The sequence below is a fragment of the Leptopilina heterotoma genome, unplaced genomic scaffold (genome assembly GCF_015476425.1).
Source record: "Leptopilina heterotoma isolate Lh14 unplaced genomic scaffold, ASM1547642v1 Lhet_223, whole genome shotgun sequence".
Lineage (NCBI taxonomy): Eukaryota > Metazoa > Arthropoda > Insecta > Hymenoptera > Figitidae > Leptopilina > Leptopilina heterotoma.
In genome coordinates this window covers 1-72,089 of record NW_025110941.1, presented here as the reverse complement: position 1 = coordinate 72,089, position 72,089 = coordinate 1, and the positions used below count along the sequence as shown (strand labels likewise).

Here is a 72,089-nt window from a genome sequence, read left to right as displayed (position 1 = left end):
AAACTTTAAGCGAAATGTATCAAAATTGGACATTTTTTCAGTTATATGGGATCCACTATTTTCAATTTTTAAACTGTGATTTCAGATTCGTAATCAGATACCTTAAAAAACCCCCGAGTAACACGTTTTAATTATATCTGATCAAATTAAAAAATTTTTCCAACTTATTGGATCCGCCATTTTTATTTCTAAAAAGTGATTTCATATTTGTAATCTGTGGCCCCATAAGCTTCCGAGTAACACGTTTTAAGGGAATCGGATCAAATTTGAAAATTTTTTCCGCCATTTTGAATTTTGAATTTTTAAAAACTGACTTCAGATTCGTAATCAGCGACCCTAAAAACCCCCGAGTAACAAGTTTTAATCGAATCTGTTCAAATTTAAATTTTGTCCGCCATATTAGATCCGCCATTTTGAATTTAAAAAAAAACTTTAGATTTATATTCGAGGACCCTAAAAACTGTTAAAGAATGAGTTACAAAATAATTTACCCTGTTTTTTGCTTTTAATTCATAAAAGTATTTTGAGATTTTTGGACCTTTTGACTTTTGACAGCTCTATTATGGCATCGGAAATGAAAATTTGCAAAAAACGCCCATCGGCATCTTAAAGTACATGAATGTAGAAATCTTTTAAGCCCTAGAACGTTTAAATCCATCAAAGCAATTTTTATTTAGAGCTCTGTCCGTGTTGACGTGGAATTTCCCTTATTTACATCAAATATGCAATTATTTTTCATAATTAATTATTTTAATTTAGACTAATATCTCTTTAATTGCGTCAAATAATTATTTATGTAGTCCTTATACTAAATTTATAATAAATAAATTAATGTTCTTCCATTTGCATACGTAAAAGTATTAGCACACTAAAAAAATTATCTAATTCAAATAATTTTTTCATCTATATATTTATTTGATTTAAATAACTTGAATTATGCGAATATACGAAACTTTTTTCTTAGAAAATGCAGGTTGTCAAACTTAGACCAAAAAAATTTAAAAAATTTGAAACAATCTTATAAACCCCTTCGCTGTTTGGAAAAATAAACATATGATTGGCCCAAAATGTTCAGCAAAATCTGGTAGATGAATTTTTATGAAACTTAGTATACAAGGGTTTTTGGGGTCGCTGAATATAAATATGACGTCAAAAAAAAATTCAAAATGGTGGATTCAATATGTCGGACAAAATTTTTAAATTTTAAACAGATATTATAAACAAAAAAAAACAAAGAACAGAAAGTGTAATGTAAAACCTTTGCAGCCTCCACGCGGCACATTCTAGGGTCATGATTCGTTTTATCAGCTAATGCAAAGGATATAGAATAGAGTACCATATTTGATAAAAATCGGGATGAATTAAAAAAATTACGTCCCTCATTTTGAATTCATATTTTTTTATTTTAAAAGACAAATTTAAATTCAGCGACCCAAAATATCCCTAGATACTGAAATTGATAAAAATCCAAATGAATTTTAAAAATTATGTCCACTATTTTGAATTTTTAAAAATAAAGGTCAAATTTGAATTTAGGGACCCGAAAAACCCCTAGATACTGAAATTAATAAAAATCCAAATGAATTTCAAAAAGTTTGTCGGCCAATTTAGATCCTGCATTTTGAAGTTTTAAAAATGATGGTCAAACTCGAACTCAGCGACCTGAAAAACCGTTAGGTACTGACATTGATAAAAATCCAAATGAATTTCAAAAATGATGTCCGCATTTTTGAATTTTTTAAAATTAAGGTCAAATTCGAATTCACTGACTCCAAAAACCCTTATACACTAAATGTGACTTAAATAAAAAATAAATTTTCATAAATTTTACTTGTTTTTAAATTGTTATATTATTTAAAAATAATAGATAATCATTTATTTATTACTTAATTTAGGATCAATGCAATCAATAGTGTGTTAATAATGATATAAAACAATTTATTTTATAATTTACATAAGAAATTGCATTTATTTTGCGCTAAGAAGTTTACTACCCAACGGTCGTTAACAGGCAACGGGTTAACAGAAAAATAATTTTTAAAATTCAAACATATTTTTTTACTAAATTTTCTTGAAAAATCTACATCGTATCATGTTTTATATTTTTTGCAGGATAGTTGACATAATAATAATAACAGAAATACTCTTAATTGTATAAAAGAATTTATTCTTTATTGACGAGGTGATTTTAATGGTTACATTGACTTGAACAAAAAAAAATACAGATGAACGTGAAAACGATAGATATATGTAGATGGTTGACAATACACGGCTTGTCTAAGACTCTTATACGTAGTGCCACCTATGTTAACAATATAATACTAATTTAAATTGCTCTTTTAACACTCCCCTACAATTTAAATAGTTCAATTCATAACATTCCAAGTTCTTTTCGCAACATTACAAATCTTATATGAAGCAAACTTCTCGTCATTACGTCGGCTACTTGTTTAACGGCGACCGGCGCATACGTTTCATCATAATCAAAACCTTTTTCTTAAGTATAGCCTTTTGCGACTAACCTCGCCTTATACTTAATAATATCGCCATTTGAATTACGTTTAATTTTAAAAATCCACTTACAATCGATAATATTACCTTCGTTCGGTTTTTCCACTAACGTCCAAGTGTTGTTTTCCTTTAGAGATTGCAATTTCTCTTGAACGGCTAACTCCCACTTATACTTATTTTCGCTCTCTTTAATATCCTCGAATGATCCTGGTACATCGTCTACGAAGCTTTGAGCATTTAATGCTAATACAGCATAATCCTCGAAACGTTTTGGCATCTTTCTTTCTCGAGTACTTCTTTGTGGTGTCTCCGTATAATTTTTAAATACGCAACGCAACCAAAAACTTTAAACTTTTTTTAATTTATTGAATTGCCATACCTTAGATGTGCTGGTACTTCTCCATTGAGAGCCGACGTTGAACTTCTGTTAATAAGGTAGACTGATGTACGCACAGCTTCCGACCAAAAAGACTTTTGTATTTTACTTCCCAACAATAAACAACGAGCTTTCTCAAGAATGGTACGATTTAATCGTTCGGCAACGCCATTCTGTTGAGGAGTGTACCTTATCGTGAACTCAACTTGTATACCTTATTCGCTAAATAGTCTTTCATTTCCGTAGAAATATACTCACGACCATTATCACATCGAAGTCGACTCACCTTTGTATTGAAGTGTACAGTTGCCATCGCTTCAAATTGTTTGAAAAACTGAAATGTTTTAGATTTAGCTTCCATCAAGTAAGCTGCTGAGAAATGTGTATAATCATCCATAAAAGTGACTACATAGCGTTTGTTGTCATATGACAAAGGATTGATCGGTCCAATTACATCACTATGAATTAACTGCAGTGGTCGGTTTGCTCTTACACGAGTTTGATTATGTGGCAATTGAGATTGCTTTCCTTCAATACACGTAACACACTTTTCGTAGTCCACTTTTGAGCTTAATTTTATTTCATCCGTCAAACCACTTAATTTCTTTACACTATCGAAATTCATATGACCAAGTCTTTTGTGCCAGGTAACAATACACTCACTTGCTGTACACACATTTGTAGAAGCTTTAAAATTCAACTTATACAAATTCGTTTTTGAATCTAAAGGTGCTTCCGCTAAAATCGTTTTTCCTTTCACTATTACACCTTTATTTTCCTCGTTAATAACTTTTAGACCATTACAGTCTAACTTTCTTACCAAAATGAGGTTATGTTCTAAACCTTTCACTGATAACACTTCTTTTATTGTTATTTGTACTAATTTACTATTAACCTCACTATATACACTGCTTCTAAAAATGCACCTGCTTTAGCTGATTTAATTTTTATCGGATTTTCTAATTTCTTTACATTTGACAACACGACACTGTCACTTACTAAGTGCTCTGTTGCACCGGAATCAAGATAAAAACTTAAATTACTTTCCTTGACAACACTTCCGACGAGAAAACAGTACTCATTTCGTTCAGTATCGTGATTCGAATCATTATTCGTTGCAGGACTAGCCGAAGTACCTTGCTTTTGATTTGTATTCAACCTTTTTTTGCAGTCTACACGTTTGTGTCCGTAATTACCACACGAATAACACTTGAAATTAAACTGTCCTTTTTTTGCAAGATTCGATTTTTTACACGTTAATGTCTACAAGTAATTCCCATTCTGTAGAAAATAACCTTTAAAGTAAGCTTAAGATCATTAAAAGTGTTCATGTTTTTATAAGTTATTTAAATTTTTGTAAAACATTGACAATAATGATTTTTTAAAAATATCTTACACAGAAATAAAATTGTTAAATCTCAATACTCAATAATCTAATTCTTTTCACTTACATTACAATTCAACACTTCTTATTTTGAAAATTTCACATTTTGGACATTTTGGGCTTTGGAAATTTTGTATTGTAGAAAAATAATTTTTAGATTGTGTATGGATTAAAAAATTCAATTTTGAAGTTCTAAATGTTCTTCGCATGCTTTATAGTGATAGAACACTACTGCGCATGCTTGATACTGATAGAACACTACTGCGCATGCGTAATATTGACAGAACACTACTGCGCATGCGTAATATTGACAGAACACTACTGCGCATGCTTGATACTGATAGAACACTACTGCGCATGCGTTATAGTGATAGAACACTACTGTGCATGCGTAACATTGTCCGAACACTACTGCGCATGCGTAATATTAACAGAACACTACTGCGCATGCCTGACATTGACAGAACACTACTGCGCATGCGTATATGTATGTACAATGAGTATATGTATATACGATAAATGATAAAAGTCGAACGACCGAACGATGAAGTACGGAAGTACACGAACGACGGACGACAAAACGACAACGAATATGTTAATATTATAATAGGAGATAGGAGAGGAGATACGTTTATTACAAGGATGACACACAACCTTATTTTTTACTAGCATTTCGTATACGACTTTGCATCTCGAATGGCCACTACCCTCTCGAGATGAACCATTCGAAAATTATCGCATACGACATGAAGTCTCGCATGCGACAAGCGTTCGAGAATAGCTTTTTCCATCTCAAATGGTCTGTCGCATGCGACATCTAGGGTTGAACTTTCCCGCAGAGAATTCAAAAGGCGAACCTGCTTCCTGGTTGTCAAGACAATGAGGATTCGTTTTACTAATTACATGAACCTCATTAGGTTGAAATGTAGGCCTTGACCTTTTAGATTTGTGACGATAATTTTCTGGAATTTTTCTGACTCGACTCTTATATTCTTCTATATCTTAAAATTCTAATTCGTCGTCTAAATATACAGTATACATACTATCATCGCTATCGTGAGCTGAGATTGTTTCTCGAAAGTCGCTTATATTGAAGAAAGTATAAAAATTATTTAAGTACAAGGAAGAGAAAAAATATCTAGATTACAAAATCTTAAAGTTAAGTATTAAATAATCAAAACTTTATTTTCAGTGATCAAATTTGAACAACGAATTTCAAGAAAAATCTCACATACATACATTTGACAAACATATATTACAAAGAATTTTCTATTTCCAGCATAAACAAAAATAAACGTTTGATTCTTTATTACCATTAACTCAACATAAAAAATAATTTCAAAATAGCATAATTACACAAGTTATCCCATTCATCAGCTTAAACAAGACTGTTTATATAGTCTAAGAGGGAATAAGAGTATTAAAAATTGGAATGAGAAATTACTTTCTCATGTAATTGTTAAAAGAACGCAGCAGTGTACAAAACACAAGTCAATAATAGAAGCGAATATTGAACAAATAGTACTCAGTCCAGTTCTATCGAAAAATGAACGCAGTGCACATAAAGTAGATACCTACTCGAAAACCACAAGTTATTCTCTTTCTCTCACACTAATGGTCATTCACTTATCTTACCGTTTCACTTACTCGTACTACTCTCAACTATTATGCTGTGCAGTTAAGTTAATTAAATTATTAAATATTGCTGTGAGAATAATTAATTATACATTTCATTCAAGGTCAATTCACTATTTTGTACACGGAAAAAAAAGAATAACACAGCCCCAAACAAAAAAAAAGTGTGGTGCGCGGCAGACCAGACTAGTCATTTCCTATGTATTTTGTCGCGCTGAACACGAATCCGAAGTCCGTTTTGCTCCATCACGTCAGGATTTTTTTCTAACCTCAAAAAATCTGTCGGATTTTGAGAGGTGGGCTATTTTTTCTTAAATTAATGGATTTACTTCAAACTTGGTAACTAGGGGTTTTTTGGGTCGCTGATGACGAATTTGAAGTTAGATTTTCAAAATTCAAAATGGCGGATCCAATATGGCGGACGAATTTTTTAAAAGTTAATGGATTTACTTCAAACTTGGTAACTAGGGGTTTTTTGGGTCGCTGATTACGAATCTGAAGTTAGATTTTCAAAACTCGAAATTGAAATTTTTATATGGGGCATTCTTTCTGAACGGGAGACCCCTATCCATCCAAAAATAAATTTGACCTAGAGTGTTCTATTTGGTATTAAAATTTAGCTCTTTGTGTCTACTTTTAAATGCAAAGTGGCCAAACACGAAATTCAAGATGGCTGACATAATATGGCTGAAAATGTAATTAGAATTCATAAAATTCATTTTAAATTCCTATGACAAAAAGATTTATTTTGACTGAAAAAGTTGTACGAGGTCTCAAAATTTAGCTGTTAATGTCTACTTCAAAATACAAAATGAAAAATTAAAATATTCAAGATGGCGGCCACAATATAGCGGCTAATTTTTTAAAATTGCTTAAATTCACTCAAAACTTATTACTCGGGAGTTTTTTTGGTCGCTGATTACGAATCTTGAGTTAGTTTTCAAAAAATGCAATTTGGAGGATCCAATATGGTAGACGAATTTCTGAAAAAACTCACGAATTCGCAAAAAACAAAGCCAAGGTTAGACAAGATCAGTGACCAGGAAGTCGAGACAAGAATAGTTTTGGGCCAATCAGCTAAGGTAAGACAAGATTAGTGCCCAGACAGTCAAGCCAAGACTGGTTTAGGTCCAACCAGCCAAGGTTAGACAAAATCAGTGCCCAGGCAGTCAAGCCAAAACTAGTTTAGGTTCAACCAGCCAAGGTGAGACAAGATCAGTGACCAGGCAGTCAAGCCAAGACTAGTTTAGGTCCAACCAGCCGAGGTGAGACAAGATCAATGCCCAGGCAGTCAAGCCAAAACTAGTTTAGGTCCAACCAGCCAAGGTGAGGCAAGATCAGTACCCAGGCAGTCAAGCCAAGACTAGTTTAGGTCCAACCAGCCAAGGTTAGACAAGATCAGTGACCAGGCAGTCAAGCCAAGACTAGTTTAGGTCCAACCAGCCGAGGTGAGACAAGATTAGTGCCCAGACAGTCAAGCCAAGACTGGTTTAGGTCCAACCAGCCAAGGTTAGACAAAATCAGTGCCCAGGCAGTCAAGCCAAAACTAGTTTAGGTTCAACCAGCCAAGGTGAGACAAGATCAGTGACCAGGCAGTCAAGCCAAGACTAGTTTAGGTCCAACCAGCCGAGGTGAGACAAGATCAATGCCCAGGCAGTCAAGCCAAAACTAGTTTAGGTCCAACCAGCCAAGGTGAGGCAAGATCAGTACCCAGGCAGTCAAGCCAAGACTAGTTTAGGTCCAACCAGCCAAAGTTAGACAAGATCAGTGACCAGGCAGTCAAGCCAAGACTAGTTTAGGTCCAACCAGCCGAGGTGAGACAAGATCAGTGCCCAGGCAGTCAAGCCAAGACTAGTTTAGGTCCAACCAGCCAAGGTTAGACAAGATCAGTGACCAGACAGTCAAGCCAAGACTAGTTTAGGTCCAACCAGCCGAGGTGAGACAAGATCAGTGCCCAGGCAATCAAGCCAAGATTAGTTTAGGTCCAACCAGCCAAGGTTAGACAAGATCAGTGATCAGGCAGTCAAGCCATTTTTTCATTTTTTGATAAGTATCAAATTGGCAGCCAACTGCCTGGGCAATGATCTTCTCTAACCTTGGCTGATTGGACCTGAACTAGCCTTGGCTTGACTGCCTGGGCACTGATCTTGTCTCACCTCGTCTGGTTGGACTAAAACTAGTCTTGGCTTGACTGCCTGGTCACGGATCTTGTCTAACCTTGGCTGGTTGGACCTAAACTAGTCTTGGCTTGACTGCCTGGGTACTGATCTTGTCTCACCTTGGCTGGTTGAACCTAAACTAGTTTTGGCTTGACTGCCTGGGCACTGATTTTGTCTAACCTTGGCTGGTTGGACCTAAACCAGTCTTGGCTTGACTGTCTGGGCACTAATCTTGTCTTACCTTAGCTGATTGGCCCAAAACTAGTCTTGTCTCGACTTCCTGGTCACTGATCTTGTCTAACCTTGGCTTTGTTTTTTGCGAATTCGTGAGTTTTTTCAGAAATTCCTCTACCATATTGGATCCTCCATATTGCATTTTTTGAAAACTAACTCAAGATTCGTAATCAGCGACCAAAAAAACCCCCGAGTAATAAGTTTTGAGTGAATTTAAGCAATTTTAAAAAATTAGCCGCTATATTGTGGCCGCCATCTTGAATATTATAATTTTTCATTTTGTATTTTGAAGTAGACATTAACAGCTAAATTTTGAGACCTCGTACAACTTTTTCCGTCAAAATAAATCTTTTTGGCATAGGAATTTAAAATGAATTTTATGAATTCTAATTACATTTTCAGCCATATTATGTCAGCCATCTTGAATTTCGTGTTTGGCCACTTTGCATTCAAAAGTAGACACAAAGAGCTAAATTTTAATACCAAACTCTCTAGGTCAAATTTATTTTTGGATGGATAGGTGTCTCCCGTTCAGAAAGAATGCCCCATATACATAAGTAAGGTATTCACGTCCTTTTATGGTAGCGCACTCTTTTGTCCTCAAAGGACCTGTGTAATGGTTTTCGTTTTAAATTGGTGCCTCCAGGTACAATATCCCTTTTCAGCATCCAACAGTAGTCGGACATCATATTTACATCCCATCTTCCTTGATAACGACGCTCAAATTCTTTAAGATCTTGATGGAATCGTTCTCCTTGTTCTTCACTGTAATCTCCCAAATTTTCAGGAAATCGATCCCGATGCGAGTCTAAGTAATGCATCTTTATGCTCATTAAGCATCCTAACTTACCAAAATTTTTAATCATATCACTAACTATTTGCTCCCAATTTTCACTCTTGTGATTACCCAGAAAATTTTCGACAACTGCTTTGAAACTAAGCCATGCGGTTTTCTCCTTTTTATTCATCTTGGTGATAAATTGCTCATCTTTTAACAATTTGCGAATTTGTGGTCCGTCAAAAACCCCTTCTTTTAGATTCGCATCAGATTTTTCTGGAAACTTTTGTTCCAGGTATTTAAAACAGTTTCCTTCTTTATCTAAGGCTTTGACAAATTGTTTCATTCCTCCTAGTTTCGTGTGTAAGGATGGAATTATCACCTTTGAAGGGTCGATTAGGGGATTTTCTATTATATTTTTTGAACCTGGTTCGAAAGAATTTCTTTTTGGCCATTGTTTTTTAATGTAGTGATTTGCTCGATCTCTACTGTCCCACAAACACAGGAAACATGGTGTTTTTGTAAAACCTGATTGTTGTCCAAGTAGTATGCTTAAAATCTTAAAATCTCCACAAATTTGCCAGTTGTGTTCTCGGTATCTAATTTTATCCAAAACTAGTTTCATATATTCATAGTTTTCTTTCATTTCCGTTGAATGCGCTATTGGAATTGGAGCATAAATATTAGTATTATGTAGTAGTACTACTTTTAAACTTCTTTTCGAAGAGTCAATAAATAGTCTCCAATTTTCATCTTTGTATATATTTGTTTTTAATTTATTCATGAGTCCGACAACATCTGAGCAATATACCAACGACGGATTTTCATCTTTTGTAAAATATTGTCGGAATTCTTTTTCTCTGTCTCGATAAAAGCTAGCTGTTGTGCCTTTTGATAACAAGTTTTTCTTCTTCAACACTGATGCTAGGTGTTCTGCACAATCCTTCGGCAATTTTAAATCTCTAATGAGATTGCTAAGTTCTTCTTGGTTAAACGTTTGTCAAATCTTTATCTCCTGTTCATCATACGGAAGGTAATAGTCGTCCTCATCATCGGTTCACATGTCTTTATTTTTAAAATCTAGAACATCTTCAGTTGAACTGTCAATTTCCAAGGTTTTGGGAGATGAAGGTGGATTGCATGAAATTTCTGGTTTTTTTACAGTGGGGACATTAGCATACAATATGTTCTTTTTATTTTTGTTATTATATCCTTGCACATTAATGTTGCAAAAATAACAATCTTTTTGATTTAATGGTTTTTCCCACAATGTTGGCTTTATAAACTTTAGTTTATCCTCTTTTTATGATTCCAACGAGTTAACATTGTGTAACAGGAACTGCAAATTTTGTGTGGAACAAAATTTTTATCCTGATTGGTTATCTCAAGATCAAAATAATCTTTGTAGATCTGTTTGATATTTTCATTTATTGATTTACGATTTTTGGGGACATCGAATTGTCCACATATGTAACAAAATGCATCTGCATTGCTGTCGCATAAGTGTTCCGACGTTGTTACTGCAAAATTAAGTTTTGAAGCCTTTGGAGTTTTATTATTGTTTTGATTTTGAGAAGCCATGATTTATGTGAGAACCTGCACGTTAGGGATCCTGGCTCGATCGCAGGTGAGTCCGCCGTCCTAGGGATGATAACCCTCATACCTCCCCAGGCCTAAGTATGAGAGCTTTCCGACTTTGACGAGGACAAAGTCAACTCGTCGTCGGACACACTACGGCATCATCTTCACACCCTAACGTCCCCCTGCAGGGCAGCGCGCCTACGCTGGCTTCGTTACTTCGATAAACAGGAAGCGAATCATTCTACACATCCCCTTTCGGGGCAGTTGTCATCGCCTACTACATTTATCGAAGCAGCAGGATTAGTATTGTGCTGAAACACAATAAAAGTGCAAAGCGTACAAGGTAAACAATGTATTTTTAAGGAATAAGATAGTGAAGGATAGAGGATATTAAAGTTCCTTTTTATCTCGTTGCTTAAAAATTTATTATTTAACTTTTACATCTTATTGTCACATTATTACCTCAATGAAAAAAGTTTTGTGCATTTGCTGAATTGATCTCTATGATGCAATGAGACCCAACTGTCAGTTCTTGAGAGTAGTTCATTACAAAACAAAAAATTACAGTTCCCGCTACACAACACTCTACCAAAAAATCTTTCGGAGCAGCCACACGGAAAAAATTTCTGTGCACTGTTTATCTCTATATGTCCACCAATGGTCCTTAATTACAGTACAAATCTTACACTTTGAAAAGGGATCATAAACGGCCCTTTTTAGAGACAGCAAACGCACTTCCATCGGACAACCTCTGCATCAACTGCACTGGAAGTGAGACAAGCGGTGCACGGACATTTTTTCCGTGCAGGAGGTTCAAAATGTGAAAGTCTGACTATAGATTCGTAATCAGTGACCCAAAAAACCCCTAGATACCAACTTCGAAGTAAATCCATCAATAGTTAAAAAATTCGTCCCCCATATTGAAGCTAACATTTTAAATTTTGAAAATCTAACTTCAAATTCGTAATCAGCGACCCAAAAAAACCCTAGATACCAAGTTTGAAGCAAATCTATCAATTTTTAAAAAATTCGTCCGCCATATTGGATCTGCCATTTTGAATTTTGAAAATCTAACTTCAAATTCGTCATCAGCGACCCAAAAAACCCCTAGTTACCAAGTTTGAAGTAAATCCATTAACTTTTAAAAAATTCGTCCGCCATATTGGATCCGCCATTTTGAATTTTGAAAATATAACTTCAATTTTGTCATCAGCGACCCAAAAAACCCTTAGTTACCAAGTTTGAAGTAGATCCATTAATTTAAGAAAAAATAGCCTACCTCTCAAAATCCGACAGATTTTTTGAGGTTAGAAAAAAATCCTGACGTGATGGAGCAAAACGGACTTCGGCTTCGTGTTCAGCGCGTCAAAATACATAGGAAATGACTAGTCTGGTCTGCCGCGCACGACATTTTTTTTTGTGGGGCTGTGTAATCAAATTTACCATGAGGAGTGTCAAACTTGAAAAAGGTTAAGAAAAAATTAATGTTTTTTATTTATTTATTATTAAATTCTAATAACTGTATCAAATTTAAACTAGTTGACATTATTATTAATTTAATATTATGAATATTGTTGACATTCATACTAACATTAATTACAAAGTAAGATCCACGCATGATCTAATTTATTTCATTGGTAAGGGATGTTTCTTAAATAGGAAATTTCCCCCATCGACTGCGTAGCCGAGAGGCTTAATGTAAAAGCTTGCGATTTATAATTATGCGTATATTTAGTTGTATGGTTAGGTAGGTGTTCAATCCCGTATGATTGTAAGATTTTCCGATGCATTTAGTTGTTAATTGTAAGTATGAAGATGTGGGAAGAATAAAACTTGTGAATTAATGAATATGAATATATAAAGAGTGCATTTAACATATTTTTCTTTTTTTTAATGATTGGTTATTGTTTTTTTAAAAATAAAATTTATAAATCCTTAATTTAATAAAATTAAGGAAGTGAATAAAAGGAAACACTCGTTTCGCGTCGCGTCGGCTATTTATTTTGACAGGTTCCGCGCCTGCGTTCCTTTATTGGGAAAATTTCGAAGTAGAGGACAGAGTCCAGTTTTTCTACTATGCACACTGCATCGCGCCTTATAATCTTCGCCTGTGTTTCAATGCTCTTTACAGTGAAATTTGGAAATAAGGCCCTATATACACTATACGCAATATCCTAAGATGCTTGATGGAAATGAATTAATGTACTTTTACTGGACTGAGTCCTGTTTTTTTAATATTGACTGCCAGTTTTTCAAACTCCATTTTTCTCTGTGAGAGAGTGGTCCTAAGTTGATCCTGTAGGCAAAGTGGGCCCTCCTGCATTTTTTAGAAATTATTCACAATTCAAATCTCTGAGAAATTCAGTGGGTCAACTCAGGACCAATCCCTAATATTTCATCTATTTATAATTTTATTTTTCTTTTTTTATAATTTTACAGTTTGTTTGTTAACTTATACTCATTTTTTTTAAATATCAACAACAAACATTTTAAACTTGTACTTTAATTCATTTTTGAAATATTATCTTAAATTTTACTTGTCTTGGACATTTAAAATAAAATCTTTCCTTTTTTATTACTATTTTGAATCATTTACTACTTCTTTTTACATATTTTATATTCAATTTGCTTTTGGTTTTATATTATTTTGGTCTATTTTATGCCTTCATTTATTATTTTCTTTTGGACATCTATGGTTGTTCGAAAGACAACCAAAGGACATCCTTCCTTTAAACGGACATGTAAAACTTAAGGATGATCTAAAACCATTTATTAACTTCAGTAGTTAAATGTACATATTTAGCTTTAATACAATTTTATTATTGATAGAATTCATCGTCATTTTATGTAGATCATGTAAAATATATTATTCTTTATGGAATAAAATCTTGTGTACTTTGATTTTTATGATTAATACAGTACCGTCCGAAATTGTCAGTCCACCCATTTTCAAAGGAATGACAAAAATTTTTTAACATAAAATTCATAAAAAGTAAAATTTTTTTTGGTTTATATTTTGAAAGACGATAAAATTTTAAAAAGAATAAGACCTTACAGAAGTCATTTGGCCAAAATTTGTAGAAGATATTCTTAAAAATCGTCATTTTCAATGTTTTACAAAAATTTGAATAATTTCTAAAATAATGAACGCTTTTTAATAATCTTAGGCTTATTTTAAAGACCATTTTCTACAGAATAAGAATTACTTATAGGCATTAACCTGTAATTTTTAACTTGGAGTAAGCATGACGTCAAAGTTGGACAAAAAAATTCAAAAAATTTGAAATAATATTATTAAAAGAAAAATAATTTTTGAAACTCAAACATATATTTTTATTAAATTTTCTTGAAAAATCTACACCATATCATGTTTTATATATGTTCTAGAATAGTTTTTAGTACAAAAAATTGATTTCAAATTTTTCCAATTTTTTTGTCTAATTTTGACGTCATGCTTATTCCAAGTTAAAAATGACAGGTTAATGCTTATAAGTAATTCTTATTCCGTAGAAAAAGACCTTTAAAATAAGCCTAAGATTATTAAAAAGCGTTCATTATTTTAGAAGTTATTTAAATTTTTGTAAAACATTGAAAATGACGATTTTTAGGAATATCTTCTACAAATTTTGGCCAAATGACTTCTGTAAGGTCTTATTCTTTTCAAAATTTTATCGTCTTTCAAAATATAAACCAAAAAAAATTTTAGTTTTCATGAATTTTATGTTAAAAAATTTTTGTCATTCCTTTAAAAATGGGTGGACTGACAATTGCGGACGGTACTGTAAATTTTAGGATTATTTTGCATATTTATGTTAGTACGTTGTTTATATTTTTACTTCTTTTTCAAAATGTATATTGTTTTTTAATTGAAACAGATAAATTTTTTAAATATTAATATGTTAGAGTCAAACTTTAGTGCATAAATACTGAGTCAATTTTTTTCAATTTTATACCTAATAAATTGCATCTTTCCCCACGTAAAAAACATAATTTAACTAATAGTGAAATTATGAATTTTTATTTAAACAAAAAAATTGGTGCAGTTATATTTCTGCTAATATAAGTAATATTAAGTTTTATTATTAACCAACTGTTTTCTTTTAACCCTTTGAGTCATACATTTTTCATTTCATTGAAATCTATTGAAAGTGGTTACTCGGGGGTTTTTGGGGTCGCTGAATACGAATCTGGCATCAGATTTTTAAAATTCAAAATGGCGGATCCAATATGGCGGACGCGAAAATAAAAAATGAACAGAATTTGCTTGGAACTCGTTACTCGGGGGTTTTTGGGGTCGCTGAATACGAACCTGGCATCAGATTTTCAAAATTCAAAATGGCGGATCCAATATGGCGGACGCGAAAATAAAAAATGAACAGAATTTGCTTGGAACAATCAACAGACTTACACGAACGATTATCTCCACAGGTAAGTACCGACTTCAAACAAACAAATGACAAACGACAGACTTACACGAACGATTTTCTCCACAGGTAAGTACCGACTTTAATCAAACAAATAAAAATCGACACAATTAACACAGACGATTTCCTCCACAGGTGAGTATAGGCTACAATCGGACAAATTACAATCAACAGACTTACACGAACGATTATCTCCACAGGTAAGTACCGACTTCAAACAAACAAATGACAAACGACAGACTTACACGAACGATTCTCTCCACAGGTAAGTACCGACTTTAATCAAACAAATAAAAATCGACACAATTAACACAGACGATTTCCTCCACAGGTGAGTATCGGCTACAATCGGACAAATCACAATCAACAGACTTACACGAACGATTATCTCCACAGGTAAGTACCGACTTCAAACAAACAAATGACAAACGACAGACTAACACGAACGATTCCCTCCAAAGGTAAGTATCAACTTCATTCAAACAAACGACATTCGAGAAACTATTACTAACGATTCTCTCAACAGGTTAATATAGCTTTTACGTTGAAAGAAGGTATTTTGTTGAGTAGAAGCAGTATTATTGTATGTGTTTTTTACATCACATCCTGCATTAAGTTTGACATTTTCAGTTACTTATCGGTTAGCAATTCTTTACTAATATCTACAGTTTGTTCAATCGGATTGTCAAAAATGGTACATTATATTCAGTATCAAAAAATTAATTCTTTTTTTTTATAGACAGATATACTATGAAGAGGATTTTACGTTAAACGAGTTACCTGACTGTGGATTGTCAAGATTAATTCACTTTTGTTTTTAATCTTTAATTTTATCCGAACGTTTTGAATCTTCTAAGTTTATTAATAAATTTATTAATACTCATGCCAGATTCCTATTCAGCGACCCCAAAAACTCGCCAAAAAAACGAGTTCTAAGCAAATTCTGTTCATTTTTTATTTTCGCGTCCGCCATATCGGATCCGCCATTTTCAATTTTGAAACTCTGATGCCAGATTCGTATTCAGCGACCCCAAAAACCCCCAAGTAACGAGTTCCAAGCAAATTCTGTTCAGTTTTTATTTTCGCGTCCGCCATAATGGATCCGCCATTTTGAATTTTGCAAATCTGATGCCAGATTCGTATTCAGCGACCCCAAAAACCCTCGAGTAACGACTTCCCAGCAAATTCAGTTTATTTTTAATTTTCGCGTCCGCCATATTGGATCCGCCATTTTGAATTTTGAAAATCTGATGCCAGATTCGTATTTAGAGACCCCAAAAACCCCTGAGTAACCAATTTCGAGCAAATTCAGTTTATTTTTAATTTTTGCGTCCGCCATATTGGATCCGCCATTTTGAATTTTAAAAATCTGATGCTAGATTCGTATTCAGCGACACCAAAAACCCCCGAGTAACAAGTTTTATGAAAATAGGTTTTGAAATTTCATTTGAAATACTTTTATTTTATAAATTATTACAAAAAATTGTTATTTATTAATAAAAATTATTAAAAAAAATTTCAAAAAATTAATTGTAAATATAGTTTAGGATCTAATTTGTAAAGAAAAAAAATTATCATCTCAAAAATTAGTAAGGATAAGTAGAAAATGAATTTTTTCTGAAAAAGAAGCATTATTTTTTGTTATTTATTTGTTTATATTATTTTTATTATTAACAAATTGTGAATCAACAGTTTTCTTAGACTTGTTTAGGTATGAGGAACATGCCCGGAAAAAAAACCCTAAATTTATTAATAAATATGCTATAGAAATACTGAAAACTGAGAAGGAAAAGGTGGGTCGCTGAGAGACATACTGTGACGGAAAGGGTTAATAACAGAAATATTAAATTGTTATCAGAAATATAAAATAACATTACCTTTAATATTTTCTTCTATTATGACAAAGCTGCTATTTCTTTCTCATCTTTAGAATTTGTTGATGACTGCTTACATTTTTGCCTTTTAAACTTTTCTTGATCATCTACTCCTAGTTCTTGAATGAAACCACCCAGGTAGAAATTTGTCAAGTATTACTTGTTTTCTTCCAGTAGCTGTAGAGTCGAGAGCGAGTTTTACTTGCCAAGACAATCTGGCCAGTCCTGATTAAGTGACTGGTCAGTTTCACTGGATAAAAACAATTCCTCTTTGTGAACAGTACTTTTGTCAAGTCACTGACCAGAAATTCTGATCATAACAGTGATAAGAATTTCTTTCCAGACACTGGCCAGTCACTGATTTGAAGAATTATTTAAGATTCCACCTAGAAAAACTGGTCCACCACTGATCAGAAAAACTTGACGAATCCTATTAAGGGCATCCGGGAAAAATAATGGTTTCGTGATAGACACGTCTCATTTAAAAAGAAAAGAATATTTTGAGTCGGGATTTTTTGGTAAATATAGAGAAATGCTCTGGGACCCGCGCTGCTCTCGGAATTTAGAAAAATTTGGATAAACAATTATTGAAAAAATGGTTTAAATATACGGAAAAAAGGGTTATGAACGGTTTGGTATAGACGTCTTATTTTGAGAGGATAAAATATTTCAGGTTCATATTTGGAGGGGTGATAGAGGACACGGTGGGTTTGAATGAACTTCAACCCAAAGATGCTTTCGTATCAAAATTTCTTTCTGATTTCTTTTCTAGCATGGCCCCTGATAATTTTGAGCCCAAAATGAAAAAAATCGCTTGGGCCGTTTTTGAAAAAACTCATTTTTTTGATTTTTTGAAAATACCAATTAACTTTTTTTCTAAGAAAGTAAATAAAAGTAAGGTTATTATAGGGTTTTAATCAATTCAATTAATATAAGTAAACGGTCCCTAGGTGCTGAATATATGCATCAACTAAAACGCTGTAAAAAATCTGAAAAAACCCGTTAGAAAGTTGGTTTTTTTAAAAATTACTCCCTTCCATTGCATTTTAACCCGTTAAAGATCCTCACAAAAATTAAAGCTTATAAAAATATCTGTAAATTGCAAAAATTCAATGATTTATCTTTAAAACTGTCGAAGTTATGACCATTAAAGTATAAAAAATTTATCAACAATAAATTATTTTCTTTTTATTTCTATAACGTTACATTTTTAATATCTTTGGTATAACGATGTTGTATTAATTTAATCACTGGCACTAAAAATTCAAGAAACATGAATATCGATATTACTTTAAAATGATAATCTCATTACAAGCGTCATATATGTCATTTGTGATTTTCATAATAATGTAAAAAAATTAATGATGTCGGAAACTCATGCAAAAATCCATAATGAAAATTTTATTACCATAATTTCCAGTTTACTTTGTCTGATCACCGGAAAAATTCTTTTTGTTTTACCAAAGCACAACAAGCAAATTTGTTGCTTATTTACATTACACTGAAAAAAAAATATTCTTAATTTAAGAATATATATTATACTAAAAAAGGTGCCCAGGATATTACCCACTTAAATTAAGTGGGAAATATTCTTACTATAAGAATATATTCTTATAGTAAGAATATTTCCACTTAATTTAAGTGGGAAAAATCCTGGGCACCTTTTTAGGGTTTCGTGGCAAAAACCCTTATAGCGAGACGTCGGTGTCCGTCCGTAGTTCTTACGTCTTAAGTAAGTCTCTTATAGTGAGACTTTAATATAAGTAGTTCTTTAAGTCTTAAGTTTTAAGTCTTATGTATTAAGTCTTATGTCTTAAGTCTTAAAACAACATAACAACCGTTGCCATGGCAACCGTTGCTATGTTAATGGTTGACATAACAACCGTTGCTATGTTAATGGTTGCCATAACAACCGTTACTATAGTAATAAAAAATTTTTTCAATCTTAAGTACAAAAAAATTTTTTAAATAAATTATTATTTATTTATTTTTTTGTCACTTTAGGCCACGAAACCCTATGATGTAGGCGCATTGCGCCTGCTTCTCTGACTAATTTTTTATAGTATATATTCCTAAATTAAGTTTATTTTTTTCAGTGTATGCGTTTTTGTGTGTTTTCGACATTATTAACTTTTTTTACATTATAGTTATGAAAGTCAGAAATGACGCTTGTAATAAGATTCTCATTTCAAAATAATATCGATATTCTTTTTTTTAATTTTAAGTACCAATGATTAATTAATATAACATCGTAATACCAAATATATTAAAAATGTAATGTTATAGGAATAAAAAGAAAAGGGTGATAATTTTCAGACGGTTATAACTATGGTTCTAATTAAGCTAGAAACATCTACTTTTTTTGGATGTTCTCAAAATTATGTACACTTTAATTTACCCATAAGTAGTATATAAAGTAGTATATGTATATAGTATATTTTTAGATTTACTGGAAGCAAGTTATTTCACAAAAACTGAAACTTTAATTTTTCTTTGGGTTTTCAGCTGTTTTTAGATTTTTTACATGGTTTTAGTTGATGCATATATTCAGCACCTAGGGACCGCTTACGTTTGTTAATTGAATTGATTAAAAACCTATAATAATCTTACTATTATTTACTTTCTTAGAGAAAAAGTTAATTGATATTTTCAAAAAACGAAAAATTGAGTTTTTTCAAAAACGGCCCAAGCGATTTTTTTCTTTTTGAGCTCAAAATTATCAGGGGCCATGCTAGAAAAGAAATCAGAAAAAAATTTTGATACGCAAGCATCCCTCACAGCACCGGGATATTCAAGATATCCCAGAGACGTCCTGGGGATATCGATTTGTTTTCGGAAGTTTGGATATCTCTGGGATATCCTAGGGACGTCCATGGATATCCAGAGGATATTCCAGGGATATCCAAACTTCCGAAAACAAATCGATATCCCCAGGACGTCTCTGGAATATCCTGAATATCCCGATGCTGTGAGGGATCTTTGGGTTAAACTCAATTCAAACCCACCGTGAGGAGGACTCTCCGAGGAGCGGCCCTCTCCGTCTTTGCAATAATTTTGCGAGGAAATTATTTTATTAACGATTGAAAGTGGAGTAATTTGAGATTAATACATTTCCTTAGTTCAAGTCGCGACCACTTCCCAGAATTGGCGCCACCTCCTTGACCACTGACATCCACAAAAGATCCACTTGTCTGTGTGCTCGCCGCCATATTGTTTCTCACTTTCGACAAAAATGCCAAAAATCCAACTTTTGTAATTTCGTTTTTCAATATTTATTTCAAAAATCACTTGCAATTTTTGAGAATATTCTTTATCATCATAAATTCCCCTAATTATCATGATAAAACGGAACAAAATATCTCTAATTATTATTTAGGAGTGAGACGACACGCGGGAAAACACTTTTGGGGGGCGATTTTTCCCGGATGCCCTTAAAAGAATTATTCTAGATTTTTCCAAATCTCTAGCGACAAAATCTTGACACTATCAAAAAAAGAAACTGCGGACACAGAAACTGACCAGTCACTAAGAAAAAAACAAAGCCCCAGTCCCATAAAAATACACTCTTAGTGAATCATTTATAATTAGATATTAAAAATAATTTTTATGTTCCATACGGTCAAAAACAGAAAAGTCTAAAGTAACTTTATATAACAGTTCTGATCGTTTCACTGTCACATTACCAAAGTTTACATTTTTATAAATTTTGACAAGATAAGCCGTCAAGTCTGTGACAAGTGTCTAAACAGTTTATCGGGTCATGATTTCTGATCATTACTTCTGACAAGTCACTGGCCAGAAATTTTAGTCACAATCGGAATAAAACTTCAGTTCTAAAACTTGTAGTTATGATAAGTTACCATCTAGTCACCGTGGCTGCGTGGTAACGCACATGCGTTCTGTCTCCAGGGTCTAGGGTTCGATCCCCCATGCGTGCGAATTTTTCATGCTTAGATTTAAGTGTTATTGGTAGAGTATTTGTTTATTAGTCTTAAATATTTAAATAAACACAAAAATATAAATAAATATGTAATTATAAACAAAATAAAAAGAGCCAGGAAAAATTATATTTTATTCTAGATTTTGAGCAGAAAACTGGCTAGTTACTGGTCAGTTACTTGTCAGTCACTGGCCAGATAATCTAACCAGTGACTGCTGAAGCAACGCGTTACATTTCTGATCAATCACTTGCTAGATTTTTTGGTCAATCACTGGTCAGAATGTAGAAAAACTTCCCAGTGACTGGTCATTATAGAGTTGAAATTTCTACCTGGGCACTGCAAAAATAAAAATAAATTATTTTGTAAAATTTTTTGTTAAATTTAGAACATATTAAATAATAGGTAGATTATATATACTCACTAGTGAAAAGAATATCACTTCCCAATTTTTAAAAGACATACAAATTAATAATTATAAATCTCTTCCATGAAGTCCATTCGTACGTTGCTCCCTGAAAAAAATTAAAGTACAGCAGTAATGGTTCTACTTAAAAAATTTCAAAAAAAGACGAGAATAAGGCAATTATTATTATTATTTTAAAACATGAAGAGGAAAGGGGCAATTTAAAATCAATTGTTTTTAATTTTAAAATTACGAGAACGATCGCGCGCTGCCGCGCGCGCGTTTTTTCTCTTGCATTTTTATTCTTTAAATTACAGTCTTTTGTTTGTTAAGGTATCAATTTGAGTGACAGTTTCTGATAATAGGAATTTTTAAATATTATTCAATTTAATAAAATAATAGCCTATGTTGTGCGTAAAACAATTTTTTATACCTTTACAATTTTAGTTCTGTTTTTATCTGTTTCTAAATGTATCATTTCTAAAGTTTATGGTTTTGATAAAAAAACAACACTTTTCTTTGCTTAAAGAAAAGCGTATATTTCAAGAATAGCACATTTTATAAAAAGTTTTGTACGATGAAGTTATAGAAAACCTTTTTATAATCAAAGTAATCTATTTGTTAATTAAATTTTGTAACATTTAAAATCTTCCATAGTAAATTTATATTTTAAAAAATAGTGATGAAAGAAAAACGTTACTAAATAAACAATTTTTAACTATTTTTCACTTAGCTAGCAAAAAACATCTCTACTGTGAAAAAAAGCCATAAACAGAGGATATTAAATTTAAAATTTACTTTTGTTTCTTAAAATCGTTCCTACTTTTGCTATAAAAAAGATATATAAGTGTGGTTTCTGTAAATATTATACAAAAAATGTAAGTACTCCGTCATTTCGAAGAAAATAATTTATTTTAATATATGCTTTTCTATAAGATTCATGGGATGCAAAATTTCGTTAATAATCTTGAGAAATATTATCTTTAAACTTTTTTCAAAGTTAATTTGGATGAACTGGTTGGCAGTACATTAAAATACGTACAAATAAGTGTCTTAATTATCTGAAGTTTGAACTATTATTTAAAATTAGGAAATTAAAACGTCTTTGACCAATTGATAAGAAAGAAATGTGTAAAGAAATCTTACGTGTGAATCTTATTACAAAAAAATGACGTAATTTACCAATAAGAAGCGTCGAAGAAAGTCTTACGCGTAAAGACAGCCATACGGAGACACACTCCTTTTTTAAGAAAAGAAATATATAACGACTCAGACATTTTTATAGAAAAAATATTTACTTTTATTTCAATAATTCAGTGTAAACATAATTCTTGATTAGTAAATTAGGTCTTTGATTTCCTAAATATATAATTAATGATTCCCAAGATTTAACTCGTGAAAATGCAACATATACTTGCCCATGATTAAATACATTTTTACGAAGGTCTACACCAATCTTGTCAAAAGTTTGTCCTTGGCTTTTATTTATTGTTATTGCGAATGCTAATTTTAAAGAAAATTGCCGTCGTTTGAAAGTAAAAGGATAAATATCCTCACAATACAGCGTAATACGATTTATAAATACAATATCTCCAACCTTATCACCTGTTAAAATACGACAACGTAGCAGATTGTTTGATAGTTCTAATACCTGCATTCGCGTTCCATTACATAAACCTTCATTAATACTAAGATTTCGAAGTAGCATGACAATACAATTGGCTCTTAATCGTAATTCATAAGGCGGGAAATTTGATGGATTTAAAGTATTCAAATACTCTAGTAAAATAGCATCATTTATACTTCCATTATCACAATTTTCGGTACTATCAACACTTGTATAAATTCGCTCACTTTTATTATCAAACAGTTCGAGTACCTTGTTGTTAATTTCATCAACATCAACATTTCGAGCAGACAATATTGCTAGTTTTGCTAAATCATCGTATTTATTATTGATAATTAATTCTCCAAATATTTTATGAATGATATCACCATTTTCTACACATTGCTCTGGTGCTAGTATATTATTATCATTATCATTTAAAGTACCATTTCCAACTGATAATAAATATTCTGAAAATTCTTTTTTACCAGGTAAAGTTCTCATATTTTCTGTTAATGATATCACCTTAAAATGACTCCATAATGTGCTAGATTTAATAGATAAATGAACTAATTTGCTTCTAGTAGCATTAACTTTAACAGGCAATAATTGTCTAAAATCACCACCCAAAAGCATAGTTTTTCCACTAAATGGCATATCAACATTCATAAAATCGCGTAATGTTCTATCAATTAATTCCATAGCATATCTTGGCGCCATTGGAGCTTCATCCCAAATAAAGACATCAACCTCTTTCAAAAATGTAGCTTCCTTAGATTGACTTTTAATATTTGATGTAGAATCATAGAACAATGTAACAGGCATCCCAAATGTTTTATGTACAGTTTTACCACGGGGAAGTAATATTGCGGCAATGCCTGTAAATGCCATAGTACAAACACATTTTCCTTTACTTCTTAACAAATGGTATAAAGTTGTATAAACAAAAGTTTTTCCGGATCCACCTGGTCCATCAATGTAATAACATGAAGAAGATGGTATTCTTTTATCTTGAATAACTACATTTAATACTTCATTAACAATATCCTTCTGTTTGGAATTCAGTTTCACATATTGCATTTCACCAATCTCTATATGTTATTGCAATGACATTTCGTTGTTCGCTTGATTTTCTGTTTCAATACTTATTTCATTTAACTGTATCATTTCAGGAAAATTGCTAATATTTGATCCTTAATGCAACAGAAAGTTAATTATATCATTATATGCTCTTTTATGAGCTTCATTAGATGGATAATTTTTCTGATAATCTTCAGACATAGCCTCTTTAAACTTTTCCCAAAGTTCGTTTGGATGAACTGGATGGCAATAAATTAAAATACGCACAAATAAACGTCTTAATTGTTGTGGCATCATCCATACTTCTCCTTCTGTCAAAGCACGTTCCCATTCTCCATCATCTTCAATAATGCCTAATGCTAAACATGCACTACGAAAAATGTCATGTACAATATTGTTGACAGTTCGCAGATGATCATAACTTGTAGCGCCTTTAACTACTATTAAAAGTAATCTAAGATGAAACAGTTCTGATTGACTGGGCGAAATTGAATACATCCGTCCAATGACATTAAATGACCCTTTACGCTTCACCCATTTTAATGCATTTTCACCACGTTCTTTCTTAAAAACATAATAATATGGAATTTCTGCATATGTATATTGTCTAGCTTGTGGATCACGCCTATTTAAATCGAAATATTCTAATAACATAGTCCGTTTCTGTAAAGCTTCATTTATAGCATCATCATTTGCTTCTTCACTAATGGTTACAGTATGCCGATTAATTAAATGAACAGGTAATCGGAGAATAGGATGACTTTTACTCTGTAATGGTCTACCAAATATTCTATCACATGCTTCAACAGGACTAACATATCGAGTTTCAATAAAGTTTTTTATTTCATCATATTCTAAAGAACTACTATCGGTAATTACTACAGCAGCAGCATCATGTCCCTTAAAAATATATTTATACAAATATTTTACGGATTTAATACTTGAAACTACTTCTACATTAATATGACAATTAAATAACTGAAGTAATGTAGGATTGTATGGAATAACGTATTGATTATCTGTAGTTCCTCCATTTAGGCGATCGTATTGTCCTGTATTAAGGCAGCGATACGTTGGGTATCCGTTTTCATCCATTATTGTCTTAGAACAGAATTGTTTTGGGAAACCTTTCAAACATTTACTATTATTATCTTTACACCAATTTCCACATGGGCCATGAATCATATTTTTCATAACGATGTCATGAAGTATAACATTTTCTGATTGACTTGGAATTTCTGCCGAAATATATTTGTCTACAATCTCGGGTATTGTTATTTTATAATTTTGTTTCAAAGTCACTAATAAATGCATATGCGGCAATCCACGTTTTTGATATTCAATGACATACACATAAGTAATCACTTCGCTAAATAATTGTTCCTTTACAATAGTATTAATAAGTTTATCTTTTTTTATGGTAAAAACACGCGATACAATATCTGGTCTGTCAAAGGCAGTTTGGTTAGGTAATAAATTTTCCTTAATTTCACGCCAGTTTGGATTACACGTCATCGTAATAAAAAGATCAGGCTTACCAAATTTTCTCACAATAGCCATTGCATCTTGGTAATGCTGTAACATATTTCTCGGAGAACCTGTGAAAGATGATGGAAGTATTACAATTTTCCCAACTTCATTGTTCGAATCATCAGCTCTTCTTTGTAAATAATCAATTAGACCTTCGTAAGTATCTGCACGAAGTTTCTTTTGATTATTTCGACAGAAATTTGTCCTACCTTTTTAATTTTCACATAACTGTCGACAATCCATTGCTGAAATAATCTACCACCCTTTAAAAATACATTGTTGTCCCTAGAAGCCATTCTATGCCTGATGTATGCAGCTCTTGATACACGTTTATTTGTATTAGTGCAGGTCAGATTTTTGTCCCAACTTCTTGTTCCATGTGGATAAAATAAAGGATATATCCATGGCTCAACATTGGGATTCATAGAACTTATATATTGTAAACTTTTTGTATTCTTATTATATACGGTAACATATGATTCTGGAATATCACCATCAGCAGTTGTAGTAAAAATTGCTGCAACTTCATTGTCACTTTGTAAATTATAACGTCTACTATCCATCCCAGGCTTTAATGAAAATAATAATTGCATCTTAGGCTAAATTTCTGCATTATTTTCAGTCATTGTTTTTTTAATTTTTCATACATCATACGGTAGGACTGTGCAAATAGGTTACAATCCCGAAGGGCTGTTTCAATTCCATCAACAATATCTCGGTTTAATTGAACATTATTCTTACAACAAATTTCGGAAGCTTCGTTTTGATCAACATTAAATAACTGTCCAAATGAAGAAGTATCGTTCCTTTCTGCATACAAAGATGTATTCATTTGATAATAAACCTGACCATGTATTTTGAAACAATATGGTCCTGGTCGTCTATTGTTAAAATTAACTAAGTTAGCGTTGAAAGAAGCAAAACCAAATGAATTATTGTAAGGTCGTATATTATAAAGAAAATGCCCAGATAATTCGTGGGTGCCATCAAATAAATTTTGTAATATGAGTGGAGGAGCAGGTAGATCTTCAAGAATGACTTCGCCATGTTTACAACAATCATGAAATGAATTTATATTTGATTTTGACACTGTAATAATACTGTCCTTTGTTTGAAGTGATTGAGGGTTAAGAATTCTATTATTCTCTTGTTTTTTTTGTCGAAACTTTCTTTGATAAGCAGCTTTCTTTTAAAGTTTCATGACTTGATGTTGTTCTTCTTCCTCTAAAGAACGTATTATTGATCTTTTTTTTACTTGATTTTCATTTTTTAAATTAGTATATTTTGTAACATTTCTTGAATCATTACAATCATCATTAGTTTTTGATTTTATAAATAATTCACTGTTAACTTTATGTTCACAAAGTTTTACATAAGAATGATCACGTGTAATGTTCATTTCATTACAATAACCCATCTCTATATGTGACTTTGAAATAATATCAGACTGATTTTGTTTTTGAACAGAAGTATGTTTATTTTGTCGAGAGGTGCGCTTGTAGGCAACATTTCTGTCACGAATAGACGTTTTAACTTTAGAAGTAGAAATATTTTCTTCTGCTGATGATAAAGCTGTAGATGTGCTTTGGGGCCTCGTATTTAAAGTTTGCTCTGCACTAATGAATTCATTAGAATCCAATGATTCAGAGCGAACAATTTTATTATTTTCTCGCTTTTTTTGTCGATATTTTTTTTTAAAAGCAGCTTTTTTTTGACGTTTTATGATTTTATATTTTTCCTCTTCTTCAGGAAAATGAACCATAGCTCTTTTTTCTCCTTGCTTCTCAGTTATTATTAATCTTGTATCTTTCATTCCATTGCTTGAATCAATAGAAATATTATTAACATCATTTGCTGGAATTAAAGGCAAATCTTCTAAACAACTATCAACAAAATTTTTTTTACAAACATTGCTGGTTGAATTCAACGATGATAAATTATTGTCAACAATTTTATTTTCTTCATTTTGGAAACTTTTTTCTCTAGCTCGATTCCTAAGAAGACACTCCCAATTACATTCAACAGTCATAGTTCTAATATTAGTCGACCTTACTGACGGAAATTTACTTAAACGATTGTTTTTGAACATTAACATTAAATGATTTCTCATGTTATAATAATAGTAATTGACAGAGTGGGGCATAATATTAAAAAATATCGATGTTGCGAATGCTATTGCATATATTCCACAAGCAAGATTATTGTTTGGTTGTTGATCAACAGTTGTGAAAACTACTGGAGGTTTAAAAGGATATAATCTACTTAAATATTTCCTTTGATCTTCATTTAAACATCCTTCATTAAGACTATCATAAATATAAAGTCTCATTCCATCATAATAAGTGCAAATCCAATGACCTTTCTTGATAGGTCCACTAAAAAGTATTTGAATATGCTTTTTACCTTTTTCAATCGGACTAATAAATTCAAGCGTATAAAAATACAAAGTGCTTTGCATGCTAAAAGCAGAATTTGATTCCCTTCTCAATAATTTTTCGAATTCATCAATATGAGTATCATTTAACATTCCTCCTTCAGTAAGTATAATATTAAAATCTGTAACACTTAAATTAACAGTTCCTTCTTTGTTCGACATGATTTCTTTCAATTTATTGAAAAGATATCGCTTCTAAAAAATAGTTTTTCATAAAATTAATTAATTCAGAACACATGTAAATAATGTTACTATTGTCACATTTAACAGTAACTGGAATTTTTATTTTATCGTTTCTTATTAAAGATTATTAAGAATGTAAAGAATGTATCTTCATCTATTAATATTATTAATATTATTAAATATAAGTATATTTTTGGTAAATTTTTCTGTTTTGTATCTGTTTTGTATCTGTTAATCTAGTATCTGTTAATCTAGTATCTGTTAATCTAGTATCTGTTAATAGAGTATCTGTTAATCTAGTACCTCTTGACTAAATCTCTGTTTATCAAGTATCTGGTATCTCGTAATCACATGTTATTTTTAGTACATCTTTAATATTCATAAAGTTTTTTCCAAAATAATAACTAACTACCAAAATGTTAAAAAACAAAATGTTGAAAAATCAATAATTAAGATGTAAAAAAACAAATATTAATCAATATTAAATAATAATTATTACCACTATAATATAATTATGTACAAACATCAGAATTTAAAAAATCAATATTCTACATTTAGAAATCAAAATAACAGGCAAATGTCCTTTATTCCTTTAAACTTTAACTTTAATTAAATTAATGTATCCTTTAAACTTTAACTTTAAAACTTTAACTTTAATTAAATTAATGTATTCAACTTTAACCTTTAACTTTAATTAATAAAATTAATTAAATCCTTTAAATTAATAAATCAAATAATTCACACATTATATTTACAAACTCTTCCTAATAAATATATATACAAATAATATTAACAAAAAATTTAATTTGTATTTACATGTATTTTAATTTTAATACTTACGTACGTAACGTATGCAATGTACTTTAACTTTTTTCAAATGTACAAAAAAATTGCAACTTTTCAAATGTACAAAAAAACAAAACCACAAAATTCACAATCAACACTTTCAGAAAAAAATCACTCAGCAAATAACAGTTAATACTTCTTATCGAAACGATACACTTGTCACACTTTGCAAATGGCTGACAGTTGCTGACACTTGTAATATTTTGTAATTTTTTATACCAACCAAAAAAAACTATGCGTTTCACACTGAGGTGAGGTTACGTAGCGAACAAACAATTGTTTGGAAAAAAAGATGCGCGCGCAACAATTTTGAAGCGTCTAAAATGAATCATAAAATTAAATATATTTTATTATTAAAAAACTTTTCATTTATTACAAACCAAATCATAAATAAAAATGATTTTTATCTTAAACTACTTTTGGTTAACTTTTAGTTAATAAATAAATTTTAATTAATTTATTTTAATTTTAATTTTAAAAAAGAGAAAAACGAAAATTTAAAAGTGTGAGGTCACCATCATTATAAAATTCAGCAAATGAGGAACACTCATTATAAAATCAGCCAAAAATCAGCCAATGAGAAAAAAGTTCTACACTTGAAGTTAGCTGCTTTGACATCAGTAAGTAATGTCGTCTCGATTATATCCAATCAAAATAAAGGATTTTGAATTTTATCCAATCAAAATAAAGGAATAAAGGATTTTGAAAAAATAGCCAATCAAGAAAAAGTTCTACACTTGAAGTTAGTCGATCTTACGCACCTCGTTTTTAAGAAAGGATACTTGACTTAAAATAACTCTCACTTGAATAACTTTTCAAAAGAACCAGAGAATTTTGCATTACAAAATCTTTGATTTCGTTTTTCTCCAAATAAGATTTTTAACATTCTTAACTTCTAAGTTCTGTAAATCTGTGATAATTTACGTAGAACCTTTAAAATTTTCCAAATTTAATAAATAATTTGATACTTTTTTACGTGTCTCAGCCAATATAAATATCTTTTATTTTCTAATTTTTATACAAAAGATGCATACAATAGACAATTTTCAGTCAGAAGGTACCAACTGTTACTAATTATCAGTTTGCAGTAATCATAGAGTTTATCATTACGCTGCAAAAGTAACAAATGGTAAATTTAACTAGAGACATTCCTATTTTATGCAAAAATTTTGAAAATATTTTTATTTCATACTTACATTTTTAATTATTGTCATTATTTTTTTATAAATGTCAATTTGCTTGCTTATTTTATTTGAATATTTTTCTTTGCTATTTACATTTATTTTTGTTAATTTAACTGTTTTGTTTATTTATATTGAATTTTTTTTATATTAACAAACAACATTTTACCTAAAGTAATATTCCATTAAATTTTTTTTGCATTATTTCTTTCTCCTTCCCGTTGTTTGTTTTCTTTATATCTTTTGTTTCAATTTTTTTCTGTTTACTTAATTTTTATGAAGCTTTTACTTAATTTGCAAAAGATGCATACAATCGATAATTTTTAGTCAGAATGTATCAACTGTTACTAATTATCAGTCTGCTGCAATCATGTAGAGTTTATGATTACGTTGCAAAAGTAGCAGATAATAAATTCAACTAGACTTATCTTTATTTTTTGCAAGATTTGTAAATATTTTTATTTTATACAGTCGTTCCTCGTCATTGCAAGATTCGGAGTTGCAAGATTCTTGAAACTGCAAGCCCTTTTAGGGCGGTACCCTCTCGTAATTGCAAGATGACGTCAGCTTACGTCATCAACTTTCAGTGCCGACAGTTAGGGAGCAATGAAGGTTCCAAATAAGAGAGGGAGCCCAAAGAGAACATATCTATGCTCATCCCTGAAAATCTAGAAAGTAGACGTGGTTTTAGTGTCTTGCGTTTACGAGAGTTGAAGAGTGGGAAATTTTCACGAATCTTGCAATGACGAGGCACGACTGTACTTGCATTTTCAAACACTGTTATTATTATTTTTTCTTTACATATCTTACTCTTTTTTTGTACTTTATTTAACTTTTTTTTTGCTTTATTATTTTTAAACATATAAATATTGTATTAAAATATGTAAAAAGCTCGAAAATAATTGAATTTTTCCAGCTGTTCGTTATTCGAGTCGAATTTAATGTGGTCGAGCTTGAATTGAGTCGACTAGTATAGACAACTTAAATAATTTCGAGTACTTGAGTAAATTTCAGTACTCAAAATATTCGACTACTAAGTGGTCCTAAATTGATCCTGTAGGCAAAGTGGGCACTTCTAAATTTTTCAGAAATTGTGCGCAATTCAAATCTCTGAGAAATTCAGTGGGTCAACTTTGGTCAATTTCCTAATATTTCATCGATTTATAATTGTTTTTGATAATTTAAATTCTTGTTTATTCATGATGATTTTTTTTAATATTAGGGTGATTCTCCAAAAAACCTCATTTTGCATGTAATCAAAATTTTCTAAATAATTATAATCATTTGGGAAAATACCAAGTCATATTTCCCTATTTTATCACTTTTTCTAAATGTTCTGCAAGAAAAAGTTGTAAAATTTTATTGTTTAATACATTTTTAAAATATTTTACTACCTCAAAATCGATTTTCTAACCTGTCATCTAAGTGCTTTTCATTTTTTCAATAGGTAAAACAATTATTTAAAACATGAAAATTGGTACTTTATTAATTTTTTCTAAAAGTTATGATATTTAAGAATAATTTTCAAAAATATAAATAAAATATGTCGTGTAGTTTTTTTAAATATAGAAAATGAAATTTGTCATGTAGTACCGCGTCATTCCTCTCACTCGTTTAATATTATCCAATATTTTTGCTGTGGGTAGAGATATTGATTAATTATTGTGATCAATATTTAAATTAACATCTCTAATATTAATTTCTTAAGTTACTTTTTAAAAATGTCATTATTTTGCGTTAAAAAAATTAAAATTGAGACATAAGCAGAGATTCACAACCTAAAGCGTCATTCCTCTCACCCCTAATAAAAACAATATTAATATATATAAATTGATCGCAAATTTTTTTCACATAAAGTTATCCTTTATAAACATGATAGGGCATTCTAAGCTGGAGGAAAATTATTTGTCAATTAAATAAAATTAAAAAATGTTGAAATCGTCATTCCTCTCACCCGTCATTCCTCTCTCTTTTTTGAATAAAAATTAAAAATTGATATGATTGTCGGTTGTTTACAAACTGCCAGTGAAAAGTGAACCTAAAATGTATAAAAATAATTTTTGACAATTGTTTAAAAAGATTTTTGATAACTGTAAGTATTTCAAAATCTATAAAATTTATAGATAATATTAATAAATTATAATTTTTAAATAATTTTTTGTAAATAGAAAAATATATATAATAAAAAACGCCGGCGCCAAATTTTAACCTCTTAATTTTTTTGAAAATTTTAATTTAAAATATATGGGTGATTCTCCAAAAAACCTCATTTTGCATGTAATCAAGATTTTCTAAATAATTATAATCATTTGGGAAAATACCAAGTCATATTTCCCTATTTTATCACTTTTTCTAAATGTTCTGCAAGAAAAAGTTGTAAAATTTTATTGTTTAATACATTTTTAAAATATTTTACCACCTCAAAATCGATTTTCTAACCTGTCATCTAAGTGCTTTTCATTTTTTCAATAGGTAAAACAATTATTTAAAACATGAAAATTGGTACTTTATTAATTTTTTCTAAAAGTTATGATATTTAAGAATAATTTTCAAAAATATAAATAAAATATGTCGTGTAGTTTTTTTAAATATAGAAAATGAAATTTGTCATGTAGTACCGCGTCATTCCTCTCACTCGTTTAATATTATCCAATATTTTTGCTGTGGGTAGAGATATTGATTAATTATTGTGATCAATATTTAAATTAACATCTCTAATATTAATTTCTTAAGTTACTTTTTAAAAAATGTTATTATTTTGCGTTAAAAAAATTAAAATTGAGACATAAGCAGAGATTCACAACCTAAAGCGTCATTCCTCTCACCCCTAATAAAAACAATATTAATATATATAAATTGATCGCAAATTTTTTTCACATAAAGTTATCCTTTATAAACATGATAGGGCATTCTAAGCTGGAGGAAAATTATTTGTCAATTAAATAAAATTAAAAAATGTTGAAATCGTCATTCCTCTCACCCGTCATTCCTCTCACTTTTTTGAATAAAAATTAAAAATTGATATGATTGTCGGTTGTTTACAAACTGCCAGTGAAAAGTGAACCTAAAATGTATGAAAAATAATTTTTGACAATTGTTTAAAGAGATTTTTGATAACTGTAAGTATTTCAAAATCTATAAAATTTATAGATAATATTAATAAATTATAATTTTTAAATAATTTTTTGTAAATAGAAAAATATATATAATAAAAAACGCCGGCGCCAAATTTTAACCTCTTAATTTTTTTGAAAATTTAATTTAAAATATATAGTTTAAAAGCTAAAAGTTAGCATGATCATGCTATAGAGGTGGTAGATTTTTGAAAGCTCAATATAATTGACTGCATTAATCCATAAATAATAATTTTTTTTCTTTTCTGTTTGTAACTCACAAAAAGGAGTATTTCGGGAGAATCACCCATATAGTTTAAAAGCTAAAAGTTAGCATGATCATGCTATAGAGGTGGTAGATTTTTGAAAGCTCAATATAATTGACTGCATTAATCCATAAATAATAATTTTTTTTCTTTTCTGTTTGTAACTCACAAAAAGGAGTATTTCGGGAGAATCACCCATTTAACATCATACATTTTGCAAAACGTAATATTTCTTTGAATTTTTTCAGCATTTTTTTCTTTCTTTGTTTTGTTTTTTATATCTTTTATTTTAACTCTTCCTTTTCTTTATTTAATTTGTATAAAGCAATAACTTTATTCTGTAAAATGTGCATTTAATAGACAATTATCAGTCACAAAGTAGCAACTGTTACTAATTTTCTGTCTGCAGTAATCATAGAGTTTATGATTATGCTGGAAAAGTAACAGAAGATAAATAAAACTAGATCTATGTCTATCTTATGCAAATTATGTAAACATTTTTATTTTGTACTTAGATTTTTAATTATTGTTGTTATTTCCTTATAAATGTCAATTTGCTTGCCTATTTTATTTGAACATTTTTCTTTGCTTTTTAGTTTTATTTTTGTTAATTTAACTGTTTTGTTTATTCATATTGAATTTTTTTCTATATACTAATTATCAGTCTGCTGTTACGTCACCGTAACCTATTTTCAATAATAATATGTAGAATAATAATTAATCTTAATAATTAATAATAATAATCATATTAATTAATAATATTAATAATAATTAATAATAATAGTAATAATTATAATAAAAGTTAATAACAAAATTATTATTTACATATTATTATAAATAATAACTATAAATATTAATAATAATCAATAATAAATTGTAATAATAAACATAAACAATAATAAACTGTAATAAATAGTTAAATATAACAATCTTAAAAACAAACTTTAAAAAATAATAAACAATAATAAATTGTAATAATAAATAATAACAAATTTAAACAATTATAATTAACAAATTGTAACAATTAATAACAAAATTATAAAATAACATGAGTAATAAGGGAATGTACACGTGCGATCTAATAGTGAGTCACCACAAGTGTTCCAATAACAAAGGGTTTCTAAAAATGCATGGAAACTCGAACGATTCGTAAAATACATGAAAACTCGAACGATTCCTAAAATACATGAAAAGTCGAACAATTTCTAAAATACACAGGGAAATTTGGGTATAAGAAGGACCAGACCATCAAACGATCTTCAGTCTAAAAAAAGTTCAGTCTAAGAAAGCAGTCTAGAAAAGCAGTCAAGAAATAAAAATAAGAAATAAAAGAAATAAAATAAACCAATTATAAAATTTTCATTAATTAAACTAAAATTAACGACAATACTATAGAGGTTTTGAAAAAAAATTCCATGTGTATACCATTTTTCGTTGCAAATAATTGCCAAACCTCCTTTTGCCCTACCCATTTTATTTTATCGGTTCGCTTTTTGTGTAATTATTTTTTGCTCATTCAGCCATTTAGGTAATCGTGACGGAAATTCTTCTAACCATGTTTCATTCACACACAATATATCTCGATATTTTATTTCATTCGCTATATCATTAATATTACGGAAGCCAAAAGTGTTCCAAAAATAAATAGTAAATTCACTTACAAGGTCATCAGATTGAAATCCATTGGTAGTTGACTTTGTTGTATTTACCTCAGGTTCTGTTGATGTAGATTGTTTTCCTCTTGAAAGACGCTGATGAAATTTTGTCTCCTTTTCTAGTTTTTTTTATTTGTCAAATTTGTTCCACGTGGAGGTGTAAAGTACTCAGATATCGGTGGTCCATCTTGAAAAATTTGAAGAAGATTTCGGCGGGAGGATGTACGTTTTTCGGTTCTGGAACTTTTTGGCTGTTTCGCATCAAATTTTCCTGGTTTCTCTTCTGGGTTTGTTTTTCCCGGGAGAGGTTTTGACATCTTTCTGAGATCCTCTAAATTCAAGATTTTGCCTTCTAATAAAAGTTTTTCACCTTTAATTTTCACACTTTTATGTTGTTCTTCAAATTTTTTCTTATATTCAACCAGTTCTTTTATCTTCGTACGCTGTTCTTTGCTAAGGTCGTTTGCTATACCTATGTTGATTTTCCTCAGCTCACTGATTTTACCGAATAATAGGTTTTTCCATCTGCTGGCAATAAAGCGGATCAACACAGGTCTATTTTCTGCAACTTTTCCGGGTCGAAAAACTGAATCTATACATAATTCTGGTACTTCAAAGTTGATTTTCTCGAAAATATCCATAATACTTGCAAACAGATCTTTATTTATTTTATCCTCGTCTTTTATATTAAAAAGCACTACATTTTTTGCCTTCAAGGTCTCTTCTAATTTCGAAAGTTTATGATTAACAATTTGTAGTTCACGAGCAAAATTGGATTGATTGTTTTCTAAATTTGTAAATTTTTGATTTATTTGTTGCACATCCGTACACAAATTCACATTTGATTTTTACAGATCCTTAACATCACTTCCAATCACTGCAATGCTTTCACTGATAACTTTCAGTAATTCCTCTGTAGATTTTTCACTCAGCTTTAACTGCTTTTAAATCACAAATAGCGCATCAAAACAAAGTAAAGGTTTCAAAACATTGTATTAGATTCACTAATTTCATTTTGAAACAAGATGAAAATTCTTATACTTTAAAAAACTTTATTTAGTGTTTCGATTTAATTGCCCTTATTTTTGTTTAAAGATTATTGGTGAAAAAACTAACTTAAAATTTGCTGTATTACAAAAATTTAACAGATTTAAGAATCTTAATTTCGTGAAGCCACAATTGTCGGAGCGTGTTTGTAAATACGTCCGTTCACCTCGAAAGATAAATTGAAACTCGGGTCGCTGATTATGAATCTGAAATATAATTTTCAAAATTCAAAATGGCGTATCCAATATAGCCGACAAATTTTCAAAAACTCATTAGATTAGCTTGAAATTTGTTACTCGGGGGTTTTAGGGGTCGCTGATCAGGAATCTGGAGTCCAATTTTCAAAATTCGAAATGGCGGATCCAATATGGCTGAAAATTTTTCTAAAAAATTATTAGATTTGCTTGAAACTTATTACTCGGGGGTTTTTGGGGTCGCTGATTACGAATGTAATGTCCAATTTTTTAAATTAAACATGGCTGCTTCAATATGACAGACGAATTTTCAGTTGAAATTCGATAATCACGTTCTTTAGGCATTAAAATACTTAAAATATTTATAATGTTTCCCAACTTTCACCACGTGAAGGTAAACTTGAACTGTGAATTAAATAAAAACTTTAAATCATTTAAAAAAAATAAAAATACATAATTAATAAATTAAACATATATATATATATATATATATATATAATTATGTATTTTTTTAAGATTTTAAAAATTAATAATTATAGGTCAAATTTTCTCAACTGCAAAGGTCAAAAAATGAATTGTTAAAGTGTGATTTTGAAATTTAATTTTAAAAGATTAATTTTTAAAACTTTAACTCACGTGTCCTTCGGACAAAGAAATTGTAAAGGTAGTGGATTCCCCCTCTAATTAGTTATTGATTCAACTAAGAGGTTGAGAACCCTACTCTTAAGAAAAATGAGAAGATAGGAAAATTAATTAGGATGTTTAAATTAAAATGCAAAATTAAGATGTAAACCATGAATTATATATTTTACCCAAAAAGTCCCTAATACAAGTAATCTAATTTTTATGTGTGTAAAGAAAGTACTTTATATATGTGTGAATGAACTTGTAGTGTGTGTTATGTGGTGTAAGTCTTTTATACTCACTATTCAGTAATTCGATCTCCTTGAAATATTAATCGAATGACACGTTCTGACTTCGTAAATTTCGCGTTGTATCACCGAAAAACTAAAGAAATACCCAATCTAGGTTCACTAGATTGATATTTCGTCTTGAACCTTAATATTCCTTTTATTGCACAAAATAAAGACCTAAACCCCGTAAAAAAAGGCTGTCTTTAAAAATATATTTAAATTAATATTCTTTTAATAAAATTACTTTTTATTTTATTCTTGCTGATACAAGACTTTTTCAATATTCTCTTTTGATTCTTTTACTTTATATTTTATATCTCTTTCACAAATTCTTTATATTTATTTTTCAATTCACTTTATATTCAATATTCTTTTTAAATTCTTTAATTATTTTATTTTCCTTCACAAATTCTTTATAATTATTTTTACTCACTTTATTTTCAATATTTTCTTTTAATTATTTTACTTTTTCACTTGTCACTTTTATTATTCTCAATATAACTTTTTAAATTCAACCTTTCTTCACTTTTTATTTCTTTATATTTTTATTCTCAATTCAAATTCACTTTTCTGATCAAACTTTTTATTAAACCCGTTAACTTCTAAGGAAATCCCTTGCTCAGGGATTACAAAATTTAATTGAACACGGCCAATTGCCGGACTTAGAATTGCCTGGCCAAAACTGCCGGCTACAACTACAGGTGACTACGACCTGGACTAAACTGCGGGCCCAAACTGCCCGGGCTAACTGCCGGCTACAACGGCCTGGCTTAAACTGCCCAGATTTCCCAGTGTCAATCAATTTTATTGAAAGACGATTTAGTGGGGAAATCGTTTGTTAAGTTTATTGCACTTGACTGTTGTCAAGCCAATTCTGCAAGCTTGCAGATTTAGGCAATGGCGTGATCCGAGTTCAGTGACTTGGATGCACCACTCCTTATATTGGGCAATTGACATATTTTAGTATTTCTTAATTATTTCTTAAAAGCAAAGTTAATTAACTCTTCAGAATAGAAAAAGAATAAATAAAGGAATTTTACAATTTATTATAGATTTCTATCCTTGAATTGTGTATTATTATAAAATATTATTTTATTAGTTTGGATGTTTGTTTTTGACAACTTGTTTCATAGTATCAAAATAAAAGAATGTTCCTTTTGTGAGTTTACAAAGGGTTATTTGTGTAAATGTTGATGTGATGTTTAACAAAATCTCATGTTGCGTGTAATTGTTGCATGTAATTTTAGTTTAAATATAATTAAAAAAGGTATTAACAATATAAAAAGTTACGGAGTTCGGCCGTAACATGAATTTTCTTGAAACTTTGTTAACATGTTACTACTTTTAGTAGAAATGTAAATATGAAATATTATTAAAATTGATAACATATTTTTTGAGTTACGAAAGTTCAAAATTTTGTCTTTTTTAAAAATATCTTTTTATCGATTTAATATATTGATAAGTAAAATTAATGGAATTAAAACTGTGAATAATGATTTTTGAAAGGTTTTACAAGAACTACAAGCTGGAGATAAAAAAATTGTTTTTTCAATTTGACCTTGAAATAAGTAATGATTAAAATAAAACATATACATTTCCATTTTTTGACCTTTAAATTCAAAAATTATGATAACAAATAAAAAGAAGAAAAATACATAAAAAAGAAAAAAATATAAAATTTAAAAATAAAAAAAATACTTTCCAGTTCACGTTTACCGCCAGGTGGTGAAAGTTGGAAAACATTAAAAATATTTTAAGTATTTTAATGGCTAAAGAACGTGATTATCGAATTTCAACTGAAAATTCGTTTGTCATATTGGAGCGGCCATGTTTAATTTTCAAAATTGGAGATTATATTCGTAATCAGCGACCCCAAAAACTTCCGAGTCATAAGTTTCAAACGAATCTAATGATTTTTTAAGAAAAATTGTCCGCCATATTGAATCCACCATTTCGAATTTTGAAAATTGGACTCCAGATTCGTGATCAGCGACCCCTAAAACCCTCGAGTAACAAATTTCAAGCTAATCTAATGAGTTTTTAAAAATTTGTCGGACATATTGGATCCCCCATTTTGAATTTTGAAAATTAGATTTCAGATTCATAATCAGCGACCCCAAAAACCCCCGAGAAACAAGTTTCAAGCAAATTTAATGAGTTTTTAAAAAAAATTGTCGGCCATATTGGGTCCGCTATTTTGAATTCTTAAAATTGAACTTCCGATTCGTGATCAGCGACCCCTAAAACCCCCGACTAACAAATTTCAAGCTGATCTAAACACTTTTAACAATTTCGTACTTTCGAATCAAATTTTGAAAAAAAAATTGAACTTCAAACTCCATTTTTGAGCCGCCATTTTAATTTTTAATTTTCTCTATAGTCCTATCTTCTAGGTTATATATCTATGTCACGTTATTTGTAACATTTGGAATTATTTTTCCGCTATTTCATGGTAGAAAAGATTGAAAATTAAACAAAAATTGAAAAAAAATCGAACTTTTTTTATGAAAAACATTAATAACTTTTTTGTTTATAAATTTTTGACTTTTTTTAACGCCATTCGATAGAGCGCATATGAAAACTTAAGAAATGATGATTCGTGAATTTTTCTATTGATTTTTAAGTACCGAAATAAGTCCTCAAACTTCATGACAAAATTTTGTTCATTTGGCCGTTAAGGGTTAATAAAAAAGGTTTAAATCATGATCAAAGAGATTATTTAATTAGATTATATCCTTTTGAACCACCAGTAGTTTTTACAACTGTTGATCAACAACCAGAATACAGTCTTTCTTGTGGAGTATATGCAATAGCATTCGCAACATCGTTGTTTTTTAATATTATGCCCCACTCTGTCAATTACTATTATTGTAATATGAGAAATCATTTAATGTTAATGTTCGAAAACAATAGTTTATGTAAATTTCCCTTTGTTCAACTTTCTAATAGTAGATAGTATAGTTGTAGATTGTATAGTTGTGTATGACTGGAATTGCCTTTTAAATGAAAAAGATATTCAACCTTAGTATGGAGAATCAAACTTTTTTAAAACTGTATTAAGAAAGAAATTTCTTTCCCGAGAATAATAAATGAAAAAATAAATGAAGAAAATATTGCATCAACAACACTTAAACAAAGTAGGGCTGAAATTAAAAAAAGTTATCGTGAGAGGCAAAAATTAAAACGTAAAATTGATAATGCAAATTATTCAGAGGAAGCACACACTTCCATTTCTTTCCCGAGAATAATAAATAAAATAAATGAAGGAAATATTGCATCAACAACAGTTAAACAAAGTAGGGATGAAAATCAAAAAAATTATCGCGAGAAGCAAAAATTAAAACTTAAAATTGATAATGAAAATTATTCAGAGGAAGCACACACATCCATTTCTTTCCCGAGAATAATAAATGAAATAAATATTGAATCAAAAACACTTAAAGAAAGTAGGGCTGAAATTCAAAAAAATTATCGTGAGAGGCAAAAATTAAAACGTACAATTGATAACGTAAATTATTTAGGTGAAAAAAACACTTTAACTAAGAAAATCTTTAAGTCGAATCCAAAATAGAATATGCTGAGAACCTTAAATTAAAAAATAAAAATAGTGTTACAAGTTCTTTGTCAAAAACAAAGAATACTCGATGTCAAAGAAATTATTGTGAAGGAGTATTAAAGCATCAAATTCAAAATGAGTTGAATGTTGAAAATTATTTAGGTCTGATGAATTATTACTGCACACATTGCAAAGCTAAACATTTTAAAGATGAAAAAGTTGCTGGTAAAAAAGTTAGTTTTAATGACTGCTGTAGTCATGGAGGTGATGTGTTAACTTCATTACAATATCCAGATGAATTAAGGCTTTTGTTCGAAGGGTTTCATCAAAATTCAGGTCATTTTAAAAAGAATATAAGGCTGTATAATAATTCTTTTTTTTTTGCATCTTTAAATGCTAATGTAATTAATTTTAATGGCAGAAGAAGAGGACCATTCTGTTACAAAATTCAAGGTCAAATTTACTATCAAATTAATAGTGCTTTCTATCCGGATAAAGGTGAGGATCCATGTTTTGGTTAATTATTTATTTATGACCCTTTTCAGGAATTGTATTTTTATTTAATTTAAGTTTGAATCTGAACAGAAAAGTCGATTCTATCGCTGATTTATCGATCGATATCTCGATAGTTTTCTATCGCATCGAAGCGTCGCTTCGGTTTTTTTGCTGCTTCGAAAAAAGTTGTTGGCTCGTATGGTCGAGATCGCTGCGCAGTGTCGTAAAATTTTGTCGTTTTATTCGCTTTTCAATTAACAATTTAATTGAAATGTAATTCTGTAATAAGGGCTATTTCGAGCTCATTTTGTGTCGTGTACGAAAGTTTCGTTCGTACAATATCAAATTTTAGTATTTTCTCGTGAATGAAATGCTTTTGGGGGGAACTTCGTCCGCGTTTTTCAAAGAATAAAGTTTTTATATTTTAATTTAAATTCTACATTGTTAATTTTAAAAGTTAATGTAAAGTATAATGACAATTTAATGAATAAAAAGTTTAGTGTTTATATATTAAAAAGTGAATTTTAGAATTTCTTTTAATGAACAATTATATTGAGTTCCATTGATACACTCATCAGTGCTTGGAATCCTGGATTTGTTGCGATAAGGGTTTCTCATCGCAATGTATAAACATTAATTTGGCGATCCTGCCAGGATCCAGTGGGATATTTTGTTATTCATGTGATTTTTTCGTAGTGTTTCTAGTGGCTTGGTTTGACGCCATTTTGTGCAATCGTTCGTGTCGTTGTTGAACATTTTTGTCGTTTCGTTGATGTCGCTGTTCGTCGAAACGCGGCCATCATTATTTTCTACGTTCATGCGCGAAGAATTGTGCGCATAGCTTTGAATGTTTACAAAATGGACAGCTGATTCACGAATTTCGAACATTTGATTTATATCATGAAATATTTTAGTGTTTATCGAAGTATATTGTGTTAGTGATAAAACTTTTTAGAATTTCAATTTGCTTTAAATCACAGCCATGTTTCCGGCACAAGAAAAACCTACTATAAAACAGTTGATTGATCAACAGACACGAAACTTCACTACTTTAAAACGTCATTGTAATTCTGCAAAAGAAGCTGTCAGAACTACATCTGACATAACCTTAGGTGCATTGAACCATCGTTTGAGACTCATTTCACAAATCTGGGATTTGTCTGTTAATATTGAGGAGCAAATTCAGAAGTCGAAGAAGGATGAGGATGATCCATATTTTATTGAAGGAAAATTTGAGACTGCAGAGGAATACTTTTTGAAGTTCAGCGATTACATTATGACGGATGTTGCTCGTATGGAAAGAGAGGTCAAAGCTTCGACGATTCAACAGCAATCAACGCCTTCAACTTCTACTACTTGCTATCAATCAACACCGCTTCCTAAAATCACAATTCCGAAATTCTCTGGTAAGTTGACAGATTGGGCAACATTTCGCGATTATTTTAATTCATTAATAATTAAAAATAATTCTCTTGATAATTTACAAAGGCTTCATTTTTTAAAATCCTTTCTGGAAGGTGAAGCTTCGTTATTGTTGAAAAACGTTTCGCTTACTGAAAACAATTTCGAATCAGCATGGGATCGTTTGCGTAGTAGATATGAAAATCCTCGTGCTAGTGACATATTGGTTTATTATGTTTCTCAAATGTTAGATACAAATACTCGATTAGCCTGGGAATTAAAATTAGGAAATTCTATTGACTATCCGCATTTTTCTACGCTTTTAAATTTTTTAGATTCTCGCATAAGAGCAATGGAAGCTGTTGAAAAAGGCGATGAAAATAAAATAAAACCTGTCATTGTAAGATCTCATGTTGTTTCGAATGAAAATAGTTGCCCATTCTGTAACTCTGCGCATAAATTATTTAAGTGTATTAATTTTCAAAAAAATTCAGTTGAAGAACGTTTTAAATTTGTAAAATCATAAAATCTATGTTTGAATTGTCTTGCGAAGGGACATTCGTTGAAAAATTGTAAAAGTTCGTTCTCTTGTGCGATTTGTAAAGCGAAACATAATACCTTACTACATTTTAAACAAAATTTAAGTGTTAATAATAATAACAACAAATCATTGCAGGTTCAAACATCCAACTCCGAATTATGTCAATTCTCAGATGTCGCTGAAGTTGCTCATTCAAATATGGCGGCACCGGGAGCGTTGAGTTCCCACCGTGTTCTTCTTGCAACTGCTCAAGTAATTTTATCGTCTAGTTCGGGTCGTTCAATAAAAGTACGCGCGCTATTGGATCAGGGATCCATTTGGACATTAATTACCGAAGAACTTGCTCACGCTTTAAATATCGTTCCGGATCGAGCTGACATTCGTTTGACGGGTATCAATAACGTTCAGGCTGGGTGTTCGCAAGGCATTGCTCCGGTGACAATTTGCTCATCGAAAAATAAAAATTTTCTCGTAAAATCTAACGCTTTAATTTTGAAACAAATTACGAATTACGTTCCTTCGGCGGATATTGAAATTTTACAACAACCTCATTTGCAGGGTCTTGATTTTGCTGATGACGAATTGGTCAACGCGCAACCTATTCAAATTTTAATTGGGGCTGATTTGTATGGAATGATTATGCGAAATGGGCTTAAAAAAGGGGGAAATAATCAACCGGTAGCACAAAATACCATTTTTGGGTGGATTTTATCGGGAAATTTTGGTAGTAATAATAATTCAAACGAATTAATTTGTTTTAGAAAATCGGACTTTGCAGGTTTTTGTGCTTCAAACTCGGATATTGGCGAATCGCTCCAACGATTTTGGGAAATTGAAGAAATTCCTCGTGCTTCAAAAGTTACGTTATCAGAACAAGAATGTGAATTATATTTTGAAAATACCCACTCCCGCGAAGTGGACGGTCGATACAAGGTTAGATATCCTTCTAAATCAGGCACACCCATCGATATTGGTAATTCGCTTCAATATGCTGAAAAGGCGTTATTAAATCTAAGAAAAACATTAAGCAAGTCCCCGAAAATCATGTCCCAGTATACTGATTTTTTCGTCGATTATGAGAAGAAGGGTCATATGAGTCGTATTGATGAAAAGCCGAAAGATGAGTCACAGGTAGTATATATACCACATCATCCGATCATTCGCGAATCAAGTTCGACAACAAAAGTTCGTGGCGTTTTTAATGCATCGAAAAAAACGTCCAATCTTATAAGCTTAAACGATCACATGCATATTGGGGAAAGATTGCAAGGTAACATTTTTAAAATCACTCTATTGTGGAGAACTTATCGTTTCGTATACGTTTCTGATATTGCCCAAATGTACAGGCAAATTTTGATTGATGAGAGAGATCGAGATTATCAGAGGATTTTGTGGTTTTCAACTTCATTATCAAATCCAATTCAATTTCGTTTGAACACTGTTACTTACGGAACCACTGCAGCCCCTTTTTTAGATCTTCGTGTCCTAAAACAACTCGTTAAAGACGAGGGTGATTCGTTCCCATTGGCCTCATTCGTTTTAGAGCATCAAATTTATATCGATGATTGTATTTTTGGTGCTGACTCCAAAGAAAGAATCAAAGAAACTAGAGACGAAGTAATTTCTCTTCTCGCGAAAGGAAAATTTCATTTAAGAAAATGGGCAAGTAATTGTTCAACCTTGCTTGAGGACATTGATTTATCTGATCACGGCCATGCCGTTGAAAAATCACTGATTGACGAAACATCTTTAAAAATTCTTGGGATCGTATGGGTACCTACTCTTGATGTTTATCGATTTAAAATTAATTTAATTGAAAATAGCAAAATTACGAAAAGATCGGTTTTATCATTGATTGCTCGTCTTTATGATCCACTTGGGTGGGTTTCTCCAGTGATTATCATTGCTAAAATCTTAATTCAAAAAATGTGGTTAAAAGCATTGACTTGGGATGAGCCATTACCGCAAGATTTGTCTGAATTTTGGTTGTCGTATTATTCAGATCTTTCGAATTTAGAAAATTTATCGATTCCTAGATGGACAGGTCAGGGAGAAGAGGTGATTGAGTCATCTATTCATGGTTTTTCAGATGCCTCGAATACAGCATACGCAGCTGTTGTGTATCTTAGATTGGTTTTTCAATCAGGAGGAATTCAAGTGAGTTTGCTTGCGAGCCGAACAAAACTAGCTCCAACGAAAACTTTATTAGTCCCTCGTTTAGAGCTTTGTGGTGCACTTTTACTGTCCCAACTTGTATCATCAATAAAAAATGTTTTCTCATTTGAAAATTTGCCAACAGTATATTGGACTGACTCGACAATTGTTTTAGCCTGGTTGAGAAAACATTCTTCAACGTGGAAAACGTTTGTGGCGAATCGAGTCGCTGCAATTCAATCGGTTGCTCCTGTCGAGTTATGGAAACATGTTAAATCGGAACAGAATCCAGCTGATATTGGATCACGTGGTGTTCGAGCATCAGACCTAATAGAAAATCAACTCTGGTGGAAGGGTCCCACTTGGTTAAGTGGAGCAGAGGATTCTTGGCCAGTTGATCAAGAAATGCTTATTTTGGGAACAAATCTCGAGTCTCGAGATAAAGTCTGCCATGTTGGAATTGATTCCAACACATGGTTCGATATATTAATGACAAAAGTTTCCTCTTGGCCAAAACTAATTCGAATTGTCTCGTATATTTTGAAATTTTTAGTTATTAGATTGAAATTTGTTATTCCTGGTTGTGAAACAGCAGAGAGTATTTCAATGGTTAGATTTTGTCGTGAGAGTCAAATAGTTTGCACTCGTTTGATTCAACTTCAAATGTTTCCTGTTGAAATATCAAAATTAAAAGGAAAATAATTGTTACCAAATTCGAATTCGCTTATCTCGTTAAATCCGTTTTTAGATGACAGAGGCATTTTACGTGTTGGTAGGAGATTGTCAAACGCTCCTCTCGAATTCGAAAGACGTCACCCAGCAATTTTGAAAAAACATTCAGTTGTTGAAAAAATTGTTCGACATTATCACGAGAAATGTCTTCATGGATCAACACAGCTTACATTAAATTTGGTTAGACAATCATTTTGGATTTTGCGTTCAAAACAAGTAATCAAGTCTGTTATTTACAAATGCGTCATTTGTGTTCGATTAAAGGCTAGCTGTGTTTGTTTTGTGACTCGCGCAATACATTTAGAAATCGTATACGATTATTCTTCGGACTCTTTTATCGCAACTCTCAAACGCTTCGTTGGTCGTCGAGGTTTACCGTCAGTGATATATAGCGACAACGAAACGAATTTTAAGGGAGCATATCGCGAATTAACAGAAAATTTTGAGTCGTTTATACGTTGTCGAGATGTTCAAGCATTTCTCATTAATGATCGAATTCGTTGGGAATTCATTCCACCTGCCGCGGCACACTTTGGTGGCATCTGGGAATCTGGTGTTCGAAGTGTTAAACACCATCTTCGACGAATTTTGCTGGATCGAACTCCGCATTATGAGGAGTTAAATACCTTATTGTGTCAAATCGAAATGTGTCTTAACTCAAGACCCTTGTGTCCTCTAAGTGACGATCCTTCAGATCTACGTGTATTAACGCCGGGACATTTTTTGATAGTAGGAGAGATTGTTGCTATACCTGAAAATTCTTTATTAGATTTAAAAGAATCTCGTCTTTCTCGTTGGCAGCTATGGCAGCAACTTCTCGAATCTTTCTGGAAAATTTGGTCACAAGACTATTTGTTATCGTTGCAGCAAAGAAATAAATGGAAACAAAAACTGGAAAATCTTTGCGTTAATCAAATGGTTCTTTTAAAACAAGAAAATCTCCCGCCAACTAAGTGTCAAATTGGTCGAATTATTTCTGTCAAGAAGGGATCAGATAATCTTGTTCGAGTCGCAACTATTAAAACTGCTTCGGGAACTTATGTTCGCCCAATCACAAAGCTAATTGTACTACCTGTAAAACATGAAGATTAATTGTTAATCGACATTCGCATAAAAATAATCGCTATCGAATTAAAACTTTTTAAAAAAAAATCTACTTTTTTTGTCAAGAATGATAGTTCAATTTCAAACCAAAATTTTGTATTCATATCTACGATTGTATTTCGATTTTGAACTTTAGAAAGTTCAATGGCGGCGGTATGTTCAGGAATTGTATTTTTATTTAATTTAAGTTTGAATCTGAACAGAAAAGTCGATTCTATCGCCGATCTATCGATCGATATCTCGATAGTTTTCTATCGCATCGAAGCGTCGCTTTGGTTTTTTTGCTGCTTCGAAAAAAGTTGTTGGCTCGTATGGTCGAGATCGCTGCGCAGTGTCGTAAAATTTTGTCGTTTTATTCGCTTTTCAATTAACAATTTAATTGAAATGTAATTCTGTAATAAGGGCTATTTCGAGCGCATTTTGTGTCGTGTACGAAAGTTTCGTTCGTACAATATCAAATTTTAGTATTTTCTCGTGAATGAAATGCTTTTGGGTGGAACTTCGTCCGCGTTTTTCTAAATAAAGTTTTTATATTTTAATTTAAATTCTACACTGTTAATTTTAAAAGTTAATGTAAAGTATAATGACAATTTAATGAATAAAAAGTTTAGTGTTTATATATTAAAAAGTAAATTTTAGAATTTCTTTTAATGAAACATTATATTGAGTTCCATTGATACACTCATCAGTGCTTGGATTCCTGGATTTGTTGCGATGAGGGTTTCTCATCGCAATGTATAAACAGACTCTAAGGAATCAATCAGATACAGATTAAAAAGTAACGAAAATTTGGATGAAGACGTTTTAAAATCTATAGAAAATATTATGAGAAATTCTAATGCATACACAAAATCTTATATGATGATGTCAGAGATAATTCAAATAGAAGCTGAATTAGCAAGACAAAAAAATTAAGCAATTCCTGAGTTACAATTATTGTTTACGTTAAAAAAGGCTTTGATAAAAATATAATAGATACAATTTCCAGCTTTGTTTTTATCCAATATAACCAATTTTGCCTTTTATCCAATTTAACCAATTTCCAGCTTTGTTTTTATCCAATATAAACAATTTCTCCTTTTATCCAATTTAACCAATTTCCAGCTTTGTTTTTATCTAATATAACAAATTTGTAATTTTGCCTTTTATCCAATTTAACCAATTTCCAGCTTTTTCATCCAATATAACCAAATTCCAATTTTTCCTTTTATCCAATTTAACCAATTTTCACCTTTGTTTTTATCCAATATAACCAATTTTCAATTTTTCCTTTTATCCAATTCAACCAATTTCCACCTTTGTTTTTATCAAATATAACCAATTTCCAATTTTGCCTTTTATCCAATTTAACCAATTTACAGCTTTTTTATCCTATTATACTTACTATTTACTAAATCACTATTTACTAATTCACAAAGTATTTACTAATAATTTACTTATTTAACTTTATATTCACTCACATATAGTGAGTGAATTCACCAGTGAATCATAAAGATTTTTTAATTTAATTTTCGTTGAAGACACGTAGAACGTGTCCCAAGGAAAATAATCTACGATATGATTTTTAAATTAAAATTTTGTTCTTGTATTTAGGTGGTAGGCCCTAAGCGTGATAATATTTTCTTTCTTCCTTCATTGCAAGGAAAAATACAGATAAAAGTCAATATATATATATATATATATATATATATATATATATATATATATATATATATATATATATATATATACTTTTTTAATTGAAACACAAAAGGTAACGTCTGGGTAACGTCGCTGGTAACGCCGGCTCTGGTAACGGCTACTTTTCTTTCTTTCTCTAAAGGCAATATAAATAAGAATGTCTCTCTTTAGCTAATTTGCATATCTACTCGTTTCATATTAAGGAATCCCAAAAGATCGTCATGGACAAGATCAGGCGGAGCTGATGTGATGGGATGAAAGCCCTCAATTTCAGTTAATGCACAATCTCTGTTAATTCCATACATCGTTCTTAAGTTTTCCTTTTCTCTTTTAGTATCAAATTTGTAATTTCAAAAACTTGACGATTGTGTTCTTCTGTACTTCTGAGTAATTTATCATCTTCCTCAGTCATTATCTTCATTAAATTCCTTGGTGCGTTACAATACCTACATGGAAAACTCCCGGAAAATCCTTCCCTAAATCCACATATTTTATTTGATCCTAAATTATCGCCAGATACTACAGAACTTAAAGTCGTCAATAAAACACTTTAAAATTGTATTTATTTCGTACTTTTTAATTAATGGGTAAGGGACTATTCCAGCCAAACTAATATACTTTAACTTAGATCCAAGAGTAGGAGAAAAATCTTCCAGCATCCAGTAGAAGAATCCCAAATTATTTTTCATGCCTGCTTTAGAACCAATAGCATCGCACATTTCTGCTTCATCATAAAATAATCTTATTAAGAGGCATTCAGGATATTTCTCTCGAAACAAATGGTTACGAAAATGGCTTCCATCGACATAGGAACTATAGACTTTATTGACCTCTCTTTCAGAAATATTTATCATTTCAACAAATTGGCCATTTTCAAGCCATTTTTCGAGAACTGTTGACATTGGGATAAATATCATTTGATCTTTTTTTTAATTGCCTGGTTGCTATCTATAGATTGGGGACCATAATTGACGAATTGGCTTCCTAACTCAATTTTCAAGGGCTTAATTAAACCAAATTTCTCTTCAAAGTAAACATCTTGACTGTAAATAGTTGACAACCCCTGAGAACAATCTAAACCATCAATTAAATTTTCGATATTTATAATATCGTTAATATTTAATTGCAAAGCATCAAATACTTTTTTCTGAACAACATTTACCCAGTGGGCACAGGGACGTCTTAAAGACGTCTCTTTTTGTCCGCTGACGATTCGGAGACAATGATGGCAATGTCTCTGAATCATCGAAAAGACAACTGAAAGACGTTTAAAAGACGTTCTATGTCTGGTCCAAAAGACGCCCAAAAGACGTCTAAAAGACATAAGAAAGGACGTCTAAAGTACACTACCGTCCAAAAGTATCAGGACGATTACATTTGACTCTATGAAAAAACATGCCATCACTTTTTCAATCATATCTCGGAAATAAAAGGAGGTACAAAAAAAACTTAAATACGGTTAGAAAGCTGATTAAATTCTGCGTAAAATAAGACGTTTTTAAAGTCATTTCGTTAATTATTTTTTAAGTTGTAGAGTTAGAAAGAAATAAAAAAAATTATCAAATTTTCTAATTTTTGTCTCTTGACTTCAACTTTTTCAAAAATCTAGAAAAATTTAGATAAAATTTTTCTCAAAATACAGAAATCTTCGTTAGAATTTCAGCTTTAAAATAAGCCTTCGAAAATTAAAAAAGGTTAATCCGTCTTTGATATATCATTAAAAATGTGAAGCCGTGTTTCGACCGATTGGTGCATTGAAATTGAACTATGACGACTCGATTGTGGCTTCGTGCGGCAGCGAATAAGAGAGAAAACAGGAACGAATTCATGCGCGGAAACGATGAACTTTTGAGTTTCATTATATTACTAGTGAAACATCATTTTTTATTATTCTCCAGCAAAAATTCGTCCCTGTTTTCTCTCATTCGCTGCCGCGCAAAGCCAGAATCGAGTCTTCACTGTTGAATTTCAATGCACCAATCGGTCAAAACACGGCTTCACATTTTTAATGATATATCAAAGACGGATTAACCTTTTTTAATTTTCAAAGGCTTATTTTAAAGCTGAAATTCTAACAAAGATTTCTGTGTTTTTAAAAAACATTTATCTAAATTTTTTTACATTTTTAAAAAAGTTGAAGTCAAGAGACAAAAATGAGAAAATTCGATAATTATTTTTATTTCTTTCTCACTCTACAACTCAACAAATAATAATCGAAATGACTTTAAAGACGGCTTATTTTACGTAAAATTTAATTAGCTTTCTAACCGTATTTAATTCTTTCTTGTATCTCCTTTTATTTCCGAGATATGTTTAAAAAAGTGATGGCATGTTTTTTTATAGAGTCGAATGTGTACGTCTAAAAGACGTCTTTTGGACGTCTAAAAGACATAAAAGGGACGTCTTTTGGACGTCCTTTTTACATTCCTTCAGATCTTAAATAAACATTTCTTTTATAACATTTTCTAAGTTAAAATTCAGTAATATTGTATTAAATTTATTTTACGTTTAATTTTATTTTTTCTAAAATGTGGAGAAATAATGAAAAAATTCCTACAAAGCTGGGAACGAACTCGGATACCTTGGGCTTTAAAGCACTGCGCCTCAAGCACCTCAGCCGTTCAAGACAGATATGAACCTCTACAAAGTTAACGATCTCACTTGTCAATGAAATGAATTTAACTTAGATAAATTCCAATGAATTTCACATTCATAAATTTCAAAGTCCAAGTTGAACTTAGAAAATAATATTTTCTATTTATGAAAATTTTTCTATTTTTAAATGTTGAATGAAAAAGACGTCTTTAAGACACCTTAAAGACATAGAACATGAATAGGACGTCTTTAAGACGTCTTTTTGTACAAGTCCAAAAGACGTCCGCAAAAAGACATCCTTAGGACGTCTTTTGAACAAGTGTGCCCACTGGGTAAATAATGCCTCACATAAAACTCAACTACTAATTGTAAATTTTTTAATATGTTTAAAACGTCTTTATTGGTGGCTCGAGTATTTGCTCTTAAATATAAAATATATTTTGCTAATGTTTCTTTTAAAGCATTGTCTGGAATGTCGTCAACATCTGAATTCTCGAACTCCAGGATCAGGATCTTTTAAATCGCCACTAGGATCAGGATTTTCGGAGTTTTCATCTGAATTAGAATTTTCCGAATCATCGTCAGGATCTGGATCTTTAGAATTACTTGGAAGACGATTATTATCTGAGTCAGAATTATTAAACGTCGATTTGGAAGTCTGTTCACTTTGTTTAAATTTTCTAAATACATTCCCTTTTGTTGCAATCTCTCTATGATTTCGATAAACATGTCAACGCAAAGAATAACAGCAATTATAAATTTTATTACAAAATTTACAGTTGAATGTAAATTTTTCAGCATGATCATTTCTGACGTGATCAGTTAACAAGTTTTGATTAAGAAATTTCTTGAAACAGATTTTGCATTCTACGAGGATATCCATTTTTTTCTTCAAAGGTATCTAAAAAGATGCATACACTTTCATAAAAGCAAGCGTTAAATTGCAATTAGATTGTAATTTTAAAGGGCCTAGTGGAGTAACCATGCAAAATTTGCCCCCGCTCTAAAAAATTTGAAATTCTTGTTACATGTTGGCAGCATTAAGATTAAATTTTCAAAATTTAAAATGGCTGGATACATTGTGCTTCAGCCCGAATGATGCGCCACCCAGGATTTTAATTTTTTTAACTATGGGATACCCAATTAAAAAAACCAACAAAAATATTTCTTAAAAGTACACATTTAGGAGAATTTTCTATAAAAATTCCAAAATAATATCTCCAAAATAAGCCAAAATTTTTTTTTGGTTTTTTTGGCAAAATGTTTTGAAATTCCTTTTATTAATTTATGAAACACGTATAAATTTCATTAAAATCGATCCAGTGGTTTTCGAGAAAAAACAAATTATTGATTTTCTTTTCCCCCTCCATAACTCTTACAAAAATACATTTTTTGAAACAATATTTAGTAAAAAATTGTATCTTAATGCTGCCAACATGTAACAAGAATTTCAAATTTTTTTGAGCAGGGGCAGATTTTGCATGCTTACTCCGCTAGGCCCTTTGGATGTCCTATAATTTCACTAGGATATATGTAAATATTTATTATCCTAAAAATATTCTTACAAATGAGAAATAAAGTTTCTACGTTTATTTTTGTAGCGTTCTAGACGAATTAGATGTAAAGTCACTGTCTGAATATTTTTTGACTCACAAAAAATATTCTTCAATAATTTTTTTTAAGTTTTCTCCGTTTTTTGTCATTATTAAAATTAATTAATTTAGTTGCAAGTGCATGAAAAAATGAAGTGTTGCTTTAAATATTTAAAGACACAGAAAAATAAAAGTACTTCATCAAATTTTTCACACAAATGTCTCTGTTTTGAAATGAGTCAAGAAGCTGAGAGTTCATCAAGAAATATTGAAAAAATAAAAAGTCTCCTCAATGAGGCAAGACAAAATCGAGTTAAGGATGCTAATAAAATGACCGCCTCGATATTTTTTTGAAACTTATCCTGCTCTCAAGATATCAGAATTGGTAAAGTAATTTCATTTAAGAAAAAATAATTAAAAGTAAATTGAATCCATTAGTGTTTAAATAATTTGTGGGTATATTCTTACAGCTTTTTTGGGAATTGTCAAAAATATTCGAAGTGCCAGTTACCACCATGCGCAATAATTGGATAGATGCAATTCCAAAAATTTTGTCCTTTTTAAAACTTTCAATAACTGCTCACACGAATATTGATGGACATTGTGTACAAATATTATTGAATTTGTCCAAAATGTTTTCAGGAATTAAAGCTAAAGCTGATAATCAGCGAATGTTAATAATGTATTCTGTATGTTTTTATGATTTTAAACATATTCTAACATTGTGGTTAAAACTTATTTTAAAATAAACTAATTTTTTTTTGCTTAGAGAATTTTGGGAAATCTGTCTACTGATACCTTGGATTCCGAACTCTAAGGTTATGTGGGGTTGGTATAATAAAAACAAAAAGAAATTTATAAAAAAAATAAAAAATAAATGACATAATAAATTTAATAAACTGGCAACCTACTGCCAGCCCGACCCACTAAAACCCGTAACCTTTCTTTTGGAGCCCTTTACCCTCTCTCAGAACTGTCGTAAGACTTTAGCCTTCGAGGGTGGCGCTCCAACTCTGTCGCTGATGCGACTTTGTTCTTTCTTTGCGGTTTTCCTGCGTCATTAGTTAAAATTTAAAACTATTTCAATGTCAAAGCGGCATTCACAACACAACAATAAAAAGCAAATGTTAAAAAAGTGTTTAAAAAAGTCTAAAAATAAAATTGTAAATAGACATAGGCAACAGAAACAAGAAAGTAAACAAACTGAAAGTAAAGTTCAAAAGATAAAATTGTAAAAGAACAAATAAACATCACAAAATAAATTAAAATTGTAAAAGGACTAATGAAAATCACAGAGCAAGTTAAATTAAACAGAATAAAAATAAAAAGCTGATTGAAGACATAAAAGTTGTGGTGAGAAATTACGCCTTTTTTCTACTTTTGGTCCTTGCGAAAGTCTTCTTTGCCTCCTCAAGGGCAGTTCGGAAGACCCTGGAAGTTCCACTTGCCGCAAAGTGATGAACGTTTTTCGTTTCTGGGAACTTCTCCTTACACAAAAAGCAAAAAGCATTCATCTTGCAATCCACAGCCTTGTGATCGACTTCATCGCACTTAAAGCACGCAGTCGATCTATCCGTCATGTTACATTCTCTTGCTAGCTGACCAGAGCCGAGGCATCGATAACTCTTCACTATCATAAGCCTCCTTCTGATCGGGCATGACATAAAACCAATTTTTATGCGTCCGAACACCTCCAGATTTTTAGTCTGATCCTGGTCGATGACCAGGATTCATCATGACCAGTTTCATCCCTCGCATTGTTAGGTCCAAGGACCGTCACTTTTCTGCTTTCTACCGGTTTACTTATGAGACCCGATAGTGCCCCCTGCGGATTCAATATGGCGGACATAAAATTTAAAAAATTATTTAATTTTCATATAACATTATATCAGGGCGTTTTCTGAGTCGCTGATAACGAATATGAAGTAAGATCTTAAAATTCAAAATGGCGGGTAATTATGTCAGACATAAAATTAAAAAAATTATTCTATTTTCATTAAACTTTATATCAAGGAGGTTTTTGGGGACGCTGATTACAAATATTAAGTCAGATTTTAAAGAAATTCAAAATGGCGGATTCATTATTGTTTTGAAATTGTACGAGTCACCTCTCGAAAGGATTGCGGGCCGCGAGTCGTGTGGCTCCGTTCTCCCCACTTTGAGGGTTAAGACGCCCCCTTCCACAACATCCGTTTTATGGTGCTCGAGAGCTCAGTGATCTTCGTGCTCTTGAGCATTAAACTTGTCGTTCAATTTTGATCTTTTTTCCATTTGTTCTTGTTCATTTTCTTGTTCAACCATGTAAGTCAATAAACTATTATTACACTTTATTCCACGCATTGTTTCTTTTTTTTCTTGTGATACATTCGACTCCCACGCATTAAACTTAATTTATTTTTAACATATTTTTGGTCCTTCGAGCCGGATTGAGCGAAGATCTGGGGGTGTTTCAGTGACGAGAAGAGACACACGTGGCAGACGCTTCTTTGAACAATCTGTCTCACGCCCTCCCGCTCTGTCTTAAACTTGTATAAAAAGCACGCTACTTCTTCTCCTTCTTGTCTCATGTCATCTAGTGATTTCTACAGGAGGGTTTCTTCTCCCTGTTGTCCAAAATTTCATGCAATGATTTCATGGTGTGGTCTCGCGACCTTCGAATCGTTTTCTCAAGTTCGCGAGTCTCTATACACTTTCTCAAGACCAAATTACTTTCCTTTTTATTTTGTCACCTTCGAGTCATCTCAGGTTCGACAAGATGTTGCTGCCTTTGACCATGCTGTCTCCTACTAGATTGGGTTTACTTTCCTTTTTTTGTCACCTTCGAGTCATCTCAGGTTCGACAAGACGTTTCCGCCTTTGACCATGCTGTCTCCTATTAGATTAGGTTTACTTTCCTTTTTTTTCACTTTCGATCCTCTTCTCAGGTGTCATAGGCCTCTCCATTCGAGCATAAAATTTTGCGATCCCAAATTTCCTAACATTTACAATGGCTGTGTAAATCGTTCTTTCTTTGCATTTGTTTTTTATTTCTAGACTTCTGGATATTCTGGAACATGTCCACTCTACTAGCATCTCAGCTCGCCTTGGTGTCGCTAATTGACAACTTCAATAAGAAAATTGTTGGTCTTGAGCGAGGCACCCTTACTACTCGCATAGTTAAAGGAGGCATTGAGCTTCTAAAAAATTATTGGACCAAACTACAGTCCAATCATTTAGAACTAGTGACTAAAGAGAGGCTTTTGGACGAGCAGTACTTCGTGGATAATGTGTTCGAGCGAACAGAAGCTACGTTCACAGAAGCTTTAGGTCACCTCTATGATCAGCGAGAAGGACTGTCATCATTGCATCATAAAAGCTCTCCAGCCTCTCCTCTGACACTCTACAATCTTCCTCGGATCGATCTTCCAAGTTTTTCCGGTGATCGAGGGGATTGGGAATCTTTTCGTGATATGTATGTAGCGCTCGTGCATAGCAACCAATCGTTAAGTGCTGTCCAGAAACTCTATTACTTAAAATCTAACGTGCAAGGTGAGGCTAAGCGTGCACTCGATGGAATTGCTGTCACGGAGTCAAATAATGAGACAGCTTGGTCTCTCATGTTGAAGCGGTATGATAACAGACGTCTTTTTGTGCAGGAGAATTTGTCAATTCTAATCTCCATCGACCAACTGAGAGAAGAGAATGCAACTAAGCTCCAAACGTTGCTTGACACCCTAATCAAAAAAAGGGATTCATTAAGAACAATAGGACGACCTGTCGAGCATTGGGACGATTGGTTCACCTTCCTTGCCGCTCGCGCGATGGATCCAACCACGCGAAGTGACTAGGAGCACGAATTGCGAGAAGATGACACCATTCCCTTATTCACTAAAATGGAGACCTTTCTCGATGAGGAAATTTGGGCTCTCTGTGCTACGGAGGCGACTGCCTTCTCGAAAGTTGGATCTGCATCTCGAAAACACACTGAAGTTTCAACAGCCTCACGAAGTCGGTCACGACTAATGGCAACTACGTCTCGTCGGCTTGGTGGAAAACTGCACCATTTCAGGAATTCGTTATAAACTGTACCATTTCGGTAAATGTTTTTAAAACATACCATTTCGAGAAAAAAGTTTTTTGCTTTTTTTCCAAGTTTGTCAACACTGCTGCTAGACATAAAATAAGGTTATGCATTTTTAAAAAGCGGTATCTTAAATATACTCTTGTTCATCTTTTCAATGTATTAATTAAAAATTTCTAATAATTTAAATTAATTGCTTGTTAATCATTAGAAATTCTTTAGTGCAACGCTTTTATAGATCTTCATCGAAATGGTATGTTTTATAACATACTTTTGAAATGGTATAGTTTATAACGAATTCTTGAAATGGTACAGTTTTCCACCAAGCCGACGGTCTGCTTAAGGAAATTGTAGGCTCTGCGGAGGCGAACATTACATCGGTCATTGCAGTGATTTTAAGAAATTAAAACATCATCAAAGGAAGACGACAATCACACAGCTGAAGTTATGCTTCAACTGCATGCGAAGCGGTCACATCGTTAAAGATTGCTCGTCCAAGTCCAGATGTCAACAGTACAAATCGATCACCACACCCTTTATTCCAGCTTCGACACTTGCCAAAAACCACAACCTCATCTACTATATACCTCACCATGCCATCTGGCAGAATGCTGACGGTAATCCTACACTGCGCGTTGTTTTCAACGCTTTACGGACAACTTCTTTGGGAAACTCTGTGAATCATGTCGTACACACCGGTCCAAAACTTCAAAGTGATCTAGTCTCTGTGCTAACCCGTTGGCGATTACATCGAGTAGTCTTTAGCACTGACATTGTGATGATGTATCGCAGCATTGATGTGGACGAACGTGACATCGATCTCCAACGTATCGCATGGAAACGTCCTGGCGATCGAGAGATCACGCACTATCAGCTTCTCACTCTTACTTACGGAATGTCTTGCTCTCCTTATTTGTCCATAAGAGTTCTCAAACAACTAGCCATCGACCAAGGAAGTGAATACCCTGAGGCTGCCAGATTACTCACCGAGAACACATACGTCGATAATATTTTTGCCGGTGGTGATAACGTAGCCATCGCTAAAACGCCGGCTAAAAGCAGCCGGCTTTAGCCTAAAGAAGTGGACCTCTAATCATCTATCTTTGTTGGAAAAAATCCCAGAAGAAAATCGACTTCGGCCAAGTTGGAAAGAGTTTGAAACAGGTGAACCGACCAGCGCTCTAGGCGTTGGCTGGGATCCTGTTTCTGACGAATTCCGATTTCAACCACCTAAACTTGCGGAATCTGACCAAATCACCAAAAGGATAATTCTAGCTGGTATAGCTCGCTTATACGATCCAGTTGGCTGGCTCTCTCCCATCATCATCATCGCTAAAGTGTTAATGCAGGATCTTTGGCGAAACCAGCAAAGTTGGGATGACCCGCTGCCAAGTTCGTTAACTCACCGATGGCTGACTTTCAAAAACAATCTGTCACACATATCAAACATTCGAATTTCTCGCTGGATCGGAACCAGTCAAGGTGACGCCCTCGAAAATCACGGATTCGGTGATGCAAGTAAGACCGCGTACGCAGCTGTTATTTACATCTGCGTACAACGACAGGATGGATCACGCATCTCACGACTACTTACTTCAAAGACTCGAGTGGCGCCTATCAAGACACTCACCATTCCTCGGCTGGAACTCTGCGCTGCGTTCTTGGTAGCCAAACTGTTGAAGAACGTTATTGATGTGTTAGCGATCTCAAATCCAGTGGTACACGCATGGTCTGCTTCACAAAACGTACTAAACTGGATCCGGACAGCAGACCCATCTCAGTGGCCTATTTTTGTTGCAAATCGCGTCGCAGAAGTTCAACGAATCCTTCCAGAGACTCCATGGCATTACGTCTCCACAGAAGAAAATCCAGCTGACATCGCCAGTCGTGGGACCGATCCTCAAACCCTCGCCGACTCAAGCCTTTGGTGGAGCGGTCCGAAATGGTTGTCGTTGGGTGACAAGATATGGACCGACTTTCCTTCAGACGATACAATCCTTGAGATTGACATTGAGAATAAAACACAGATACAGTCTACGTCAATTGCTCATCTCTTTCAAACTCCACAATCTCTTAGCAACTTTTCATCATTAACGCGCCTTAAACGAGTAATACCATGGTGTTTACGTTGGCTACCGCCATCAAGACCTAGTGAGGAGCGACTGCAATCAACGAAACTTCAACCGCACATCTATATATCTATATATATATAAAATCAGACTTTTGTCTGTACATTGCTCAGAACTTTAAATTTCGCACATAATTATTCGTTTTAGGCATCAAGGATTCCAAATATACCAATAAAAAATTTCGTGTATGTATGTATGTATGTATGTATGTATGTATGTATGTGTGTCGGTATGTCACAGAAACTTTGTTCGCGCATCACTTAAAAACGGCTGAACCATTTGAAACCAAATTTGGCAGAATGTTAGACCTTAAGCTAAGGAAGGTTTATAAATTTACAGATTTGAAAAATATTAATTAGAACGGGAGATATTTAATTTTTTCGAAAAATTCAAAAACCAAAAATTTTCAAATTTTACATTTTTTAAAAAAATGCTTTCAAACTTTCTGTAATTGAGTATAACATGTTATTTAGTCACATTTTAGAATAGTTTTGCCAACAATAATGTCCTATATCTAAGATGTAAGTATAAATTTTTTTTTAAAAAATTCAAAAAATCGAAATTTTTCAAATTTTATATTTTTTAATGAATTGCTTTTAAACTCTCTATAATTGAGTATTACATGTTATTAAGTCAAATTTTAGCATAATTTTTCCAATAATACTGTCCTATAACTAAGATGTAAGTATAAAAATGATTTCGAAAAATTCAAAAAATAGCAAATTTCCAAATTTTATATTTTTTAATGGACTGCTTTTAAACTATCTATAATTAATCATTACATGTTATTTAGTCACATTTAAGCATAATTTTTCAAAAAATAATATCTTATAACTAAGATTAAAGTATAAAAATGTTTTCAAAAAATTTTAAAAATCACAAATTTTACATGTTTTGATGATTTGCTTTTAAACTCTGTATAATTGAGTGTTACATGTAATTTAGTCATATTTTAGCATAATTTTGCACAAAAAATGATATGACTAAGATGTAAGTATAAAAATATTTTCCATATCAAAAAATCGAAAAAATTATAATTGTTATTAATTACTATCAAGTTTAATTCAGTAGTATTTTTTAAGTTATTTTTATTTTATGAAAATACTCTTTTTTAAGAAAATATGTTATATGCCAGTACCAGTCTTTGACGGGATTTAGTTTACCATAATAGAATTGACAGAGTGTCTACCAATTGCGCGGGGAAACCGATAAATAGCCAGGAGTTTAATTTGACCAGGAAAAACCGGGAATTTTCTTATCAAATTAAAAAAGTTTTATTATATTAATTTGATTTTAAAAACTGCTTTTTACTTTATTTTTATTGTCTAATTGTCTAATTGTGACACAATTATCTATAATTAGACTTTTCTTTGACTCCAAAAGCTGGTGTAAATTTAGGATTAATTTTTAATACATTAATTGCAGTACTACAAACGCACAAAGTACAACAAGTTGCCAAATACTGTTCCTGAATATCAAATTTGATAGAAAAAAATCTGTCACTGATTGAAATAGTAATATTTTCCTCACGAAATAGTTAATGGTAACTAATTATTAGTTTTTCCCAGTAAAATTTAATTCCCGGCTATTTCCCGGTTGGTAGAAACCCTATCAAATGTATTAGCCGAAACTAAAACACGTCGAAGACGGGTCCGACAGCTAGTATTTAATAAAATAAAAAAACACACAGTCAACCTGCTTAATCTAAGCTATTTTAAACAAAAACCAATGTTGAAGAATTGCATTTATGTTTAAGATTATGTCTTTCAAAAAATTAAAATTGTAAGGTCATACAAAATATTTACGACAAATTTTTTTTCCTTTTTTTGTGAGTTAAAGTAAAATATCTAAGGAGTAATTTGTCATATTTAAAATCAAAATGGGCAAAAAGGAGCATATGTGAGTTAAAGTAAACTATCTAAGGAGTAATTTGTCATATTTCTCATTTAATTTGGTGGTGCAAATCGAGGGAAACATTTATTTAAATCTAGTCACGTACGAAATTTTATATATAAATATTTATTCAATGAGGTGTAACTTAATTTCAAATTAATTAGGAAGCTGCAATTATTGATTAACAAACTTTCATCTTATATGTTAATAAAAAAGTGCCTTTTTATGCCATTTAAAAAAATTGTAAAAAAAATGCGTTAAATATTCATAGAACGCTAGAAATTTAAAAAATAAAATTTATTGTTCGAAGGGTTGTATAATTCTTGCCAATTAATATAATGCAAAACCATTTTAGTGTTTGATGTAAAAAAATATATTGAAATAAGTAATGTATATCTCATCTAATTTAAATCAAGTTCAAAAATTGCCTTTTTGGCAAAAAATTTGAGTTCCTGGCCCACTGCATGCAAGTAGTCATTTTTTTACCGCTCATTTTCATGATTCGTGCTGTTTTATTCCGTGTCGAGGAACGAGCGAGCCGAAACAGGGTTCTACCATCTGGCCAAGATGGGCCCTGAACCAAGACGTTATAGCATTGCCGGAGCATTGATGCGACGTCTATGATATCCAAGGGCACGTAAACATGTTCGTTCGGACGTGGAGGTCGATGTATCTCTCCAAAATAGTACGAAGTTTCCGCGCAGGGAATGCATCCTGGTATCTCTTCACAGAGTTTACCCTCAAACTAATTTTTCTATGTTTGTATTTATAGGCTGAAACACAATTATCAGAAGTCATTCCAGATAAAAGTGATCCACCACGATTAATTTCTAAGAACAGAACTTCCTTCAACGACTCACAACTTTGAATGTTACGTTGATGGTGTTTGCGCATTTCAAGCTACGGGATTTGATGCCGTATTACTTTTAATGGCTATTTATTGGATATTAAATATTTCATTTCCAATATCCTTAAGGTTGCAAATTTCATTTCTTGCCATGTCCATATTCAGAAAAGCTGGATCTAAAAAAGGATTGATGGATGTCCTAAAACTCACCTTATTTACCAAACTTTTGAATAAAGTTGGTTTATTGGATTAAATTCTTTCAGAAGTTTCACGAACACATTCTGAAATAGCAATTATTACACATTAAAAAATTTTGTTTAATAAATTAATATTCTTTTTTTTTCTTAATTCCAAAGATAAATAACTAATAGTTTATTTGCAAATTATAAAAAAAAGTTTTCATTTAGTAGATTATAAAATGTTATTTTTGTTAATAATATATTAATTACAATAATTGTTATAACATGGCAATCAATTTCTTAACCCTTTGAGTCATACATTTTTCATTTCATTGAAATCTATTGAAACTGGTTACTCGGGGGTTTTTAGGGTCGCTGAATACGAATCTAGCATCAGATTTTCAAAATTCAAAATGGCGGATCCAATATGGCGGACGCGAAAATAAAAAATGAACAGAATTTGCTTGGAACTCGTTACTCTGGGGTTTTTGGGGTCGCTGAATACGAATCTGGCATCAGATTTACAAAATTCAAAATGGCGGATCCAATATGGCGGACGCGAAAATAAAAAAAAATCGGGCAAGTGCGAGTTGCACTCGCATTAAGATCGAGGGTTCCGTACACCAAAATAAAACTCATTTTTTATAAAAAAAAAATATATAAGAAATATAATTGATTAATATTAACATATATAAACCTATTGAGCTGAAATTCGGTACACATATGAGGCATTATTCCTGAACTGCCCCAAAAATAAAAAAAAATTCTTGGATTTCCTTTATACTTTGGAAATATGTTACCCTAGTAGGTACAAGTTACTACACCAATTTACAGGTCCAACCCCCCACTCCAATCAAAAGGGTGGGGGGTTGAAATTTCAGCTTCAACTCGAACATGCATTCTTTAAACATTTGTAGTTTCTACTTAAATTATTCAATTAAAAAAAGTAAGTAGTGTTTTAGAAAGGTTTTTTTGTGTACTTTTAAAATATTTTATTTATATAATAAAAAAAAAATTTTTTGCAAAAATTTTTTAAAATAAATAGTTTTTTTGCAATTTTGTGCAAGTTCGGTAGTTTTTATTTTCTTTTTAATAATCTCAAATGAAAGCTTGGGAATTCCCCTAAAAGAAGATATAAGTCTGAAAATGGGCCGAAACAATTTGCCAAAGATATAGTGTAATAAGTAAAATTTGTCCGTCCGCTCGCGCACTCCAGCGCGATGAACAGTGGGATTTTTTTTCAACTTACTATTGAAAATTGTCTAGAAACTATAAATTTTATCGGATGTTGATGTTCTTGATTTAAAATTACTAAGAGATCCATCAAAGTCGATTTTTGAATTTTTAATTGTTTATTTTTTTCTTGTTACTCAAAAATTGACAAATTACAATATTTTTAGAAAAAATCATGTTAGTTTTTTTATTTTTCCATTACACATGATCGAAATCAATTTAAATTAGTCTAGTATGACCACCGGACAATTAATAAAGCATAATACAATTTATTTAAATTGTTGCAAACAATGTTAATTAACAAATAGATTACTTCGGACCTTCTTCATAAAAAAAATTGGTTTTTTTGCAGACAAGTTTAAAGTTATGTCTAATTTAGTAAAAAACTATTTTACAGTTAAAAATTATCATTAATATTAACAATTATATAAACAATAATCAACTTCCTTTTGTATTTGTAAACATTTTCGTCATTTTTCAAACTTTAAATATTTGTATCATATGTACATTCTTTCAAAAACTTAAAAAATTTATTAGCTTAAACAATTACATTTGTTATAAACAAACTTTTCATTTTTAAACAAATAAGTAGCTTTTTTCATCAAACAAAATTTTTTCCTTTTTTTATATTTACTATCATAAAAAAGAACTCCTTAATGAAATGGAAATACTATAAATTATTCATTTAATTTTAATAAACATTATAAGTTAACAAATATTTAACTTTGTTCTTTTTTCACAGAAAAAATATATTTATTTATATGCATTTAAATGTAAACTGTTTTAACTGAATAATGGTTTACTTCATTAAAAATATAAATATTTCTTAACTTATAATGTTCGTTAGAATTAAATGAATAATTTATAGTATTCCCATTTCATTAAGGAGTTCTTTTTTATGATAGTAAATATAAAAAAAAGGAAAAAATTTTGTTTGATGAAAAAAGCTACTTATTTGTTTAAAAATGAAAAGTTTGTTTATAACAAATGTAATTGTTTAAGCTAATAAATTTTTTAAGTTTTTGAAAGAATGTACATATGATACAAATATTTAAAGTTTGAAAAATGACGAAAATGTTTACAAATACAAAAGGAAGTTGATTATTGTTTATATAATTGTTAATATTAATCATAATTTTTAACTGTAAAATAGTTTTTTACTAAATTAGACATAAATTTAAACTTGTCTGCAAAAAAACCAATTTTTTTTATGAAGAAGGTCCGAAGTAATCTATTTGTTAATTAACATTGTTTGCAACAATTTAAATAAATTGTATTATGCTTTATTAATTGTCCGGTGGTCATACTAGACTAATTTAAATTGATTTCGATCATGTGTAATGGAAAAATAAAAAAACTAACATGATTTTTTCTAAAAATATTGTAATTTATCAAATTTTTGAGTAACAAGAAAAAAATAAACAATTCAAAATTCAAAAATCGACTTTGATGGATCTCTTAGTAATTTTAAATCAAGAACATCAACATCCGATAAAATTTATAGTTTCTAGACAATTTTCAATAGTAAGTTGAAAAAAAATCCCACTGTTCATCGCGCTGGAGTGCGCGAGCGGACGGACAAATTTTACTTATTTCACTATATCTTTGGCAAATTGTTTCGGCCCATTTTCAGACTTATATCTTCTTTTAGGGGAATTCCCAAGCTTTCATTTGAGATTATTAAAAAGAAAATAAAAACTACCGAACTTGCACAAAATTGCAAAAAACTATTTATTTTAAAAAATTTTTGCAAAAAAAATTTTTTTTTTATTATATAAATAAAATATTTTAAAAGTACACAAAAAAACCTTTCTAAAACACTACTTACTTTTTTTAATTGAATAATTTAAGTAGAAACTACAAATGTTTAAAGAATGCATGTTCGAGTTGAAGCTGAAATTTCAACCCCCCACCCTTTTGATTGGGGTGGGGAGTTGGACCTGTAAATTGGTGTAGTAACTTGTACCTACTAGGGTAACATATTTTCAAAGTATAAAGGAAATCCAAGAACTTTTTTTTATTTTTGGGGCAGTTCAGGAATAATGCCTCATATGTATTTTTATTACATATAGATTAAAAAAAAACTATAACTATAATCCACATTAATATTAACATATATAAACATATTAAGCTGAAATTCGGTACACATATGTATTTTTATTACATATAGATTAAAAAAAACTATAACTATAATCCACATTGAATTCTTATGTTTTATTTACAAATAACAAAAAATATATATTTTACCTGATTAGAGATAATATTTAAAATAATATATTGGATATAAACTAACAAAAGATACTTATATTATTAATTATAATAATAACAAGTTGTTCATTTCATGATCATTAAGCTTCCTGAATATAATATATACCAATTGTTTAATTTTTTATTTTAGAATAATTATTTTAAAGTGTTAAGATAAAATTTCAAAAAATACAAAATTTCAATTTTTTGTGAAAAATTAAAATATTTATTAATTCTATAAATTTTGATAAAATATATACTTTATATACATGAATCAATTCGTTTTTATGTCAGGAATGCAATTTTGCCAAGAATTAATAAAAATTTTAATATAGAAAAAAGTTATTTCAAAAAATCCAAAAATTAATTTTTTCAAAAATTAAAAAATTGTTGAAAAAATTTTTTTTTTAGATATTTTTGAAAATCCTTTTGTCTGATTTTTGGTATTCGTGACCGTAATACACCTACAAAATTTTATCAAAATCCGTCAAGAGGTGTAAGAGAAAATTTGTCCACAAGAATCGGTGACATACACACACACACACATACATACACACACACATACATACACACATACATCCGGACATTTGTTCCTCTCGACGAATTATATATACTACACTTGAAAATTTGTAAAAATAATTGGTTCTAAAAAATTCGGAAATCGACATCACTATAAGGCTTCCTTTATGAGGAAGCAAAATGGAAATAAAATTCTCTATTCTTCAGGATTGTGTAGTATTCAATCCCTACTAGAACTCTGGTAATTTTCAGATGATTACATTAAATAAATTTGGATGAAATAAATTTTTATTTTCGTTTTTACCAATTTTGATTGTCTGATAGCGTACGGGTGAACCTGCTACTACTAAAAAATTGAAATAAAAGTCTCTATTCTTCAGGATTGTGTAGGGTTCAGTCCCTACTAGAACTCTGGTAATTTTCAGATGATTAGATTTGTTAAATTTGGAAGAAATAAATTTTTATTTTCGTTTTTACCAATTTTGATTGTCTGATGGCGTTCGGGTGAGGGTGCTACTACTAAAACAAGTTGTTCATTTTATGACCATTAAGCTTCCTCAATATATAAAAATTGCGGTTTTGCAAACTTTTGAAAAATTATGTACAAAAGGGTTCGTCCAGAAGATTGGTTAAAAATAAAATTATATAAATCATTTATAAGTTGTTGTATAAATATTTAATGAAATTTACACTTTCATTTGCCAATTGCTTCTATTTTATGATAGAATAATCATTTCAAAATATTAATATTAATATTAAATTAATTATGAAAAAAATACCAAATTTGAATTTTTTGTGAAAAAGAAAAATATTTATTAATTTTATAAATTTTGATAAAATATATACTTTGTATACATCAATCGATTCGTTTTCTTGCCAGGAATGTAATTTTGAGAATAATTAATAAAAATATTAACAAATAAAAAAATTATTTCAGAAAATACAAAAAAAAAAATTTTCTGAATTTTAAAAAAATTGTATAAAAAAAAATTTTGTACATATTTTTGAAAATCCTTGTGTCAGATTTCAGGTATTAATGACTGCAAAAAACCTGCAAAATTTCAGGACAATCCATCAAAATTTGTCTGAGATAATTTGTACACAATTTTTGTGACATACACACACACACATACACACATACACACACACATACACACACACATACATCTGGACATTTGCTCATAATTGAATATACATATGTTCTAGATGAAAATGAGTCCATATAACCTTGTTTTGAAAAATTGAAAATCGTCACCAATGCAAAGCTTCCTCATGAGGAAGCAAAATGGAAATAAAATTCTCTATTCTTCAGGATTGTGTAGTATTCAATCCCTACAAGAACTCTGGCAATTTTCAGATGATTAGATTAAATAAATTTGGATAAAATAAATTTTTGTTTTTCATTTTATTAAATTATGATTGTCTGATGGCGTTCGGTTGAGGGTGCTACTACTAAAAAATGGAAATAAAATTCTCTATTCTTCAGGATTGTGTAGTATTCAATCCCTACTAGAACTCTGGTAATTTTCAGATGATTAGATTAAATAAATTTGGATGAAATAAATTTTTATTTTCGTTTTTACCAATTTTGATTGTCTGATGGCGTACGGGTGAACCTGCTACTACTAAAAAATTGAAATAAAATTCTCTATTCTTCAGGATTGTGTAGGGTTCAGTCCCTACTAGAACTCTGGTAATTTTCAGATGATTAGATTAAATAAATTTGGATAAAATAAATTTTTGTTTTCCATTTTATCAAATTATGATTGTCTGATGGCGTTCGGGTGAGGGTGCTACTACTAAAAAATGGAAATAAAATTCTCTATTCTTCAGGATTGTGTAGTATTCAATCCGTACTAGAACTCTGGTAATTTTCAGATGATTAGATTAAATAAATTTGGATGAAATAAATTTTTATTTTCGTTTTTACCAACTTTTGATTGTCTGATGGCGTACGGGTGAGGGTGCTACTACTAAAAAATGGAAATAAAATTCTCTATTCTTCAGGATTGTGTAGTATTCAATCCCTACTAGAACTCTGGTAATTTTCATATGATTAGATTAAATAAATTTGAATGAAATAAATTTTTATTTTCGTTTTTACCAATTTTGATTGTCTGATGGCGTACGGGTGAACCTGCTACTACTAAAAAATTGAAATAAAATTCTCTATTCTTCAGGATTGTGTAGGGTTCAGTCCCTACTAGAACTCTGGTAATTTTCAGATGATTAGATTAAATAAATTTGGATAAAATAAATTTTTGTTTTCCATTTTATCAAATTATGATTGTCTGATGGCGTTCGGGTGAGGGTGCTACTACTAAAAAATTCAAAAAAAAATCTCTTTTCTTCAGGATTGTGTAGTATTTAATCCCTACTAGAACTCTGGTAATTTTCAGATGATTACATTAAATAAATTTGGATGAAATAAATTTTTATTTTCGTTTTTACCTAATTTTGATTGTCTGATGGCGTACGGGTGGACCTGCTACTATTAAAAAATTCAAATAAAATTCTCTATTCTTTAGGATTGTGTAGGGTTCAGTCCCTACTGAAACTCTGGTAATTTTAAGATGATTAGATTTGTTAAATTTGGAAGAAATAAATTTTTATTTTCGTTTTTACCAATTTTGATTGTCTGATGGCGTTCGGGTGAGGGTGCTACTACTAAAAAATGGAAATAAAATTCTCTATTCTTCAGGATTGTGTAGTATTCAGTTTCTACTAGAACTCTGGTAATTTTTAGATGATTAGATTAAATAAATTTGGATAAAATAAATTTTTATTTTCCTTTTTATTAAATTATGATTGTCTGATGGCGTTCGGGTGAGGGTGCTACTACTAAAAAATGGAAATAAAATTTTCTATTCTTCAGGATTGTGTAGTATTCAATCCCTACTAGAACTCTGGTAATTTTCAGATGATTACATTAAATAAATTTGGATGAAATAAATTTTTATTTTCGTTTTTACTAATTTTGATTGTCTAATAGCGTACGGGTGAACCTGCTACTACTAAAAAATTGAAATAAAATTCTCTATTCTTCAGGATTGTGTAGGGTTCAGTCCCTACTAGAACTCTGGTAATTTTCAGATGATTAGATTTGTTAAATTTGGAAGAAATAAATTTTTATTTTCGTTTTTACCAATTTTGATTGTCTGATGGCGTTCGGGTGAGGGTGCTACTACTAAAAAATGGAAATAAAATTCTTTATTCTTCAGGATTGTGTAGTATTTAATCTCTACAAGAACTCTAGCAATTTTCAGATGATTAGATTAAATAAATTTGGATAAAATAAATTTTTGTTTTTCATTTTATCAAATTATAATTGTTTGATGGCGTTCGGGTGAGGGTGCTACTACTAAAAAATGGAAATAAAATTCTCTATTCTTCAGGATTTTGTAGTATTTAATCCGTACTAGAACTCTGGTAATTTTCAGATGATTAGATTAAATAAATTTGGATGAAATAAATTTTTATTTTCGTTTTTACCTAATTTTGATTGTCTGATGGCGTACGGGTGGACCTGCTACTATTAAAAAATTCAAATAAAATTCTCTATTCTTTAGGATTGTGTAGGGTTCAGTCCCTACTGAAACTCTGGTAATTTTAAGATGATTAGATTTGTTAAAATTTGAAAGAAATAAATTTTTATTTTCGTTTTTACCAAATTTTGATTGTCTGATTGCGTACGGGTGAGGGTGCTACTACTAAAAAATTAAAATAAAATTCTCTATTCTTCAGGATTGTGTAGTATTTAATCCCTACAAGAACTCTGGCAATTTTCAGATGATTAGATTAAATAAATTTGGATAAAATAAATTTTTGTTTTTCATTTTATCAAATTATGATTGTCTGATGGCGTTCGGGTGAGGGTGCTACTACTAAAAAATGGAAATAAAATTCTCTATTCTTCAGGATTGTGTAGGGTTCAGTCCCTACTAGAACTCTGGTAATTTTCAGATGATTAGATTTGTTAAATTTGAAAGAAATAAATTATTATTTTCGTTTTTACCAATTTTGATTGTCTGATGGCGTTCGGGTGAGGGTGCTACTACTAAAAAATGGAAATAAAATTCTTTATTCTTCAGGATTGTGTAGTATTCAATCTCTACAAGAACTCTAGCAATTTTCAGATGATTAGATTAAATAAATTTGGATAAAATAAATTTTTGTTTTTCATTTTATCAAATTATAATTGTCTGATGGCGTTCGGGTGAGGGTGCTACTACTAAAAAATGGAAATAAAATTCTCTATTCTTCAGGATTTTGTAGTATTCAATCCGTACTAGAACTCTGGTAATTTTCAGATGATTAGATTAAATAAATTTGGATGAAATAAATTTTTATTTTCGTTTTTACCTAATTTTGATTGTCTGATGGCGTACGGGTGGACCTGCTACTATTAAAAAATTCAAATAAAATTCTCTATTCTTTAGGATTGTGTAGGGTTCGGTCCCTATTCGAACTCTGGTAATTTTCAGATGATTAGATTAAATAAATTTGGATAAAATAAATTTTTGTTTTCCATTTTATTAAATTATGATTGTCTGATGGCGTTCGGGTGAGGGTGCTACTACTAAAAAATTGAAATAAAATTCTCTATTCTTCAGGATTGTGTAGTATTTAATCCCTACAAGAACTCTGGCAATTTTCAGATGATTAGATTAAATAAATTTGGATAAAATAAATTTTTGTTTTTCATTTTATCAAATTATGATTGTCTGATGGCGTTCGGGTGAGGGTGCTACTACTAAAAAATGGAAATAAAATTCTCTATTCTTCAGGATTGTGTAGTATTCAGTTTCTACTAGAACTCTGGTAATTTTTAGATGATTAGATTAAATAAATTTGGATAAAATAAATTTTTATTTTCCTTTTTATTAAATTAGGATTGTCTGATGGCGTTCGGGTGAGTGTGCTACTACTAAAAAATGGAAATAAAATTCTCTATTCTTCAGGATTGTGTAGTATTCAATCCCTACTAGAACTCTGGTAATTTTCAGATGATTACATTAAATAAATTTGGATGAAATAAATTTTTATTTTCGTTTTTACCAATTTTGATTGTCTGATAGCGTACGGGTGAACCTGCTACTACTAAAAGATTGAAATAAAATTCTCTATTCTTCAGGATTGTGTAGGGTTCAGTCCCTACTCGAACTCTGGTAATTTTCAGATGATTAGATTAAATAAATTTGGATAAAATAAATTTCTGTTTTCCATTTTATCAAATTATGATTGTCTGATGGCGTTCGGGTGAGGGTGCTACTACTAAAAATTCAAAAAAAAATCTCTTTTCTTCAGGATTGTGTAGTATTTAATCCCTACTAGAACTCTGGTAATTTTCAGATGATTACATTAATAAATTTGGATGAAATAAATTTTTATTTCGTTTTTTACCTAATTTTGATTGTCTGATGGCGTACGGGTGGACCTGCTACTATTAAAAAATTCAAATAAAATTCTCTATTCTTTAGGATTGTGTAGGTTCAGTCCCTACTGAAACTCTGGTAATTTTAGATGATTAGATTTGTTAAATTTGGAAGAAATAAATTTTATTTTCGTTTTTACCCATTTTGATTGTCTGATGGCGTTAGGGTGAGGGTGCTACTACTAAAAAATGGAAATAAATTCTCTATTCTTCAGGATTGTGTAGTATTTAATCCCTACAAGAACTCTGGCAATTTTCAGATGATTAGATTAAATAAATTTGGATAAAATAAAATTTTATTTTCGTTTTTACCAATTTTGATTGTCTGATGGCGTAGGCCGGGAAACTG

At 30.9% G+C, this 72,089-nt stretch overlaps 3 protein-coding genes across 3 annotated transcripts; all 3 read left to right on the top strand.

The window, feature by feature from the left end:
• The first annotated feature begins 42,382 nt into the window (after positions 1-42,382).
• LOC122502234 lies at positions 42,383-47,320 on the top strand. Its single transcript, XM_043612178.1, has 4 exons — positions 42,383-42,806; positions 42,975-43,201; positions 43,478-46,142; positions 46,245-47,320. The coding sequence occupies exons 1-4, from the start codon at positions 42,383-42,385 to the stop codon at positions 47,318-47,320; spliced, it is 4,392 nt and encodes a 1,463-aa protein (XP_043468113.1).
• Positions 47,321-56,252: 8,932 nt separating this feature from the next.
• Positions 56,253-57,026, top strand: LOC122502233. Its single transcript, XM_043612176.1, has one exon. The coding sequence runs from the start codon at positions 56,253-56,255 to the stop codon at positions 57,024-57,026; it is 774 nt and encodes a 257-aa protein (XP_043468111.1).
• A 693-nt stretch (positions 57,027-57,719) lies between these two features.
• LOC122502219 lies at positions 57,720-62,149 on the top strand. The gene is made up of 3 exons (XM_043612160.1): positions 57,720-58,281; positions 58,382-59,367; positions 62,054-62,149. The coding sequence occupies exons 1-3, from the start codon at positions 57,720-57,722 to the stop codon at positions 62,147-62,149; spliced, it is 1,644 nt and encodes a 547-aa protein (XP_043468095.1).
• The last annotated feature ends 9,940 nt before the right edge of the window (positions 62,150-72,089 follow it).

Bases quoted from the DNA above. Each gene is read 5' to 3' on its own strand.
- LOC122502234 (XM_043612178.1), top strand. From the start codon at position 42,383: ATGTTTCCGGCACAAGAAAAACCTACTATAAAACAGTTGATTGATCAA. The intron at 42,807-42,974 runs GTAAGTTGACAG...ATTTCGAATCAG, and splicing joins CACAATTCCGAAATTCTCTG to CATGGGATCGTTTGCGTAGT. The intron at 46,143-46,244 runs GTTTGATTCAAC...ATCCGTTTTTAG, and splicing joins GAGTCAAATAGTTTGCACTC to ATGACAGAGGCATTTTACGT.
- LOC122502233 (XM_043612176.1), top strand. From the start codon at position 56,253: ATGTCCACTCTACTAGCATCTCAGCTCGCCTTGGTGTCGCTAATTGAC.
- LOC122502219 (XM_043612160.1), top strand. From the start codon at position 57,720: ATGCGAAGCGGTCACATCGTTAAAGATTGCTCGTCCAAGTCCAGATGT. The intron at 58,282-58,381 runs GTGATAACGTAG...AAAAAATCCCAG, and splicing joins CGATAATATTTTTGCCGGTG to AAGAAAATCGACTTCGGCCA. The intron at 59,368-62,053 runs GTAATACCATGG...TTGTATTTATAG, and splicing joins CATTAACGCGCCTTAAACGA to GCTGAAACACAATTATCAGA.